A 72,089-nucleotide genomic window follows, 5' to 3' on the forward strand; every position below is an offset into this window, starting at 1 on the left:
CCTAGTAGAGTTGTTGCAAGCACAACATCTAAATAGTACATATCCAGTAGTTTTGACATTCAGAAAGCATTATCCACATGCCAAACGTCATTGTCAAGAAGAGCATGCAATAAAGCTGTTGCTGTTTTGTAGCCCTTTGTCACAGTTGTTAACAGTGGCTCACTTCCTAGCATCACTGGGCAAATGTCCTGATTAGCATGGCAGATTTATATGTTCCACCACACATGTAATGTCAAGGGGGAATGAGCTGCAAAGCAGACCATCACATGTATGGGCTCTCCTTTGAGCATCCATCTCACATGTGATGAAGGGCTGGAGTTGCTCCTCCATCACACAAACTGGTTTGTTCATACATGTTGGTGTGGGAACAAACCAACATGCACAACCTAGAAGAGAGGTGTGTGAACAAACCAATGTGTACAGAGTCCTCTCTGATACGACTAATGCACTCATTCATATTGAACAGGAGCATTTGTAATGCAAAGGAGAATTCTGGCCAGTGGAAGCTTTTTTTTTTTCTTGTATCATCATTCATGTCTTCATTTCTTCAGTTATTCATTCCTTTCTGAATGATTGCATCAAGCACAACTATAAGCCCCATATGTGAAAATACTGTAATATTGACTATCATCCATGGACTACAGGTGAAAACTCAGCCCTGGCCAAAACTATGGGTTGTGTCAAGGGTCAACCAGGCCTGGCACTGAGTCATGGCCCACCTGCTCAGGTTGACCCCTGAACTCTTTGTTCTGGTGGCACTGATAGGGCCCAATGCACCATCCAGGGTCAAGCAATGAGGTGATGTGGGGAGGGGGTTCAGTGAAGGGTCTTTCCCCAGCACCTGCAGTGACCTGGTGCTGGTCAAACTGTGCTGCTTATTTTTCTGTCTGTGCCTCAGCCTTCCTTCAGGGGACATCAAGGAGCACTGTAGATCTCATAATTTTATCCTGAAATGGGCCAGGCTATGAGGTAGTGATTGACTTAGGGCCACCCGGCAAGCTTCGTGGCTGAGGAGGGACTTGACACTGAGTGCAGTCTGTCCAACAGCCCCCCCCACACACACACACACACACTACATGGCACTGGTTGAAGGCTTTGTGACATCACCATCGCTGCCTCTCCATGTACACAGCCAACAGACCCCTAAGCAACAGAGGGTGGGGAAACCTTGCATTCTCACCTTTCTGATGTGATATTTGAAATGTGACAATAAATATGCTTTCCACACTTCTGGCTTGTACCTTATCAGACCAGTGTGTGACCATCACCACGTATGTCTGCTGGTGATAGCAGTTTCATGGTCAAAGAAGGTAAACTAGACATGGGGAAGAAGACAGTCAAGTAAAAGGTACGTGGCCGTGCGGCTATTGTTCTTTGGATGCCAAGCAGTCTCTAGGTAGAGCAAGTCCTTAGAAGAAACATGATGGGAATGCTGATGCTTGGTATTTCCCTGCCTCCCCCCCTCCCCCGCCCCTGGATGCTTCCTTGTAGCATCTTTCTAGCTGAACACAATGTGTAACATGACAGTCACTGCCCCCACATGCCAGAGGGGCCATCTATGCCAGTGACATAACCTCATTGCACCTCTGCATTTCCCCAGCTCCACCAACCAAGAATCTGAGATGGAACAAGGTAACTGTGTTCCTCCACAACCATTTCACATAAAGCATTACATTATGCTACACAATTATCTGAGGAAGAAAGAGACAGAAATGTAGAACTAGTACACAGCACTAGTCTCTACAATGAATGCTACCACCAAGTTTACAAAATGTGTGGCCTACTTGGTTGTACTTCAGGTTATTCTTCAGTATACACTGCCTTCCCCTCCAGGATTATTTTTGTTGATGTCATGAATCACTGTGCATGACACTTTACAGACTGTTAGTGAATAAGGCTGCAATTCTATACATATTTACCTGGAAGTAAGCCCCACTGAGCACAATACACATGCATAGGATGTACACATGTGTAGGATTGTGCCCTCAGACAGGTCCCTGCCCCACAAAGCTTATATTCTAAATTTTTGCAGCTCACAACACAGAAGAAGAGACGTGTGAATGATGAATTAGAATAAGTGAGGAATCGGTAGTAAGATCTAACCCTAAATATGTGAAAATAACTAACTGTGACAAACCACATTGCTGGACTTTGGTATTCCTTCCAACCTGAAAGATAAGAAAAGCAGCAAATCATTTTGACTCTTCTCAGTAGCCAATGGAAGGAAGCAAATATTCATCTCTCTCTCTCTAAAAACTTTGCGGCCAAATGTTCTTCTGATGAGCTGGTTCTCTTTAAACCTGGTGATTGGCAGGCGGGCTAGGGGAGAAGAAGAGCAGCCTGGCGGAACGAGGCGGGCTGGCAAGTGGTGTGGGACTGGCCAGAGAATGCTGAGCCAACAGCCCCTTCTGTTCATTTTAGTGCCAGGCCTGGCATCAGAGGCAATAATGAGAGGCAAATGAGCCAGCCGGATCGGAGACTTAATTAGGCCCCTATCAAGCAGTGGTCTCTGCTTTTTAGCACTCTGCAGCGTCACCGTCCTCCAAGCCGCAGCCCAATCTGTGGCGTGCTGGGGCACAAACATTTTTATGTCCCAGTAACAATGCTCTAAGCTCCGACCTGCCCACTCGCACGTAAACCCACACATTTGTGCGCTCTCATCACACATACACATGTGTGCTCCGTGCTAGTAAGAAAGCTGCTGACATGGGGCTCTGCGGGATCTTAAAGCACTCTCTCAAGGTACTTCAACTCCTGCTTAAAACCCAACAAGACTCTTGTTGCATTTTATGGCATGAAACTCCAAATAGTTGTAAAAACAAAGGCTGGTAGCAACAGCAGCAGCAGCAATTTCTCTCCATGCTTCTCTTCTGTTGCATAAACCATTCCTGTGGACTTCAGAATAACTCTGACCAGGCACACGAGCAAGGTTATGTCCTCTGGGAATCAGGCAGGTTAGGCAAGTCAAAAAGATTGGGCCTCCCAGCACTCTCAGCATAGCCCCACTGCAGATGCTTCTTTCGGGTCATTCTTATTGCAAGAACAGAAGCTTTAGGGGAGGACTGTCATTTCCTATTGGCCAAATGTACAAGTTGCTTAGCCCATGTGGATCCCTAAGAGGCCATGTGGCTAACAGAGATCAGGATGGTACCCCTACAAGCCCTCCACCTGGTGGCTTCCCGGGCAGATCATTGGGCAGGTCTGTATGTACTCAGTGCTAAAAAGAATCAAAATTCTGCACCCACATAACCCAAATTAGTTACTGTTATGATTATTCAGCAAGAAAAGCCAAATTCTGCAATCTGTATACATTATGCAAATTAAACAAATATGCATGATATCTTTTGTTCTGCATAATTTTACAAGGTTTACTGTTATGTACAGAGCTAGGTTGTCCATGAGGCCAACTGCGATGGTTGCCTTGGGTTGTGGGTTGGTGGAGTGCCTGCCTCTACCACTCCTCTTCCTCCTGCTCCCTGGTTTCAAAAAGGGAGGTGGAAATGGAGCAGAAGAGGGAGAAGAGTCTTCCTTTTCAAATCCAGGAAACAGCAGGTGAAGCAGCAAGTTAGGCACTGACACACTGCTGAGTGAGGGGGCAACATTTTGCATACCACATCAGGCGCCAAGAGGTCTTGGGCCAGTCTTGATTATGTGTAATGTATTCTGCTTCTATTAGTCATGGGGAGGGACAAAGAGCTAGCTAGCCAATAAGTTTTGGATGACTAGAAATCTGATGTAGTAGGGCCAAATCCTACCCAATTTTCCGGTGCCAGTGCAGCCATGCCAATGGGGCATGCACTGCATCCTGAGGTGGGGAGGCAGTCACAGAGGCCGCCTCAAGGTATGGGAACATTTGTTCCCTCGGGGCTGCATTGCAGCTGCACCAGTGCTGGAAAGTTGGATCCATAAAGTTGGGTCCATAGTCACTTGTAATGGCCAAGGAGACCAGAGCTACTGACTCCCTTAGCTACTGTATTTAAATGCCTCCAGCAGGCCATGTTTTGGCTGAAACTGAGGGGAAGTTGGAAGCTGGAGCTTGTAGATTTCATTAAGAGCCCCCTCACCTCCCCCGAGAGCCTCTGAGAGGAATTTTATCAGGGGGTACAAAGATTCTTTTGGGCCCCTTCCCAAAGAGAGAGGAGGTGAATCAGAGTGGGGGGTGGCAATGGGGGTGAGCAGAATGGGGGCAAAACAGGCAGGGGGAAGTGGCAACAGCTGGAATAGTTTTTGGAGTCCAGGATTACCAGTCTCCCCAATGCAGAGCTCGGGTCTACCTACGGTACCTGCCCAGGATTGGCAGCTAACTGCAGTAATATGGAAAACCAAACACACCCCAAAGTCTCTCTAAAATCTTTCAAATATAGAAAATCATTGCAGGAGATTAGTAGTATTGTATTTAGGCTCACGCTAGAATGGAAAGTGTCCTCTGTACACCAAAACCGACTTCTGCAGCAGCTGTGATTCCACAGTTGGGTCCCTGAACTCCTCTACACTCCTTCATGGTTAGCAGATCCACAAGCCAAAGAGCTACTGTAGCAGGTCGGTTTCGTCCCAGATGTGACACTGTTAAGGAATGTATGCATTCCTGGGCCTGGCATGTATGGCTTTTGGGAGTAGTGGCTGCCATGTGCCCATGGTAATGCCCCCAGCATGAAAAATGTAAGATCCCAGGAAATTTCTGGGCCCCCTCTTTTGGCTCCTGGGCTCCTTTTCTGACCCTGGGGCGGGATACAAATTACCTCCTTTACCCCCCTCTCCTAGGCCCTGACTCCCCCCCCCCCATAAGCCAAGCACTGCTCCTCATTCTTTTGCGATTTCATGACATATTATATGAAGACTTTAACATGTATCTATGCAACTATAAGGACTAGAGATTTCGTATTTGAAAAATGAAAGTTGAAAATTCTTAGAGAGCTAAATTCTATGGCCAGTATCATTTTTTCTACATTCTCATTGAATCACAGCGTACACATTTGCAGGGGAATCCAGTAGCACCTACCTAGGAGGAGCGCAGAAATTTGTTGTCTAAACAATTGTATATCGCCCGAGAGGCCAAAATACCATCAAGTTCATCCTCCTCTGCAGCAGAGGTAGAGTCATCTTTTCCCTTGACCACATTGTTATTTAAAGATGCAAACCACCATGCTCTCTGAGCATGATCAAGACATGCCTGACAGAAAGTACTTTCAGACTGACTAGTTTCACGGAAGAAGCCAGCCAGGCATTCTCTTCTCTGTCCATCACCCTACCCCAAGAGTGTTGCCAAGTACTAGCCCTGCTTTGGTGCCTTTAGCAGTAACTTTGCCCCTCAAAAATTAGCAGGTGAGGCTATGGAGATAAAACAATAGGGAATGTGTCACCTGCTTCATTTCTCTTTATGTCTGGGAGCCCAATCCTATCCTTTCTCCCCCCCCCCCACACACACAATTTCACCCCTCCTTGCTCCTGTCTCTGCCTTACCTGCTCCTTACTTGTAGGTGGCTCTAGCAATGGTCCTGGAGCACTACCACCTCACTCAGTAGTACCCCTAAAATGGCATCCAACTAAGCACTGCGCACTCAATAAGCAGCCATTTTACAACAGTGGAAGTGCCAATCTTCAATAGGATTGGGCTGTGAGAGTGCTATGAAAGGTACAGGAGCATAAGATTCTGTTCTCTCTCCACCGCCAGAGGAGAGCTGGCTGCAGTACCAGGTCACCCACCACCCCACAGCCAATAAGGATGGGCTTCAGCTAACACAACGCATCAATCATCGGCAGGCAGGTAACTGTAACTCACAAGTTATCTCAGACAGATAGACAGGCAAATCAAAAGGTCAAGAGATTGTCTCTGACAGAGATTTCTCAACACAGGGGCACCAATGGGAGCTTCCCTTCTGGGATTAATGGCAATTTTGGGGTGCAATTTTGTCGGACTGCAACAGAAAAGAATTAAGTACTCCCTCCCTGCATGTTGCAATCCCAGTCCTAACTGCCTCCTCCCCTACTGCTAGCCAGTTATAAAAAGTAAACAGACAAGGTCAAACAAATTTATCATAGCATGCAGTAGCTTGTCTCTTAGCAGAGAATGCCTTTGAGACAACTCTCTTCTCAGCTTCCAAGGGATACATGGATCCTGCACCAGAAGCAATTCCAGAACAGTCTGTAGGCCTTATGAACATTTAGCCTGCAAACCTTCCAGTTTCTTGTTTGTGGATTTTTTCATATATTATTATTATTATTATTATTATTATTATTATTATTATTATTATTATTATTGACAGTATTTATATACCACTTTTCAACACAAAGTTCACAAAGCGGTTTACAGAGAAAAATCAAATAACTCCACAAAGGTTCTTTGAGTTTCTCTCATATTAGTTGTACACATATGGAAATGTTAGGAAGCAGAACAAATCCTTTTTTTAAATCAAATGTGCAATTTTGGCCAATGTCAGTGTGACATTCAGATTAACGGTTGTAAGAAGTGCAAAATTCAGGTCAAAATTCATATATGAAATCCCCATTGTGATTTTAGTCTGATCTCCCACTTTGATATTCTATTGTCTGTTTTTCACTTATTATGAACAGTTTCATCTTCAAGGGTGTTTCTGACAAGGAGAGGGTAACCTTGGGAAATTGGCAAAAAACACTGTGCAAGAGCTCAGTTCCTCTGCAACTGATTTAAAATAAGCTTACCAAAACCTGACTGGTTGCATCAAACAAAAGGCCTTGGCAAAGTCTTGAACGTTTTGCAATTTAACTGAGATAAATTTTGCTAAAAATTGTGGGATGTTGTTGCAAGGGGTGGGGGCAAGATTGCAAGGCTTGGAGAAAAGTTCAGAGGTACCTGATATACCAGACTCTGTAATTCCTAAACCCTTCCCCTTGGAGAAAAGGGAAAGTGCTCAAGATAAAGGGTACTGGGGGAAAAAAGAAATGAAGATGGAAGTGGGGAGGAAAATAGGAGGAGCCAGGAACATTTGACCTTTGTATCAATATCTGATAGCCTTGGAGTGGACTTCACAGTCTTTTTGCTTTACACAAGAGAATTTTGCTTTGCAAACTGAATGCCCTTTCATAGCGTCTACACTTGCAGGAGGGCACTTTGGCCTTTTGTAACGATGCATCATAAATGTCCCTGACATTATCCGTTTCTCTTCTGTATGCATCCTTGTGTGCCTTTGTGCGTATGTGTGTTTCTTGATTTCTGTTGCATCTTTGTGATTGTTTTTGGATTAACACCCATTTCTGTCCGGCCCACAAGTACACACATTTGGTCCCTGTTGTGTATATGCAGTGTCAGGAAGAAATGGCTTAAGTCAATCCATTCTATCTCTTGGTGTTGTACGAGTTCTCTATGTGCGTGTGTAACTATGTTTTTTTTGTATGCCACACCATAGCTCTAGTGTGCATTCCTTGGCTGCATTCTTGACATTTGTTTCTGGTCTTATTCCATGGTTGTGCTTTTTTTCTTTGCGTTTTTCTGTGCATTTTTATACTGGTTGGGTGACATTTCTGTGCATTTTTATACCGGTTGGGTGGCATTTCTGTAGGGGCTGCGTATACGTGGCTTAAATTACAATATCCTAAAAGTGCCCTATTCAAATAAAAAGAATAAAAATGTTTAAAAAGGCCCTTGCAACCTAAAGTTGCTTCAGGACATGAGTCTCTGCACCATAGACACTTGAGCCCCCTCTGAATTATTTACTGTCAGTAAGCAAATTCCATCTCCCTCCCTCCCTCCCTCCCTCTCTGGAACTTGGAGTCTCTCAGGCACCATTTCCTCCTTGAGCTGTCTGCCCTTGAAAACTACAAAGCCCACAATCCCCGGCCACCTCCTTGGCCTCCTGTGGCTCTTTGGGAGGTGAAGTCTCTCCGCAGACCAGCAGCCACTTTACTGGCAGGGGAAGAGAACTACAATTCCCAGCAGTGCTTGGAGCGTCGCCTGCCTCCGCCTCCCCCAGCTGGCTTGAAGGCTGTTATTGTTGTTGCTGAAAGGTTAGTGGAACAGCTGGTGGCTCCCTGGGTAAGAGGCATTTTCTGTATCAAGGAGGGGAGGGGGAGGGGTACTCCTTTCTTTCCTGCTCCTGGAAAAAGGAGAAGAGGAGAGGATTTAGGGAGCATGGGGGGGAGGAGGTCCCTTTTCCTCTCTCTTCTAAGGCATTTCCTCCCCCACATTTCCAGCCCAAAGCTGTGAATAAAGGAGGAAGGGGCTATTTTTCCTCCACTCCAGCATTGTCTCTGCCCCCACTGACAACTTGGGCTGGAAGTTTGCATTGATTTCAACTCTTTCCTTGCTTTCAAAAGAAGGGGGGGAATCTGTGCTTACAAAAGGCTTCAGCAGGCCTTCAGCTCTGAGCTTGCAGCAGGATAAAGATGAGATTGGGAAGAGCAGGCAGGTGATTAAAGGAATTTTGGCACTTCCCAAGAGTTGTGCGATCCTTTTAAACCCACACACACTTAAATAAGTAGCCGGTCACTTTTGAGGCACCACAAGCCCTCTCCTCTTCCTGCTGTGTAGGCCTAGGACAATCTCAGCCTGCTGCGTCCGCTCTGTTATCCTGGATGTAATTTGTGACTCCGGCAATACCAAAATTATAACTTGCAAATAAGAAGTGAGGTCTCCGGTGAGAGGTGTCAAGTTTATGTGAGATGCCGTTCAACACCTTTGGTTTCTTGAAACAAGTTTCCTTTGTTTTGGTGGTGCGTCGCTGAATTCAAACCCTGACACAAATAGGAAGATGCTTTTACAGATAAACAAAGAGCTTTCCCCAAAACAAGTTCTGGATTAAGATCTGCCTTGCTCTTCAAAACTGCGTGCCATTTCACCACCCCCCTCATAAACTGGAATGATGGGCTCCTTGCGTAATTCTCACACCAAGCCAACAAGATACCCTGACTTTTCTTTAATGCTTCCCACGCCTCTGCCTCATAGAGGAACAGATCTGATTGCTGGTTTGTTTTGTTTTTTTCCAGCACAGGCATGTCTGGGCTCTTTCTCAACTTCTGATTGGCATTCCTCTTGGAGAAGCACTGCCCAGGCCCTCCAGATGCTCCTGGAGACAGGAATTTGGCCTGCAGTGCTGAGAGCCGCCAAGGTTTCATTTACCATGTGGTTTGGCTGGGACTCTGCCTGGGTCACGGTGCATTTTGGGATAAGCCTGTTGCCTTGACTTGTCGGTAGATTAGAAACTATCTAGTACAGGATCGACTCTCTGTTCACAGTTTCATAATAGGCTGTAAGTGTTGCAGGAGAACTTACTGTAAAGTTGGCGCTGGATGCTTGAGGCAGGAGACATGTGGTGCCAAGCTGCCAATAAACCTGCTATTTGCCCAACAATAGCTTGTCTGTCAGGTTCATGATCCTTAATCTACCCTCATAAGAACAAGGTCTATACCAGTCAGCATTCTTTTTACAATAACCAGCCAGATGCTTGTGGAAGCTCCCAAGCAGGGTATAAAGATGGTGACCATCCTCTGACCCCAGCATCTCAGAGATGAGAACTGCCTCTATGCATGGAGATTCCTTTTTACTTTCATGGCTCTTGAAGATCTGCCTTCCAAGAATGCGTCTTAATTCTTTCTTAAAGCCATTTTCAGAGAGTGGCTAGCACCATATCTTGTGAGCCAGTATCACATAATGGCTAAGAGACTGAGCTATGGATGTGAACTTTCTCAGAAACTTTTCTGTCCCATAAAGTCACTTGGTGGTCTTAGGTGAACCAACCTCATCTGCAGAATGGGGATAATGCTCACTTGCTTTACAGGGCTGTTGAAAGAGCCACATCGTGAATACTTGTGAAATGCTTTGAATACTCAAAAATGCTATACAGATGCTATTGATTATATTATTGTGGTTGTGAATTCCACAAGTGAATTTCATAGGAGACCACAGCTGGGATGTTTGTGGATTAGGTAGGGATTGCTGGAGCTCTACAGGTTACTGTAGTGAGCAACTTACATAGCTCCAGCCTGGCCTTACTGGATGTTTCTGCTAACCACATTATGAAAACTATGCAGCTATACTGTTGCAATCCAATACATGTTTATCTGGGGGTAAATCTCACTGAATCCAATGGGGCTTACTTCTGCATGCCTAGGATTGCACAATAGTAATGTTAGGCCCATTTGTTGTTAGCCTGAGTGATCTTCCTGGATTAAGGTGGAGGAGCAGAAGTGTCAGACACACTGATATTATTGGGAAGCAAATTGCTTTATTTTGGAATCCCAAGACCAAAGTTGTTAATTGTTGATCCACTTCCTGTGCTCCTCCTGTAAAAGCCAGGAGCTAGAGTGCTGGCATCCATTCCAGTGCCAAACCTCAGTGACTTCAAAGAATCTTCACCATCTCTCCCCTTTAATGTTATGGTGCTATAAACCTGGGTTTTAGTTCAGCTGCTCAACTCTGGCCTACCATGCTGTGATCTCAGATCAGCACTTCAGGATGCTTTCTATCAAGAACCCACACAGGAAAAGAAACTTTCAAGTTATTTCCTTAGCTTCTAACCAAGCTTAGTGTCAGTGTCAGCCCCAGAAAGTGAGCTCTTTCTCTGGTGCATTACGTCAATGTTATTCAAACTGTGAGGCTCTTTAGGGCAGCACCAGGAACTCAAAGGGGAGGCGCGGGATGTCCTCTCGCAGCGATACAGTCACGACCCTGGGCAGAAAACGAGCCCGAACCCGTCTTCTGCCTGTCTTTTTCGCCTTTTCTGCAGAAGAAACAGGAGTTGCTCAGCTGCGAGAGTGGCTGCTGCTGCCCTGCCCTCTTCTGAGCATGCTCCGCTTGCAGTCCTTAACCCTCACTGTTCCTTGTCTGGTTGGTTCCTACTTCCCAGCCTGGGATTGCTTCTCATCAAAGTGAAATATCTCTTTTTTTAACCCCCTCCCTCTTCCACTCCCCCTTTCAATCTCCAAACCTTCCCGCTTTCCTCCCCCTCCCCAAATAAAACGCTTCCTATTTTACCAGTCATCAGGACTCTTAAAGTTGCTTCCATGCAGTTGGCAAAGGGGGGGGGGGGGAGAGAGACAAGCACACACTTTACTTGGCCAGGAGCAGAAAAAGGGTACTGTTTTGAAAGTGATTTATTAATCTTGTTGTTTGACTGAAGAGGAAAAGTTGTATTTTTAAAGTGATGAATCTTGCTATTTGAAGGGAATACTTATCGGCCATTGATGAAGTGATTGCCAGCCCAATCCTATTCACACTTTCCTGGAAGTAAGCCCCATTGACTCTAATGGGACTTACTTCTGAGTAGACATGCATAGGCTTGAGCTGTGCATCTCCTAGTACAGGAGACAAATCAGCTTCCTAACCAAACCCTTATCAGCTTTGATATATTTTCATGATCTATTTTTGTTTTCCCACCAGCTGCTGGAAAAATTCAATTTCATTAAATTAATATCCAAGGAGAATGGGAGAAATGACTAGTTGGATTGGGGTCCACAGGGGTGTGTGTGTGTAATGTTGGTCAGGCTGGTTGTTCACAAAGTTCATTTGATAAAACAATTCTACTGGTATGCTTACAATGTTAAAAAAAAATGAGTCTTCCTGGACCAGACAAAATCTACCTACTCCAGCATCCTGTCTCCAACAGTGATCAGCAGCTGATCATTTATAAAGCATGTATATTGCTGTGTAGTAATAATATATTTTAAGATCTGCATTTAATTAATGATATGATTAATATAATTATTGTTGTTGTTGGCATCCTTCAGTCTCGAAAGACTATGGTGTCACGCTCTGAATGGTGGTTCTGGAACAGAGTGTCCTCTCCCGAGCGCGAAGCCTGGGTAAAGTAGGTATGGAGGATAGGTTGTTACCCATGCAGCAAATCCCCGCTCTCCACGTCGCTGAAATGGTCCAATGGAAAGGCAGAGGGCAATATGGTTGGTTCCAGCAGCGTCGCAGGAGTTGCCAGAACATGACTGTGTTCAGCCATGAACTGCCTCAGGGACTCTGGCTCCGGATTTAGCCTCGAGGTTGACTCCTGAAGCCTTTTCCATAACTGGATGTAGCCACAAGGCAGTGGAGGTTTGGGATCAGAGTTTTCCTTCTCTCAGATGAGCTGCCTTCCCAGGCTGACGGGCCCCATCTACCCGGTGGCTGTTTAGTCGCCTCTTACGACAAGTACAGCCAAACTGAGGGCCTATTCTTATCCCCAGCCCCCAGGGGTAATTATTATTATTATTATTATTTTATTTTATTTTATTTTATTAATTTGTACCCCGCCTTTTTGCCCAACAGGCACACAAGGTGGCTAACAGACAATTTAAAAATACAGCATGAAAGACAGTTAAAAACAATTTACAATGATTAAAAAGCTAAAAACAAAACAAACCCCGTGGATTTTCAAATAAAAAGCAAGAACGCCAGCCAGCCTGTCAACAATTAAAAGCTTTTTGAAATAAAAAGGTCTTCAGTCCACGCCGAAACGTTAGCAACGAAGGAGCAGTTCTCAGTTCTAAGGGGAGGGTATTCCACAGTTCGGGGGCCACCACCGAGAAGGCCCTCTTCCTGGCCGCCACCCCTCTCACATCTCTTAGTGGCGGCACAGTCAAAAGGGCCCCCCCAGAAGATCTAAGAGCACGGGCCAGATTGTAGGGAAGGAGGCGGTCCCTCAAATACCCCGGACCCGAGCCGTAAAGGGCTTTAAAAGTTAAAACTAGCACCTTGAATTGGGCCCGGAACAGAACCGGCAACCAGTGTAGCCGCCAGAGCAACGGCTCAACAGAGTCAAACCGACGTGCCCCGGCAACCACACGAGCAGCCGCGTTCTGTACTAGTTGTAATTTCCGGACCGTCTTCAAAGGCAGCCCCAATTAATTAATTAATATTATAATAAATATAATATTATATTTAATATATTTAATACAGTTAATATTTCTGGCCACTTCCTGTTTAATGATGTCACTTCCAGCCCTCAGGAACATGATGGGGAGTCATGGCCAACAGCCATGGGGGTCAAGGGAGCCACTGGCAGGAAAAGTTTGAGTACCACTGCATTAGGTGTTATTCCTGCCAACAGTAGTGAGAGTTTTGGGTGAGTCTGGCCATGCTCTGATTGGCATGAGTCCTTGGCCAGTGCCTCTGTGGCAGCACATTGTGGTGGGTAAATGGTTTTTTAAGGAAGGGTTATCTGCCATAATTAGTCTTCCCATTGAAAAATTGCTGATCAGCTTCTGAAGAACCCTGAGGTTCCCCCAAAACATAGTTTGAAAACCACTGAGGCTGCAATCCTAATCACACTTTCCTGAGAGTAAGCCCTATTGAACAAAATATGACTTACTTCTGAGTAGAACAGGTTAGGATTGTGCCCTGAGTTGCTCAAGGATTGGAGAAGTGAGTGGAGGTGTCTTCTGGCCTCTGCCATTAGCCAAAGGGTCCCTGGAATGTCACAGTCCTGCCTCCCAGTATGAACACCATGGCAAGGGTAAGGCCAGCCTGTGCCCACCACTGACTGGAGACTGGAGCAGTTGCAGAGAGCTCTCTTCCTCCTCCCTACCTGAAAATAGCTCTACTCTACTTACCAGTTGCCCAAGAGAAGCAAGTGGAGGCATCAGCTAAAGGGGATCCTGCCTTACAGTATTTTCAGTTGTTATTGTAATCTGCCTTGGGAATCATTGTGATTGAAAAGCAGAGTATACAGTACATCCATAAATAAAATGTCTATATTTGAATGTTAGAAAAGTTCTTATTGTTTCATGTAAGCTGAGGCTGTACACACAACTCAAATGGGCAGTTCTAGTTGTTTGTTTCCCCTGCCATTTGATCTCATAGCTTGCAGTATTGGTCATCAAGACCAGAGCCCAGGGGGTAAAAATGGGCAGGGATCTTATAAGACCGGAAAACCTTTCTGGAATGTTCCAGCAAAACATTTCAACCACATCTGTCACTGATCATAGAGTACCAGTTATTGGAGTGCTGGAAAAACCTGACATCCAATTTCATGACTGGTCAGGCCTTTCTACACCTGCAAGCTTGGTATTGAATTGTAACAACCCAGTGTGAATCAGTAGAGGAAACTGGGGTTCAAATTCCTACCTGTTTGGCCATGTTGCTTACTGGAAAAGCCTTTTTCAAAAATCCTTTTTCAGCCTCCCATCCACACACAGTGCTGCTGTGAGTAATGCTAAAGCACTCTGCACACGAAAGGTGGTACAAATAATAACAGGGCAGACAGACATTCTGTAGTTTATTTAACTTTGTAAGCAGGCTCTATCTAATCTATATAGTCTATATAGTCAGCCTGCATCTTACAAAGGATAGACACACATTAATTCAAGTATATGCACTCAGCCCCCCCCCCCCCCAAGACAAAAAAAACCACAACATTTTAAATGGTTGGATTTAAAAGTGCAGGTAATTCCACCCGCCATTCAACTTACTCTGTATATGCCCCAAATGGGAGAATAAAGCTTCAGTTCCCTCAGTTGTCTCAGTTTCCATGTGTCTCTCATACTGTGCTCTTAGTTCTTAAAGAGACAGTATGTATTTGTTGGATTTATGCCATTTCTGCCTACTCAATTGTATACTCAATTGTATACTCAATTGAGTATACAATACTCAATTGTATACTCAATTGAGTATACTCAATTGAGTATACAATTGAGTATACAATTGTATACTCAATTGTATACTCAATTGTATACTCAATAGGGATCAAACATGTATACCTGTGGGCTGGGCAGAAATGGATTAAGAAAGTTTTGACTATCCTCAATTTTGGCTTATGTTCTGACTTCAGAACATAGCCCTTGTGTAAGGTGTGGGCCGATGGCATAGTGTCTTTACACATATTTGGGGTTTGCTTCAGTTAGGCATGAGGACAAGAGAGGCTTCTAAGGTGGTGGGCAATGCCTTGTGAAATCATGGGTGTTGGGTAGGTGGGGAGAGCAGGATTTCCAATAGTCAGTACTGGGGCTTAAGCATCATCCATAATGCTCTCTTGTGCCTAGCAGAAAGGGATACAGTTTGCAGAAGTACACAGAATGATTTGAATTTATCATGCAGCCCTTCAGTTATTCTCAGTGCAGCTTGTACCTCAGAGTACATGCAACCAAGGCTATGGCACAACTCTCTGCCTGGTCCCCCCAGCTGCCTCTAGCCAGACCATTGGTCCCTCTAGCCCAGTATTGACTGCCAGTGGCTCTCCAAAGTCTTGGGTAGATGCCTTGTGACCTGAGATTTTCTTAACTGGAGCTGCCAGGGATTGAGCCCAGGATTTTCTGCATGCAAAAAGCATGCTCTGTCACTGAGCTGTGGCCCCTCCCTGGCACACAGTAGTGCTTAGAACAAGTAGCATTCCTTACATCTCATCCACTGTCCTGATGCTGTTTGTCCATCAAGAGACTTCCAGCTTCTCATAGCAGCTGAGCTGGCCTGTCTGCTAGCAAACTCCATGCCTGTGGAGCTGCAGTTTCCTAACATCAGCACAACCTTTCCTTGCCCAACTGACCACCTTTATTTCCTACCCAGCCCAGGTTGCCAAGATGGAAGAGGTGCAGTCCCCCACTGGCGTGACTTTCTTGAATGTGGCCTCAAGCTATGTGCCCCACACCAAAGTGGAGTGTTACTACAACCTGCCAGCTGGCATGAAGCCATCAGCCAGAGATTGGATTGGAATCTTCAAGGTATTGCAACTGGGGAGTCAGGGAACTCTTTCTAGGAAGGTTGCAGAACTGGCATTTGAATCTGGGTGACCAGTCTGCATGCTGTACAAAATGTCTTCTTTTATCACTTGCAGTTCTGTAGGTCATCTTCTTAAAGCTCTTCTGCATGACAAATAACCCATCTCCCCACAGCAGAAACCTAGCACCGCAGGGAGGTTCTAGCACAGCCAGCTATCTCCCTGATATGCTAGTTTTTCACTTGCAGGAAGTGTATAATTGAGAGAGAGCATTCAAAATGATGTTCCTATGTCCCCAGCTTGGTATGAGATGGGTGGAATATTGTAAGCTACCACCTCATTCTGTTGCATATGCAAACCAGGTCCTAGAATTCATCCAGACTGTTTATGGGCATATGGGTTCTTTATAATGCAGAAGAGAAAACATTCTGTGGATGCACAAAAGCTCCTGCATCCACAAACAAGTGGAGGACTGTTCAGTCAGGGATGAGCTAGAGGTTTCCCTCTCTCTGCAACAGTCTCTGAGAATCAAATGGTAGGCTCTGGGATCCAAGCCAGCGTTTGTTTCTTTCCTTTCAACAGGGTGGGGGAAATGTTTTACACCCCAAGGCAAGTTCTGCAAAACTGCAGATTTTTGAGACCCCCAGCATTTGGGAGATGCTTCATTTGTCCTAAGGATGGCCAATAATTGTTCTTTAGTCCTGTGACTGAAGTAAGAGTGAAATATAGCTCTTAATGTAGCACTCAAATAGAAATATCCCTGCATAAAACCTCCCTGCAAGTAGAAAATTAGCACAGGGAGAGATTGGACTGGGCTATAACCTTTCTCCCTAAAGTGCTAGTTTTTGGCTGTAGGGAGATTTCACACGCACACGCACACACCACACCACACCATACCATTTGCAGCCTAAAAGGGTGACATCCACACTATCACCTCAGGATTCTATAAGTTCATGTTGCTGTATGTGTGGACCAGCTCTAAATGTGGAGCTTGGAAGACTCTGGGTGGTCTTCTTGCAACTAAGAACAAAACAGGGCTCTGGCCCTTGCTATAGATCTCATCTGCTCTCCCCTGCTATGCTTGGAGAGGGGAAGAAAAGGTGAAGCTATGGCAGGTGAGGCATAGAGATGTGAGCTATTCTGATGCTCTTTTCCAATTCCCTCTTCCAGGAGGAAGCATCTTCTGTCCGTGACTATTATACCTTTGTATGGTGCACAGTGCCAGATGGAGGAATTTCTGCAGGAGCTCTTCTTCACTGTAGTGTCCAGTTCCAAGGTGGGTGTGTTAGATCAAAGGTCCACGACATGCTTACCAGAGGGCTAGCAGTGGGATACTCTTGAGTCACATTTAAATAAAGATGGAAAGATGATTTAGAAAAACGAGAACAAGGCAGAAGGAAGGAGGCAGATAATGACTGCTAGATTTTGCTGGTTGGTTTAAATATACCTGGCCTGGCCTGGCCTGTTAAAATCTGCACATGCATGTACGTATACATAGCTTGTGCTATACACACGATTTGCCAAAATCTGGGTTTTTAGATTGCAAACATTTCCCCTCACAGCCACTAGCTGAGCTATAATATCAAAGAATGTCCATGGTCATTCTGGTCTCTGAGGAAATACTAGGTTTTAAGAAAAACCATTTCAGTGTCTTAACTTTTTTCTTTTATGCTGAGTCATAAAGCATTTTGGTTTTATTGAGCCATAATTCATGGCTTTATGTACATAAATCACTGAAGCAAAAAATACCTTGGTTCTGTTTATAGCCAGCTACCTGCCTAAGCCGGGCCCCCAACAATACCAGTTCCGCTATGTGGATCGCCGTGGGGATGTGCGTGGTCAGAGCTCCTCTTTCCAGTTCAGTGATCCACGGCCCATGGATGAGCTTGTCACTCTGGAGGAAGCCAGTGATGATGGTGGGGGCACCGACATGCTAGTGGTGGTCCCCAAGGCCACTCTTCTAGAGGTAATGTACTCCATGCAGCAGCCTGGGGTTCTGGAGTCCCTTCTTAAACCACTAATCCTGCTTGAGGCTCTACCACCAGTATTTTCTGGCTGTTCCACCTGGGAGTTCATTCGAGGTTTAAGTGGGGAGAGATTTTCTGGCAGAGGGAAGAGGAGTGGTCAAGGATCTGACCATTCCTCCCCTCTGTAGCAGCTGACAAGCACTCTCACTTATCTCACTTTATTCCACTTGCAAAACTTTAGCTACAGTCGCCCCCCCCTTTGTCCCCTCCTTCAGTTTTCACGCTTTGTGCCATGATGACTCCTACTGAGAGTGATTGTGATGTTGTGGGTACAGTATTTGACTCAGGTCGGGAAGACGTAGGATTATGTCCACACTCAGTCACGAAGCTCTCTGGTCCAATCATTTTCTCTCAGTCTAGCCTATGTCACAGGGTTGCAGTAAGGATAAAATCTGGAAAACTTCCATTTATGCTGCCCTAAACTCCTTGAGGGAGGGGTAAGATTCACTTTTTTGGGGGGGGAAGCAAGAAATAAATGGTCACAGCTTGCAACAGGGTACCCACGATGTTAGTGCCTGACCTTTTTCCAGGTATGATCTGCCTTGACAAAAATATGGTAGAATCCTTCCTGCACTGGACCACTTAAAACTGTAGGTAGGGAAAACTATTTGGAAGCTGTCCCATGGAAGCAACATTCCCAGACACGGAGAGTTACTATGTCTGGGAGGAAACAAGGCTCAACCTTTTCTTCTTGACATACCAGCTTCCCATGTAGAGAGAGATTTCTTCTTTTTAACATGGGGGAACATTCAAATTTGTGATCCCTCCAGCTACAGTTTGAAGCAATGCCATCCAGGATGGGCTGTGCCTTGTGTTGGTTCTTCTGAATCAATCCCAACCCTTTGGTAACAACCCAGGGACATGGACTTCAACGCATTCCTAAGCACGTCTGTTGAAAACATTCCCTAGCCTGTATCCATGGTCTCTGGTATCTTTCCCTGTGCAGACTCAGTTGGAGGAGAGCCGGCAGGAGCAAGGAGCCCTGATGCGGGAGTCGTGCCGCCTGAAGAATGAGGTTGAAGAATTGAGAAGTCGTGTGGCCGAACTGGAAGCCGCCCTTGGCTCCCTGCGTGATGAGCACAGCAAGCTAGCTGCACAGTACAAGGCAAGGAAGACAGCAGAGACCTAAGAACTGTTAATCCAGATCCCGTCCTTCCCAAGCTAGAGGGGAATTGTGCCCAAACCTCTTCTCCTGCCATCAGGGAGGACTAAGCTGGCCATATATCCTTGTAGGTGATCAAATGCTGCAGTTCAGTCTGGTCTCTGGTCATTTTTTTCATTGGCAGTGGTCATGTTTGCTTCAGCGATCTCCATACTTACAAGTCTCATCTCTTCCCCTGGACAGTTAGATAGCAAAAAGACCTCAAGCAATCAAAGTGCTATGTGTTGAGGAGAAGTAGGAGAGGTTTATGTAGCCTTTTCCTTGTGCTTGGATGTAATCCGGGCTACTTGTCTCTCTTTCCTCCCCCTGATTTTTCAGTCACATACGTATGTTGTAAGCGATATTGTGCAATGGAAGTTGAAGTGTCCTCCAGGTGCCCTGAACATTATTCACTCCTTTCTGCCTTCCCACACCAGGAACTGTCAAATTCTTATGCAGAAATGTCCAAGCAGAGAGAGACGCTGAGCCTTCAAGATGCTGAGCGGCTGAACCGAATCCGGGAACTGGAGGGCGATATCCAGGCCATGGGTGAGAAGATGGTGCAGAGGGAGACAGAACTAGACAGGTGAGGATCATGGCTGGAAGAGCCTCATGCAGGTGTGGCCCAAAGAGGCCCCATGGCTATATAGATATGCTATATACTTAGCTAGCATTTAGACGTGGAGCTCTTTTACCACTCACATGGACTCTGACCATTCACTGACAACAATCATTGGAGAAAGGCAAAACAACAGGCTCATGGGGCACCTTAAAAACTAACAAATTTACCCTGATGCAATTTTAAGTGCCACGTGGAACAAGAGCTACAGTTACTCTTCCAGCTGATTGCAGAACAACATGGGCCGGTCCTGATGATACTTATATTGCCTGACCAGCCCCATGTGTTTCATGACAGGTCTCTTGTTATCTGGTGTGCTCCCTGGGGCATTTGGTGGGCCGCTGTGAGATACAGGAAGCCGGACTAGATGGGCCTATGGCCTGATCCAGTGGGGCTGTTCTTATGTTCTTATGACATGCACGCTCATGGTATGTGCACATCCTGACCCCTCTCCTCAAGCGCAATATCGGGGCCAGTTTTCTTAATCACAGGGAGAGGTGGTTTGTCCTAGCTGTCCCTCTGCACACACTCTTAAGTCTACTTTCAGTGTTAGTTAAGGAGCACATGAACATGGTTTAGGCAAGCCCATACAAGCACACACAATTTAAGAAACCAGCCCTGGACTGTCCAGAAATGGAAGGGAGGGCCAAGAGACATACACTGAAGCGGGAAACTGCAGAAAGAGCCATGTAGTACTTTTTCCGCCTAGTTCCACCTCTTGTCCAGAAAGTGGATATGAGAACGTATTCACTTAACCAAGTTCAGCGCTTTGCGTTCCTCTTCTTATGCTTGTGGAAAGCCTCCTCAATGAATTGTATTTTGTTGGGAAAGTTCCACCCACAGAAGTTAGTCTGGTGACAGGAGATGGATTTCATGTTTGATATTTTTTGCCTTTGGGACCAATATTCCCGCTAAGGCAGTGGTTCCCAAACTGTGTGCCCCACTGCCAGCAACCTCTTCTTCCTGGCTCTCCTGAGCATCACTATTTTGGATCTCATGAGATCTCACACAATCCAAGATGGTGGAACTCTGGAGATATGGGAAGGGGGGGCAGTGTGAAAGAAGGGCACTGTGACCATGGTATGTTTGGGAACTGCTGCTCTAAGGAGTCCACACCACTGTGTGGGCCCCTTCAGCTGCTGTACAGCAGCCCAGCAGTACTTCCAGATGCACAGTGATGATGTCATCACCGGAGACTTCCAGAAATGCAAAGCTGTGCAGAGTTTAGCTTCTCAAGGCTTTAAGCTGCATGACTGCACCACTTAAAGGGAACAGTGTTTGGGTCCAATGAAACTCTACTAAGACATCATCTTGAGGCCTAGGGAGCTTCCAGGCGTGCTGTTTTACTGGGGATGGAGTACAATGGCTGAAGCAAGGGCTCTTCCATTTTAGTGATTGAAAAGGCTCTTTGAGCCAATTTCAGTAATGCCTCCTCACCCTCTGTGAAACTCTAACGGTGCTGGAACTCACTCTGAGCTGGAAAGGAAGTGGGTGTCTGGATTCTGGGTGTCACAGCTTCTCAAGCTTTATTCTCACCTTGGCCCTAGGGTGAAAGATACTGTCAAGTCTCTGCTTCGGGAACAGGAGCAGATTCACAATCAGCTCAAAGAGGAGAATGCGGAGAAGGAGCAGTACCAGGTGAGGATGGGCTGAGTGGGTCACCTGGGAAGAGGGGACAGGTGAGAGCAGAACTTCCCAGTAAGTGGATGTAATCAAGCAGCTGGAATGCAGTGACCACCTCCTGTCCTCTCCTCATCAGGTAAAGCTGCAGGCCTCTGAGGAGGAAAGCCGCAGCCTTGCCTCTGATCTGATGGAAGCCAAGACCCTTCATGGTGAGAAGCTCTCACAAACTCTGATCCTGCAGGAGGACATTAACAAGCTGCAGCAGAAGCTGGCCGCTGCCAATCGCCGCACAGTAAGTACTTGACAGCAGATGCCCCAAGCTTCACCTTGCAGGATCAGAATGAATACCTCACTTATCCACAATTATGTCTAGAAGGCAAAGGGTTCCCACCTCTTCCCCCCCCCCCATTGCCTTTCTTATGGCTATTAACACCCTCATTCCTCTCTCTTCCCAGGCCCAGATGGAGGCCTTGTGTGAGCAACTACGGTGCACACAAGACAGCCTGGCTGCTAGCCAGCAAAAAGTAGCCCTGCTGGGGGAAGAGTTGGCCAGCGTTGCCTGCATCCGTGACTGTACCATCTCCGATCTACACAAGAGCCGCCTTGAGGCAGCTGAAGTCAACATCAAGCTTGCTGACATGACCCTCAAATGGAAAGAGGGCAAAGGCCAGTGGTGGAAGGAGAAGGCCACACTGTTGCAGAACATGGAGGTGTGTGAGACTTTTTCCTGCCCCGCCCCACCCAATGCCTTTCTGCAGCTATTGACCTCTCTGCCTCACTTGCTGCAGGAGAGTTTCCACCCCTCATTACACAGCCACTCACATATGTGCACTGTATTGTCACATATGTGCACTCACATATGTGCACTGGGGGGGAATAGAGAAGCAAAGGGAACACTGCATGCACTGCAGCAACTGTTGATTCTGTCTGTAGGGATTACATTAAGGTAGGAGAAAAATTTTAATCAATTTTGCATGCAGAAAGAGCTGCTTTCTCATTTGAGAAAAGAGCAGATTGATGTCAACTCTTCTTGTCTATGTGCGTTGGATTTTTTTTATGACAAGGAAAAAGAAAATGGCTCTGGACAATCCAGCATTCTCTTGTGTTAAAGCATTAATGTCCATCTTCTCCCCCCCCCCCTCACCAAAACACTTAGGGGTAATATTTTGTGTAATATTCTCTGTGGTGTTTGACAGGTAGAGAAGGACAAGATTCTGAAACTGAGTGCTGAGGTGCTGCGCCTAGAGAAGAGCCTGCAGGAAGAGCGGGCACAGCGCCAGTTGTTGCGTGTGGAGTTGGCCCAAGAGCGCGACTCCAGTCTGGTAAACTTAGGATCTTGCAGGAAGGGATCCCATTGCCCTGAGCAGCAGGGCACTGTACCTATTCCAACCCATAGAAGGTTGCTGGCACCCTTATTATCCATATCGCCACACTACCGTTCAGGGATTTAGCTTCTTTTCCTGCGGTAGGGTGCGTTGCAAAAGAGCCTTATCTAACTATATCCTGCTGTTGTGATGGTCACCAGCAGAGAATGTTTTGAAAAGAATTGACTCAGTTAACGGAGGAGATCCACAATGTCCAAATAACAGGAGTGGCCATTGCCTCCATACCCTGCTTCTGTGCTTTGCAGGGGGCATCTGACTGACCACCATTGTGGTGGAGTCCAGAATGCTGAGCCAGGTGAACCCTCTAGTACAGTGGTTCCAACTCAGGGCTCTCAACTCAAGCAAGGGTCACATGGATGTTCCTGAGGGTTGTGGGAAGCAGCATTTCCTCTAAGTTCATGCAGGCACAGAGCTGGAATTGAGCCCTGCTTCCCTCTCGGAGCTCTGGAATACAACAATGATGTCATCACCATGTGCTCTAGAACAGTGTTTTCCTCAACCAGTGGTACTTGAAGTGGTGTCTAGTGGTACGTGCAGGACCCTTGGGCACCTGCCGTCCGACTGCGAGACCAGGAATGTGACGCAACAAACGGTGGTAGGAGCCTTGGCTCAGCACGCAGAGCTCCAAGGCATGCTTTTCCGTGCTTGAAAAAGCCCTCGCAACCACCCTGAGCCTCTTATGAGTATTTGTTGCATTGCATCTGGCCTCCCAACTGAAAAGTAACTGGCAATGACGTCATCGCCAGTTACTTCCAGTGACACTTCAAATAGGTAGACCATGTGAAGTGGTTCAGCGGAGGACAAACCTTGAGAAACACTGTTCTAGAACATTTTCATTATTATTAAAATGGACCAACTCCACAGGTTGCCGGATTGAGAGCAAAACTACGTTTAGGGTTGTGCTCTCAAAAAAGTTTGGAAAACAATTGTTCTAGTAGGTTCCAGCTTGATAACGTTCCTTTTTTTCTGACGTTTTATCCTCATAGCTTAGCCTGTGAGTGAGGATTTGGTTTAGCCTATAAAAGATGACTGGTGCCACAGAGGATTCTAGCTGTGCAACAGCAGAAGTCTGAGGATGCTGAGCAGAAGGTTACTGCCCCAACTCAAGAGTTTAGGGTTAGGGTTGCCAGGCCTTTTGAAGCTCAGGGCCTGATGTGCAGAGAACAGAGCCTGGTGTGTTTAAAGAATGGTGCCTGGTAGGGCAGGGCTGAAACCTAGTGCAGTATAGAGAGAAGAGCAAGCAGCACCTTGAAGCAAAAAAAAAAAAAAATTGCTTCACCTAAAGCCTGATCCGTGTATGGGTTTCACTTCCATAGGTTGCAGTAATGGCCATAGCTGGGGATAGGCATGAGAGGGAAAGACAAAATCCTAGAAGGTGGGATCTTCAGGGGCTGGTAGTCATGGTAACAAAACAGACTTTTCTTCAAAGACTAGTATATCTCTGCATATCATGCCAGAGGATGAGCCTGAGGGACTGGGGGACACACACAAATAACAAGAGCTCTCAGACCAAGCACAAAATAGCCTTCCTGTCCTTGATCCTGGCCCTTCCCCTTGAGATTTTAGTCCTTCTACTACAGAAAGAGGCTCCAACCCTGCAGCTTCAGGGCAAACCATGAGATCTGGCAACCCTCTTTAGTAATGCCTGAAACTGCCAAAGGCTGGTTTCAATTTCCTGACTCAGTATGTGGGACAGGAATATCAGACTCCGCCACAGACTCCCTAGTTCCACCACCGTCACCTCGGCCTCCTGTTCCAGAGTGTGCAACCTCTCATCTTGCCCCACCAGGTGCAGGTCTCTGAGAGTCGCCGGGAATTGCGTGAGCTAAGAGCTGCACTGCAGGTTGCCCAGAAGGAGAAGGAACAACTGCAGGCCGAAAAACAGGCAAGTGCTGGTATCCGGGGTCCAAACAGAACACCAGCCAGCGAGCCTGAGTTTGGGAAGGAGGGGAGACTATGGCAACCATGGACAGAACCTGACCTGAGAAGGCTTTTTTTGCAGGGACAGGGAGGTGTAAGTAGTGGTGGGGAGGGGAGGTTTGACAGGAAGTAGGAGAGGCTGTAGGCAGCTGCATCAGATACTGTGTGGAATCTGGAGTGGCATGTGCTGCCCACTTCCTCTCTGGGGCTGATGCTGATCTTTAACCTGCACCCTGCCCTCAGGAGCTGCTGGTGTATGTACGGCGTCTTGAAGAGCGTTTGGAGAAGGTAGCAGATGAGAAATGGAGCGAATCTGTCCTGGAGGATGAAGAGGAGACAGCACTGGATGCTCCTGGTCAGTTCCTCCCAGTCGCCTCCTTTATATCATTGCCCGGTTCTACTTGCCAACCCCCTCCCAGCATCTGTGTCACGGAGAATAATGTGGGGATCATTTTCACAGATTTAAGATTGTGTAACATTGGATTCAATAAGTAGCTCCCAGTTCTCTGCTCTCCTTTTAATTAAATAGGATACACAGGGAGCAGGGAGGGTCTGGGTGGAGCCCTTACGTCTGAGTCCAGAGCCTCTGCCCGGCTCAGGCTGACTCTTAGAGTCAAAAAAAGTCACTTCCGTTTATTTAAAAAAAATGGAAGTAATGTTTTTACATGCCTGATCTTGTCTGATCTTGGAAGCTAAGCAAGGTCAGGCCTGGTTAGTACTTGGATGGGAGACCACCTGGGAATATCAGGTGCTGTAAGCTTATACCATAGTCTTTCGAGACTGAAGGTTGCCAGCCAATGTTTTTAAGGCCTTATAAGGCATTAGGAAGCCCAGGGAAGCCATTGTGTCTGCAGAGGGCAAAGCCTAAAGCAAATTCTGTGAGTGGTGCCATTTGATTCTGGAGTTGAGAGCATTTGCCCCACTGATCTCTGGAAAGATTGTTTTGATTCCTCCACCCAGACCCCCTGGCACTGCTCACTCATCTGACCATGCTTCTTGTTCTTCCCTCCTCTCACATGCATGCTCCACAGGCTCCCTGGACTCACCACTGTCTGATTCTGAGGATGAGTGCCCTGAGGACATGCGCCTGCCTGCCCAGCTTGGCTCCTACAGTCTCTGTGACAACCGGGCAGCTACCACCACACCACCCTGTGCCCGTGGACCTGCTCACACTGTGGTGATCAGCCAGCCTGCACCCATTGCCAGTCAGATCAAACAACCCTCAGAGGAGTCCAGTTCTGATTCGGTGAGTTCGCAGTGGCTGCTGGAGTCAAGAACGCAGACCATTCTAGCACAGGAAGGGTAGATTACAGGTCTGGCCAAGGCTTACTGCCAAAAGATTGCCTTGCGAAATGAGATTCTGGATGCATCTCCTCCAGTACCCTGCTTCCAACAATGGCTCCATCCAGGTTGTCCAAGTCATTCTGCATGCTGCAGAATCCAGAGGTTCCAATTCAACTACTGTTGTAAATAGCCACTGACAGACCTGTACTATCTGGTACTAATGAAAACCATAAACCCCATGGGGCTGACAGAAAATAAGAAACATCTCACTGGATGATCAAAGTCTCCCAAATCCATTGACTACCTCCCCGCTGCAGGACACAGTGCATGCCACATTGGCACTATAGCTATATCAGTGCCACATTGGCACAGTGCCAGCTATATCAGTGCCAGCTATGTCAGTACTGGAAAGTTGGTTGTGCCCTAAGTCACATACATTCATACCTTACATACATACATAACGCTGCTTCCTTTAGCACGGATTCATTACAGTTTTTTGTCCCAGTGTGATTAACAGCCATTCTGACAATGGGAACAGTACATTCTGGACCAATCAGCACCCATTTTCTGTCTACTGGATTGACAACGTCTCCGATAGTACTGCTGCATGTAGGGTTCAACTTTTGAGAAATATGTGCCCCATGCAGTTCAAGGTATTGCTGTAGTCTTCTTCTGTTTACTCCTGCCTTCATTTTCCATCCCTTCTTCTGTTGTCTCCCTTGTGTTAATATTTCATTTTAAATTTCTTAGGGCAGAGACCTGTACTCTCTTTCTTTGGAAAGCACCATGTATGTGGATGGCATCGTCATAATAAGGCAGAATATGGGCCATGGTGCTGGAACCGAGTAGTTCGTGCCTGACACACATTCTCTCTTTCTGTACTTTAGGAGGCGGAGGACGAGAAGGCCGTGCTGATGGCAGCTGCACAGAGTGGCGGTGAAGAGACAAACCTGCTCCTCCCAGAGTTGGGCAGTGGTTTCTATGAGGTGGCCAGGTGAGGGGAGCTGGGATGTTACAGATTCCATTTTGACTACAGTTTCACCCGCTTGAAGGACCATACAGGCTCCAAACCAGTTCAGCAGTACAGCATGCAGTAACAGAATTTGCCGTCCTGACAAACTCATATATAACCGGGGGGGGGGGTGGCTAGTTTCTAGTCATTATGACAGCAGAGTCAGCCTCATGGTCTGTCTTGTCCATAATTGTCTACTGTACTGACAGGCCATGGCTGTCCTAAGTTTCAGACTCGGAGATCTTTCCCAGCCTTATCTAGTAGAGATGCCAGGGATGGAACCTGGGACTTTCTGCATGCAGGGCATGTTCTCTACTACTGAGCTACAGCCTGATCCCCACATTGCAACTTTCTTTTGGTGCAGAATTTCAAACTGAGCTTTTCTTTTAGCACCACGTACTCACAGCTTTGACTGTGGAGGTCTGTAGCCAAAGGTTTGCCTGGCTATTTCAAATTAGAATTTGATTCATCATCTCTTCAGTTCCAAGTCGGAAAAAAGCACATCTTCTCTCTGGTCAGTCTCTCTGTAAGGGCACAATCCTAACCAATTTTCCAGCATGGAGGTAAGGGCAATGCAACTCCAAGGTAAGGGAACAAACATTACCTTACCTTGAGGAGGCCTCTGTGACTGCCCCCCCCCCAACTGCAGGATGCAGCACATGCCCCACTGGTACAGCAATTCCGGTGCTGGAAAGTTGGTTAGGATTGCGCCCTAAGTCATTCAGCCTCCCTGAATGTGAACAATCCTCTTTTAAAGCCATTCGAGCAAGTGGCCATCACCACATCTTGTGGCTATGAATTCCACAAACTAATTGTGCACTGTGTGAAGTGCCACGTCTTCTTTTTTTTTCTGTCCTCCATCTCCCACCAGTCAGTCTCATGGGATGACCCGGCTTCTAGATGCCTCCCCTTCCCCTTTCCTTCATTCAACTGGATCCATCCTTCTTTTAAGCCTCTCTTCCTAAGCCCACCTGCTTCACTGAGCATGCTGTTTTTCCTCTGCCCTGTGTCTTCCCTATGGCCTTTCTCTGCCGTGTTTGACAGCAACACCTGGTAGTTCTAGGACTACTGCCTCTAGCCTGGCTACCAAGACTATTATCCACCAGGCCTGTCTTCAATAAAAGCATTTTCCTTTTTATGCCTCTCTTGCTACTAGCTATGACTGTTAATTGACATGTTTTGTGAAGAAGTCCTTCCTTTGGTTTGTTTAAAATCTGCTGCATTTGAAACAGTAAATGGCCTTGAACATTTTGCACGTGGCATAAAAGAATGAAATGCTTCCCCTTCTATTCACACACAATTTCATCAGCATATGTTCTGTCCTGTGCCTTTATTCTATGGGCCCATTGACCTCTTTGGTGTTGCATCTCCAGAAGTCTTGTGCCTTGTCATTTATTTATTATATTTCAAAGATTTAAATAATCTGGGCATCTATCTTGGTGACCTATCTGGGCTCGGTTTTGGTTTAACTAAAGGAAGCCCATGCTGAAGTGACTATCACAGCCACACAAAGCCATGAATTGTGCCTCAATTCCAAGTTCAGGGCATGGGATTTGAGAAGCTTCTTTCATGCTGTTCTTTTTCTTTCCCCCCTTCCCATGCAGTGGCCTGACAGGACGGCAGATGTCGGAACCAGGGTCTTGTGGGATGGGCGCATCCCCCTTGGATCTGCCCTCACCAACGCTTTGGAAGGAGTGCCCAATCTGCCACGAGCGCTTTCCTCCTGAGAGTGACAAGGAGACCATGGATACCCATGTTGATGGGCACTTCTTTTTCAGCACTCATGACCCCTTTGTGTTTGAGTGACCTCACATCCCCAGACTACCGCCAGGCCCCCTCCGCTTCCCCTCTTCAGTGGGATCCAGGCTGGGTATTTTCCTTCCACAAAGTGTTTGCTGAGGTGAATGGATTGCTCCCACAATGTGGCAAGTATGAGGTATCCTTTTCCTGGAACCCTCCCCAATGCAGTTAGCTAGCTTGCATTGTAAGGAAGAAAATAAGTCTCTCTCTCTCTCTCTCACTCGCTCACAAACACAAAAAACCCACAGATATATAAACGAACACACACATGATACCATAACCAAGCAGAGGTGGTTAGATAGAGAGCTCAGTAATAAAATCTATGACTCCCTTCAAATTTTTGCATGTGTTTTGTGAATTGCATACTTTGAGGCGCTGTTCACAAAATTGGTTCTCTTGAGGTGTATTTGAGAAAGAATCAGCTATTTCTGGCCAGATCAGGGAGCTCTGTCCACAACCATTCAGGGCCCAGTCCTATCCAACTTTCCAGCACTGATGCAGCCGTGCCAGTTGGGTGTGCACTGCATTCTGTGGTGGGGGCCATTTGTTCCCTTACCTTGGGCCTGCATTGTGACTGCATCTGCACTGGAGAATTGGATAGGATTGGGTCCCCAGTCTCCCACCTTTAGTCTTAAATGATACAGCACAGCCACAGTTACATGGAGTCATCCTCTCCATCTTTCCTTATCAAGGACCACGTAAGCTCTGTCGCAAAACTTATTCTGATGTCAAGTGATCATGTGAATAGCTGATACTTTGGCTGGGGGCCCAGTCCTATCCAAGTTTCCAGCACTGGTACAGCTGTGCCAATGGGGTGTTAGTTGCATTCTGCAGTGGGGGAGCAGCCATAGAGGCCTCCTCTTGTTCCACACTTGTTCCCTTACCTCAAGACTGCACTGTGGCTGCATCAGCACTAGAAACTTGGATAGGAGTGGGCTCTGGGTAGAGTTCACTATTTAGTGGAGAAAACACCATGATTTCAGGAAGAGAATGTGACTGCAATACCCTGCAATACTTCCTTGCTCAGGTAGACTGGAGTCTATATAATGCAGGATAATAACCTGAGATGATAAAAATGTCCTCACACTTCTATACAGCACACACTCGAGGAGTCCATTCATAGCAGTACCATCCTACACAGCATAGCGGCGGAGGAGTTATAAGGCACATAGATAAGATCCCACCTTTTATTCTAGATTGGAATAACCTTGAGTGACTTACCACCCTGTGGTTTCATACTCCCAGTCACGTAGATCAGAATCCATTTCCTAAATTCACTAAAAGAGGATGAACATTTGTCCTTTAATTCCACAGTAAGCCTAGTCATGTTATCTTGTGCGTGCACACAAGTGCCTGTACATGTTTTTGTGTGATCACATGGTTTCATTTTGAAAGTGAGTCCGACTCTTGTAGAGTACAGAGTGTTCCCTCTGCACACACGTTGTGCATAATGTGTGAGAAAACTTTTCTGTCATCTGCAGCTCATGAGTTTCTTTGTGAGCACAAAGTGCTTATTTTTGGCCATCAATGATGTCACTTTCTGCTTAATGATGTCACTTCTGGCCCTCAGCAAGCACAATGAATGCTAACTTCAGCCCTCTGTATGAAACAAAGTTTGACACCCCTGGCTTAGATGGTCCCTTGATGCTGATGAGGAGGAAAGAGGAGGGGAAGGATCCATGTCTGTGGCTGAGTTGTACCATTTCAGACTGGAGGTGGGAGACTGAATGTTTGAGTTCACCCAAAATACTCCCTACACCCATAACATACTGGGAAGATGATTGTACGCTACTATTTTCCTTGAGTTGCTAGGCTTGTATATCTAGGGAGTATTTTATCTTTCGGGAGCATTCACACAGCCTGTGTGTCCCTGCTGGCACTTTGAAATGGCACAGCCTTGCAGCTGACACAGAGTGGGGCTTCTGCTCATCTAACTTATGAGTATGTGAGCAGAAAGCTAACAGTTGGGATGCAAATGAATTGATGTGTGTACAGTATTTATCATTTTAGCTACAGGACTTTACTTCAGCAAAACCCAAAAGATTTTATTGCAGACATTTATATATTATATAGCATTGTGTGGTTTGTTTTGTGGTTTTATTTAAATAACTATTAAAGCAACCAGGCTAGCATACACTTAAATTAGAATAAAACAGAGAAGAACTTTCAATAAAATCTTCTACTGCATGACACGATGTCACCAGGGAACAAAATAATACAGATTCAGGGAACAAAATAATACAAATTCAAAGGCAGGGTTCTCCCCCCACCTCCACCACCAACACAGTCAATATCTATTCTAAATGTAGCTGTTCCCTTTGTGTAAACAGCTAAAAGCCAAGGTCGTTTATTCCTTAGTAAGTCACCTTCAGAATATTCCAAATATATTACTGACATTTTTGGAAAATCAAGATTTGAGTAATATGAGATATGCCGTTCCTCACATAGCAAAGATTAAAAAGTAGAATGGAAGGTCATAAGGTATATCTTTAGGTTGGGGAGGAATCAAGTTACCCTTGATCATGATTGTATTCTGTTCCCCCCAATCCAGAATAAATTAGGCAAATTATATAAATTTGCATACATGAGATAATTCTGCTTCCAAAATACAGCAATCTTAGAAGAGCAGACACATTAGGGCTGCAATCCTATGTACGCTTTCCTGGAGTAAGCCCCGCTGAACACAGTGGGACTTACTTTTGAGTAGACATGCATAGGATTGTGATGTCAGTGTTGTGAGAAAGAGAAAACTGTGGCATCTGAATCACCGGCTACTTGATTGTAGTTGAGCTTTCCTAGTCAATAGTCATAGCAATCAAACCAGTTTAGGATCTTTTGGAAAGTGGGAGTAGCAAGGACGCAGAGACTGAAGTCGAGTGATGGGGGAGGAAGGGTAATCAGAAGCCACAAATGCAAAACAAGAAGGTAATAGAACCCTGTGCCCCTATTTCTCAGAATAAATGCAAACCTGGCCAGCCTCTTCCAGATCTGTTAACCGTTCTTGGCCACCTTGTTGACTAGAAACGTCTTTTTAGTTTTGTGTTAACATTATCATTTTACGGCTTCTTTTTTTTTTAAAACCAAGGAGGCTACAATACTCTCTTTTTGACCTGGAAGCTGGAGGCATGCAGCACATACAAAAAAATTAGTCTATTTATTCTCAAGGCATTGCCCCTCCCCCAGTTCTAATGCAGCGGAAACCTAGTACAGTCATTCACCATGGTAGGGTGCTGCATAGTCTCAGTGGCAGGCAGGGAATGTTCATAAATATTGTGTGTGTGTTTGGAATCTACCCAAGTCTGATGTACGCAGGATATGCAGGTTAATATCTGCGCACACGTACAACCCAAATACCCACCTGTACTACAGTCAGGGATATTAGCAGTATAGTAGGCAGCTGCCAGGAGTCAGGTCAATATGGGGAGTTAGAGCCCAATCCTATGCCTTACTCAACAGTCAGTCCCATTATAGTCAATGGGACTTACTCCCAGGACTGTGGATTGCAGTCCAAGTCCCCAGCACATCATTTAGGTCAAACGGTTAGGGTTAGTTCCTCTTGCCTGAGATGACACAAGTGCATATACTGTAGCTGCAGATGCAGACCTTAAGGGTGCATTTGCATGTCAGTTGCTGATAGCATTTGATAGGGTATAGCAACTCACCTGTAATTATCCCCTTGTAGCCTGGCTCCCATTGTTGGGTAATTGTTTGACAGCCGATCTACACATGCAGCAGGATCACATGTTACATGGACTGTCCCATTCAGGCAGCAAATGGGAGCATCACACATTTGGGGGGACCCCCCCCCCAGTGAACAGAATTCCCTGGACACAGACACCTAGCATATCAAGGTGGAGGGTTCTGTGTTTACTCTCCTGTCGACGCATTAACTTCTGTATGCAGGGAGTGTGGGTTTCTTCACTGAGGTGGGAGCGTTCAAGCCCACAGGTATTCACTGGCCATCTGATGTGTTGCAATCCAGGATACACTTGGTGGATGTGATCCTGTTGCATGGGTTGGTGAGCTCTAATTCTTGGAGACGAGGATTCATGACAACTCCTCACACAAAGACTGACAATAGCAGATTCACTCTTTCACATTCTCTGGTGAGATCTGCAAGTCCAGTAGGACAAAAGAGGGGGCAAATGAGAAGGTAGCTCTAAACCAGCCATAGTTCCTTAAGTAGACTTGGTTTTTCCCCTGATTTGGGTTTTTTTAATGGTCTTTTCTCAATGCTGTCCTGCATTTGCTGCCACCTCCTCAGCTTGCTGCCTAGTTGCTGCTGCTGCTGCTGCTGCATGCACCTCCTTTTCACAGCCTCGCACCCCGTGCCAGGTTCTTCTCATAGTGTTACTTTATTATGTTTGTCTCCATTTGCGTTTCCCTTGTACATATCCCTGTTTCCCCATGTTTATTCCCCCCCCTTCCTGCTTTGCACTTTCGAAGCTTTTCGGTTACAAATTAGTCTTCTTTATTCTGACTTTTGGCATCTCTCCTGGGCCTTGAGAAATGAATGCAAGACTCATGTGTAGCAAGAGACAAAGAGATGCTCTCTAGTGACTGTGCCTTTTTGGAGAGGCTGTAATGCCTCCGCTCATTTGCGCGGGAACCTTTTTCATTGTAGGCCGCGTTTGTGGTTGTGAGTTCTCCTCCACTGCTTCCCAGCATCCTCTTATTTCTTTTCCCCTTCCCACCTTTCTCTCCCCACCCCCTCCCCAAAATTTTGTTTGTTTGTTACTGAATACAGTAGTCATTGGCAAAAGCTCAAAGCAATAACCTCCTGCTCTTGACATGCCCCCAAGTCTATGTATAGGATGTACATATATATATATTTATATTTATATTTATATGACATGTCACAGCTATTCTAATAAAATCCGGTCTCTCCGCAACAACCTGTCTGACTCTGCTGTGAATACTGTTCATGTGCAATGACACAAAGCTAACCTTTCACACCTTGTCCCACTCTCTGTCATCATTCTTACCTGGCTTGATCACGGCATGCAGAAATGACATCACCTTAGAGTGCCAGTCACCTGCCCATTGAGTTTAAGAACTTAAGAAGAGCCCCGCTGAATAGGCCATCTAGTCCAGCTTCCTGTATCTTACAGTGGCCCACCAGATGCCTCAGAAGCATACAGACAACAAGAGACCTGCATCCTAGTGCCCTCCGTTGCATCTGGCGTTCTGAGGTAGCCTACTTCTGAAATCAGGAGGTTCCACAATACCCATCAAGGCTTGTAACCCATGATGGACTTTTCCTCCAGAAATTTGTCCAGTCCCCTTTTAAAGGCAACTAGGTCAGATGCCTTCACCACATCCTGTGGCGAGGAATTCCACAGACTAATTACATGCTGGTAAAGAAATATTTTATTTTAGTGGATGTCCCCTGGTTCTGGTGGTGTTTACCAGATTCCACTTTCTTATCCCAGAGCCCCACTGCTACTAACTCCCAAGCAGTGTTAGCCAGAAGGAGATCCTTTCTGTGAAGTAGCACATTTCTGCACAGAAGTGACTTAGGCTAAACTTCAAACTGTAAGACCAGCCTGGCCCTGGAACAGCCTGCCTCCTGCAATAGTAGGATCCCCCCTCACTGAAGGCTTTCAAGCAGAGGCCGGATGGCCATTTGTCAGGAATGTTGCATCAGTTGCCTCCACAAAGTAGAAGGTTGAACTAGAAAACCTCTAGGAACCCTTCCATTCTTTAACATTCTATGATTCTAGCTAGGATGTACAAAGAGAGAGAGTGAGTGTCACTGCTTACAGCTTAAGCCTATAGAGGCTTAGTGAGGAAAACAGGAAAGGAGGCTTCAGTTGCTTATGGCAAGAGTGAATTACCTAAAATCTACTGTGAGTAGATGCTTACTTGTCTGCTATCTCTCTGGAAAAGCTATAGATCCAGAGGGGAAGTACTATTTCAGATCTTAGTATGTCAAAACAAAGGGAAGAGGATTGATGGGGACGATCAGAGGTAGACACCATAACATATACTGTATTATGGAGTAGCGCCATGGCCAAACTCACAGAAGACCCACCAACACTGTCTGGTTTCTGATCTCTTTGACAGCTGGACAGTCAGATGATACAGCTTCAAATACTGAGGCCCAGAATCTTAGTTAGAGGTCATGTCTGGATTGTCATCTTTCACTATGTATAAGCACTTCTTTCTGAACATAGCTAAAGCTATTGTACCTGAGTGTGCACACATGGTAACACCAAGAAAATTGCACATAGCTGCAAAAATGATTGGTTAATCCAGTGTCTCCTGCTCTCTGCACACCAAGAGGGACGCCACAAATGGACATATCTCCACTGGGTGCCAAAGGGCAATATCAAAGGGCTAAATCCCTTTGGCCTGTAAGGGTGCCTGTTGTAACAATAATATATTATTAAAACATGTTATGATGCAATTTTCTACACTTTCTGGCAATGTATCCTGGTGAGTATATCAGGACTAGGTGGCCAGGACTCAAATGGGGAAATAAGATGAGAAGTGGAGACAAGCACTGCTAGTGCTAGTTCTAGCAAGGTGGAGGTGATAAAAGCAGAGGTAGAGAGCTCTGCGTTCTCTCAAGAAAGGGTCAAAAACCCACGATGGCCTGAGAGTAACCCTGTCTAAAGGTGCTCTCCAATAACATTCCAGACTCACACATGATTAGAAGGAGAAGCTGGGCTGTCCTTTGTCTATGAATATTACACCGGTTTGGAATAAAATGACAACAAACGACTGGAACTGGGATTGTTGGAGTCCCATCTCTGCAGTGACCCTCCAGGTGATCAGAAGCCAATAGAATTCTCACCCACATATTAACGGCAACAACAACAACAGAAGAAAAAAAACAACACAAGAAGGATGAAGCCTCACAACTATACACACACATCTCACCATAATAGATAAACCTTAACCACAAAAGTAGTCTCTAGAAGTTATTACAATACCTCTGATGATGTTTTATGCATTAGTATACCTCCAGGGAAGATGGGAGGTGTTTATGGGAAACCACTGAGAAGACATCTGAACATACTTAAACAGTCTCTGAAGCACACCACTGACGGGGGCACCTTGCTTGATCAAAGACTGCACCACTGCAATGTCTTGCTTTGCTGTTGCGTGAGTGCTGAGCCAGAAGCACCACAAGCAGTATTGGAAAGGGGTGCAAAGCTGGACCAGGCATGTGCCAGCACCCAAGCTGAGCCTGATCAATTTCCTAATCTGCCAGCCAAACTAGTGGAGGAAACAGGGCATGAATCCAGAGAATTCTTTGTTTGACTGTTGAGTGTGCTGACGACCAAATACGCTCTGGAAGCTGCCCTAAGAGACTGAGAGCCCAATCCTATGCATGTCTACTCAAGAGCAAGTCCCATTAGAATCAATGGGGCTTACTCCCAGGAAAGTGTGGATAGGATTGGGCGGTGAATGGGGAAGAGATGACCTACTGAAGCATGTTGGGAGCAAGCCATTAGGGGCAAACTAGCAGGGAGTCAGTGCACGCTGAAACTCTGGTGTTCTGAGCTGCCATCACCCACATAATAGCTAGGAGAAAAACAGGATGCAGATGCAGTAAAGGGGTTTCATGGAAAAATACATTACTCACAGTTCACAAACATATATGTCTCTATTAGCTGCACAGGTCCTAGACTCTGGAGCAGGGAATCCTAGCTGTTCCCTTTGCACAGGTGTCTGAGACCTCATGACATGGTGGACTATATGTAGCTGGTCAGAACTCATGGAGAGAGACTGGGGGATCAGTAGAGAGAGAAGGAAGCCAGGTAGAGAGACACCCCCACTGATCAAAGAGACCTGGTGGGAGAGACTTCCTGGAGAAGAAGGTTGAAAAGATCGCCCAGGTGGCCTGGCCACTGGAAAGTTGAGCTTAAGGTATTGTGTAGTAACATTTGTGCATGCAAGCAAAATTTTGCTGAGGTGGGGAGCCTCAATCTGCAAGACCCTCGTGGAAAGGGGCACACAGATGTCCTGCAGTGTCACTGCTTTCTCTTCCGACCAATGGCCCTTTATTAGCCTGAAATTGAATAGAGGGAGCTGTGCCTCAACCCCCCTCCAGAGCAAAGTCTTGGCTAACTCTCAGAAATGTCAGCTAAGGAACCATGATGGGGTTCGGAGAGACTGTGCACGTTTTGGAAAGGAAGGACATTGGCAACAGGAGAGACAGGTGAAGGACAAAAGGAGAAAAGCAAGGTGGATAGAGCTAAAGGAGAGACAGGAGGCGAGAGAATCCCAAGGAAGAACTAGAAAACAAGGCAGGAACAAAGCTGAGGAGACAGCCGGAGGGAAGAACTGGAATTGGAGGCAAGGCAAGCAGATGGCCAACATACCAGTCTATTCTGTTCAAAAAGGGAGAATAGCTAACACAGCCCTGCTCACTGAAGGAAGAGGATAGCACAGGAAAGGGGAGTGAGTTTGCTACTGGGTGGTACAAGATGCCAATAAAGAAATCTGAGCAGCCATAGCCTGGTTGTCCATTATCATATTTTAGGGATCTTCCTGCCCCTGTTACACACGCCAGCCCCTATGTGAACCTGCCCCCTTGGAACAAGCTCCAGGGGACAAGGGTGACCACAGACGCTCATGGCTGCGTCTGATTCAAGAGGCACTTTTACTTTTCAGCACACCTCTCAAGCAGTTAAGGGCATGTGTCAGTTTGACCCTAAGCTTTAAGGCTTAGAAAACTCACTAGAAAAGTGAGTTTTCAAATTTACATTGACATTTCTGGTCAGTTTTGCTCTTCCATCCCTCGATTTCAAAATAATGTTGTGGCAGTGAGTTCCACTGTCTTAACTAGTACATCATGCAGGAAGCCTATCCAGATAACTACATTGACAGTGGCCTTTTCCAAGAGGGCCACAGTCATACCAGTTCATTCCTTCCTTCCCCAATTAACTGCACACCTCTCCACCAAGCCCAAACCCAAGCAGGGGAAACCAGCATCCCTGGGAAAGAGGGAGCTGCTTTCCCTGTTCTAGCACTAGAGCAGATAACGACAAAATCAATTTTTATCACCCTTGGCTTTCATGGACCTTTTAAAATATAACAGCAAATCATTGAGGAATTCATTATGGCCCCCCCTTCCTTCTCTCCCACTGTGTGTATGTCTCGGGTGTCTGTGTGTGTAATTTTATTTAATTAGAAATGTAAAATACAAAAGAGCCGCAGGCAGGTGAAGATGGACAGGCGGAGTGGTTCTGAGTGATGGCCCAACGAGGCCGGATTTACGGCCATATGGATGGAGGCTTTGCCCTTGTATAGCCAATAGTAATGGAGTGTTGCAATCCAAGTCTTAAGCGCAATGGGTGACCTGGGATCTATAGATCATTAATACAACCTGACTCACGGCTGCTGCAATTATCCGGGGTGAATAAGATGGAAACGCGGCAGTAGAGGGGGAGGGACAGTCAGTTTAAAAGAGGCTAGCAGCTGAGCCATGCAGGGTTGTCTAAGAGGGGGGTGGCTCACTGCTGGGAGGGCTTCAGGGAGACGGAGAGAAGGGAAGGAGCAAAGGATGCTGAATATACTGGGGGGGGGTGTCAGATCCCCCCACAAAGTGTATCAAAGTGTATTAGATCTCCCTGCAAGCCCATGCCTTTCACAGGGGAAGACCTCAGTTCGTCTTGCTGAGTGCCCTGTACTTGAGTGATGGGTTGCAAGCTTGCATTTCATTGTGTCCTGCCAGGTAACTAGGACTGAAAACAAGTCATAGTCTCCTTGGCAGCTCCACCCATAATGTGCCAGGTGCATTGCTAGCAGGCATCACCCTGAATTAACCTGATTCTGCCCCCATCACAGAAGCCAGTATGTTAACCTTAAACCCCTTTCCCTCCCCCCCCCAAAATGGCACCCACACATGAGTGTTGCAGGAAAAACATAGGGTGCTGCAGCACACCATAGGCGATTTTGTGATGCAAGATCACAGTAGCCTTCCTTCTATACAGGCGATACGTGTAAGGCTTCTTCTTCCTCAAATGGATGCTCTCACGTTTCCTCTTGAAGTGACACAAAGTTCCGCTGTGCACTTGGGTCCCAGCAAGCTAGGCAGAGCTCTAGGTGGCAAAAGACACGATTTAAAGGCTTCAAGCCCAAAAAAGCACCAGAAAAGCCCTTTTTAACTAACCACCATTACACCAATCTCAGCATCTTTGAACTTAAATGTTAATCCTGTTGTTATACATACGTTGAGACTTTAACCCGTATATTTTCCCAGTTAGATTTCCTGGCTCTAGTTCAACACTGCACAAACAGACGCAACGGCGTAACTGGGTGGCAGCACTCTTGTAAAAAGCCAAAGCCCCAGTAATCAGGTTGTTTGGTGGGGAAAAGGTGTACAAGGGACTGAATCTAGCCTTTCTCCCCCAGCCCCCCCACAGTATCCCGGTTTTTTAAAAAGAGTTATTCATGTGGCGTTCTGGCTGCTGGACAAGTCTGTCGCATCAGACATACTGCACATTTGCATATGGATCCATGCAGAGAAAACTGGTTCTAGATCCACATGGCCTCTAGCTGTGGGTTTTAGAAATATGATAGTTGATTTTTTGTTATAAAACCTACTGAAAGCAACTCCCGCCTCCAAATTAAACTAGTTTTGGCAACATCTCTTACAAGGAAAATTAAAAGCGCTGTGGCTATAGTCTAACACAGAACTAAGCCTGCTTAAGCCTATTGAAATCAACTGTACTTGATGTGCAGTTAAGTCCATTTGACTTCATTGAGCTAAGGTTTAAGCAACTCTGGGGTGGATTGTGCACATACATTCACATATACAATTGGTAAAAACAGAGCAGTGGTCACATCCATGAGTTAAGCAACAACCTTATGGCTGATGCCCTGATGGCTGACCTCATACAGAATGAATTGGAGGACCTTGTGAACTGGAGTAATAGAAACAGAATGACCTTCAGTAGCGCAAAGTGTAAGTCATTTGTGCTGTGTTTGCTTATTGTCTCTTCTCAAATAGAGAGCCATTGCCGTTTGAGCTGGGAATTAAGAAATCTGTGGGGCAAATCTTGCCTCCTCAGCTTGCAAACTGCAGCCCCATGCACGCACCCCTGTCTTCACCTGTAATATGGGGAGAAATCACTGGCTTACTTTACAGGACTGATTGTCCTGTGTGACTAAACTGTAAACTGTGGGAGTAAACACAGCCTGGACAAAGTGGCACATGATGACCGTGTCCTTTGCGACAAGAAGATCAGCGACCATTTCAAGTTGAAGATCTACTGGACGGTTATCCGGTGAGTCACACTCTACAGAGCTGAATGCTGGCTGGCGACAAGAGAAGCCAAACATCGCCTCAGTGTCATGGAGACAAAGATGCTGCGTTAGATCAGCGGTATCACTCGTTTTGACCACGTCTGCAATGATGACATCCGGCAGCAGTACAGAGTTACTCCAATTGCCGACAAGTTGAAAGAAGCCCAGCTTCAATAGTATGGCCACGTTCTGCGTACCGACAGCGATATGCTGGCTCAGAAGGGCCTTCAGTTGGAGGTCAATGGCAAACGACGGAAGGATTGACCGAAGCAGCGCTGGCTTGACACACTGCACGGCGACATGAAAATCACTTGCCTACACCCGTACCAAGCCTGCAACCGAGAGCAATGGCAACTCTGATCCAAATTAGCGGACCCCGCCACCACACAGGACGAACGCTAAAGAAGAAGACTTTATAGGACTGATTGTAAGAGACAGAGTGCAATCCTAACCAACTTTCCAGCACTGACATATTTGTGCCAATGTGGTGTGCACTGCACCCTTCAGTGAGGAGGCAGTCAAGGGGGCCTCCTCTAGGTAAGGTCATGTTTGTTACCTTACCTTGGGGCTGCATTGCTGCTAGGTCAGTGCTGGAAAGTTGGTTAGGATTGCGCCCTTACTGAGATAAGGACAGCTTGTGAGTGCTCAGGAAAAGGACTATACAATTCAAATCACGATTCTCATGAAAAATAGCAGTGCTCAGGGGACCCAGCTGGAAATAACCTATAAGCAAGATGTCTTGGGAACAAGAGTGCTCCCAAAATGACTAGGAGTTAACAATATGAAGACTGCTACAAAGAGGGTGGATGCTATTCCTGAACTTAAGTCATTTATTCATGTGTGTGTGCACGCGCACCACAGATTTCTTAATTCCCAGCTCACACTTCTAGTCATGACAATGACTCTCTCTTTGAGAAGAGACAAGAGTATTGTAAACATATCAAATTGCTTTCTGTTGAGTCAGACCATTGGTCCATCTATGCAGTAATGTCTACTCTGACTAGCTCTAGTGCTCCCTTTCCCACTTACTGCTGCTTCCTGATTCTTTTAAGTGGAGATGGCAGTGCTCCTGGGGCTTGGTTTCATTCCTTCCAGTGTTGGTGCCAAGCTGCTGTGGCCCTGCATTGACCTTCCCCACCCACATCCTGAGGGTGCCCCCACCTACCATGGAGCATTGCACCACCAGCAGTGAGAGGCTGCCCCTTGGACTGTGCACACCCTGACTGACCACTGACCCCTTCTGATCCCTGATCCCTTCTGTTTATTGACCCTGCTGACCTCAGCTACATTTATAGGAAAACTTCCAGCTCTTGCTCCAGCTTTCTCGTGTGCAATCAATCTGACTCCTGGCTGGCATTCCTGCTATCTCTCCCTGTTGGTATCATGCCCACTCATTTGATTCAACCAGCCTTGTACGTTCACTCCACCTAAGGATGGCAACTCTTTCAACATTAAGGCTCTCTTTACCTCTAATCGTTGTGTAGAATGAGGAATTTCCTCCAGCACATCTTGTCACATTGCCATGCTCTGAACACTTGAAAACAACATTGATCAAAATTCCTTTTTTTTTTTTTCAACAGCTATATAAAGGCGGTCTGGGGTAAAAAGACTGGGGCACCAGGTCCTCAGGCCCTCATCTATTTAACAGAAAGACTTGAAAAATGGCCTGAAGCTAGATCTACTCATGCAGCAAACAAGGTAGGAGAATGGAGCATGAACATGCCACCTATAAATATACCCTACCATTAAGAAAACAATGCTTCCCTGCAACAAGAAAGCTAGCACCTCAGGGAAAGAGCTTCCACCCCAGCCCTTTGCCTTCTCTGCTGATTTTAAATGTGTAGACAGTTTTTAATCTAGGGAAGCACTCGAAATTATGATCCACCTATAGGGATACAGTCTCTCCAACTACATGGTGTGTGAGAAGGACCTAATAAGGTTACCCAATAATGTTTGGGATGGACAGATTCTGTATCCAAAATATAACTGATCATCACCCCTGTTAAGACAGGAAGTCTGCACTTGAGACAAGAGAAGGTTTGGAAGTTAGGGCAACCTTTCTACGTAGCATGTGATTTGGCTCACTTCCTTGAAAGATCTGGCCGCCGCATCTTTGTGTCCTACACTCGCTGTCTGACCGTGCTACACTGCAATCTGGTTGGTGTGGATTCATACATGAATTGGATGGCATTCTCATCTTTTCCCGTTCTAGATCAGTTGTCCCTGAGACAGGCAAGGCCAAACGTGGATGTCAGGCTTTCTTCCACAGGAGCACATTTGCAATTATTATAACTACGGAGATCTGGGGAATGTGTATTTTCTGCCCTCTAAGTACAGATGGTAAATTTTCAATTCCAAGATGTCTCAGTGTCTTGCATCTCCAGCCTATTCCCCACAAGCCCTAGCAGGCAGATGCGCTTCTCTAATCAGCTCTTCCCAACTGCCCAATAAGTTCAGCATATCCACCTCAAGTGCATCCTGGGAAAATCTCACCCTGCTTTTCCTTGGTGCTGAACTGCAAACCAAACAAGGCCTGTGCTGTGATTCCTCCCTGATTGCTATAGCCCCACCCTCTATCCTGCAGAGTCCCTGCTCATTGTGTGCTTGCGCCCTCCCTCCCCAGCCCTCACCTTTTCTCCTACATCCAAATGCACCCAACCCCCTCCCCCCCCCACACACACACACACTCATGCTTTTTGTGTTATTTTCTTTGCCAGGCATCGTGCCTGAGGTGGGAGGGAATGGCTGCAAAAGGAAAGGATATATGATGTCGTCAGTGCCCTGTGACACCCCTATTTGTCAGGGGAGCAGAGAAACACTTTGCCTGGGTGATGAAAAAGCTTTTCTAATGAGGGTTGATCAATATCGCTCCCACTGCACCATCCATCAGGGGTTGTTAGGAGCCAGCGTGTCCATTCCTGACTAACTCCTGATGTTGGGAGCCGCAGAGTGGGGAGGGGGCGGGGAAAGGCACCAGTGGCTGGAAAGGAATTGGTGCTGTAAGGCATCCCTGAAGAGTGGCAAGAGAGAGAGAGTCCTATTCTGTCCGATCTTTGGGTGGAGAAGCATGCCAGGAGATTGATGGGGCTGCAGATGCTGCTGCTGCTGCCTCCATTAGGTAGAGCGCTTGCGCTCTACCTTAAACAAACAGCCTTGTAAATCAGGGCCGGGAAAGGCATCTCCAGGCTCTGCAGTCCTGAGAGGCTCCGAAAAGCCATGAAGCAAGGCTCGGAACCCTGCTTCAGTTGAATCTGTCATCTCCACCAGAACTGTGCAAAGCAAGATTGGGCTGAGATGATAGCTGTGTGTATTTCACGCACTGACCACCATGTGACAGCAATGCAAAATGTGCTGGTGGAGTCCGACATTAGTATTCAGAAAATCACAACTTGCTGTTAAAAATGATTCACAGGGCTGTTTCTGATCCTTATCTTTAGGGAGTTATTGTGGCTTGAAAGACAAACCTGAAAACATTTCAGCCAAGCTTGGACAATCGCAGAAGCCAGAATCAGGACAAGCTGGAGTTCCAGTACTGTTGTTTTATATATGGGGCCGGTCTTTCCATGAAGCAACATGAAAGCATCGCACCAAGTGGCAAAGTTGGAGGGGTGGCAAACTGATGAGCTCTTCAGTCTGTCATCCTCTCTACCCTGCCGCTCCAGTCAAAACTTTGATCCCCGGCCAGCTTGCTGAGAGCAAGTTGGATGAGGATAGTGGCAGCCCCTTTCTCTGTCCTGTGCAGCTGGTGGAAGCTGGGGGGAGGACTGTTGTGGCTCCAGATCACTTCTCCCCACCCACTCGGCTGCTTACAAATGCACCAAGCAGGCAGAGAGAGGGACCCAAGGACGAGTCACAATTTGGATCATCCTCCTGGGAGTAACTCCTCACCACATCTTCCATGGTTACCATGTAGGAGAAGTCACAGCAGCAGTGGGCAATTACCTAGCAGGCTCAGGAGGTCATGGCCTGACTCTGGCAGCCTTCATTGGAACATCTACACATCTCCTACATGCTCCAAGGGCAGGTGTCATCATTGCCAAACCTTCTGTACCTATCTATGCTACAGACTTAAAACAGGTTTAACCATCATTCTGTTGCCCCAGGGATCCCTCCAAACTGGGAGACTGGGCAACAAAATGGCAGATACGTTTCAATGTAAGTAAGCGTAAAGTCATGCACATTGGGGCAAAGAATCAAAACCTTACATATAGGCTAAGGGGTTCTGAGCTGTCTAAGACAGAATAGGAGAGAGAGATCATGGGGTCCTTTTGGACAGCTCAATGAAAGTGTCAACCCAATGTGCAGTGGCAGTGAAGAGGACTAATTCCATGCTTGGGATCATTAGGAAAGGCATTGAGAATAAGACAGCTAATATTGTAATGCCTTTGTACAAATCAATGGTAAAGCCACACCCGGAGTATTGTGTCCAGTTCTGGTCGCCTCATCTCAAAAAGGATATAGTGGAGATGGAAAAGATGCAAAAGAGAGCAACCAAAAAGATTACTGGGCTGGGGCATCTTCCCTCTGAGGAAAGGCTACAGTGTTTGGGTCTCTTCAGTAGAAAAGAGACGCCTGAGGGGGGACAAGATTGAGACTTACAAAATCATGTAGGGGTTGGACAGAGTGGATAGAGAGACGCTCTTTTCCCTCTCACATAACAGCAGAACCAGGGGGCATCCACAAAAGTTGAGTGTTGGGAGAGCTAGGACAGATAGAAGAAAATATTTCTTTACCCAGCGTGTAATTAGTCTGTGGAACTCTGCCACTGGAAGTAGTGATGGCATCTTGCCTGGATGCCTTAGAGAGGGGATTGGACAAATTTCTGGAGGAGACGTTCATTACGGTTTACAAGTCATAGTAGGTATGTACAAGCTCTTGGTTTTAGAGGCAAGCTGCCTCTGATTGCCAGATGCAGGGGAGGGCACCGGGACACAGATTGCATCTGTGGTCTTGTGTGCTCCCTGGGGCATTTGGTGGGCCACTGTGAGATACAGGAAGCTGGACTAGATGGGCCTTTGGCCTAATCCAGCAGGGCTCTTCTTATGTTCTTAACCCAGAGAACAACACTGGGTACACAAGAATTAGGGTTGCAATCCTATACACACTCACCTGCGTAGACATGCATAGGATTCCACTGTATGGATTGTTAAAAAATATTTCTCATCATCCTCACCCAACTAAGGGGAGTAGTTGTATCTCTGTGCGAGAGCATTTTCTTTTCATACAGAAGGCTCTGGGTTCAATTCCTGGCATCTCCTGGTAGGCTGGTACCCTGCTGTGTAAAGTACCAGCTCCAGGTTTCAGGGGCCTTCTGTAAACCACTCAGCAATACAATAGCTACAGGGCGGGTCACAGTGCTAAGTTTTTCAGACACCTCAACTTGTTGTGTAAGCGGCCCCTCCTCCTTGCCTCTGGAGCCTTTCCAGATGGCAGAGCCAAAGGCTCAGGCTCTGCTTGCTTGGGTGGTCCCCAAGTGAGTTGCTCTGTCACCATCACATAAAAAAAAGATGGGCACTGAAGTGGGTTCACGTATCAGCGGCCGGCCCTTCTGGGGCCCCTGAGCCCTTTGCAGCTGCCCAGAGGTGCCAACCCCTGAAACCACCCCTGGTAAAGACAACTCTGGGCTAGATGAACTAATGGTCTGACTCCACATGGATTCCTTGATAGTTTAAACTGGTATAAAGAACCAGTATCGTTCTGGGGATGTGATCTTACATTTGAGAATACCATAATCCTAAACTATATGTTTTATTCCAGTGGACTGAATGGGCACTTATTTCCACTTTGGAGTCCCAGGGTATAGATAATAAACCCCCTAAAGCAATGCATGTTTAAACATTTGTTACTATGCTTAATTACTATCGAAGATGATGAGGATGACGACGATGACAACTACAGCACCACCTGTACAGCACCTAGCACCCACCTCAGGCAAATAAATGAGGTGAAAGAATGTGTGTGTCTGTGACATGTGCATACACACATACATCTCATACACAGACACTTCAAACCAAAACTATTCCCTTTTTTATTTGTAACAGGTTAACAGTATGAAAGAAAAAAAGATATTCCGCATTTTATGAGAACTGATTCACCAGGGAGTCCAGTGCCCAGCAGCTTGACTCATCGATCAGCCAATGAAACAGCCAATCATTCATGTGTGTGTGCGTGTGCGGAGAGAGAGATGGACAAGCAGATACATTGAACAGGAGTGTGGTCTAGAAGGGCTGGCAGGGAAGTGAGTCACATACACACATTTCATTGTGATTCATACCATGTTTGATGATTATGCCACAAGAACACTTCTATCTCTGGTCATTATGAAGTATCCAAAGAAACCCAAGAAATATGAAAAAACTATGTTTTCTTACTGTGTAATCTGAGGGTCAAACCACACACATACACGATGGCTCCCATCATTGGGAGCCATATTTAAGCCAACAGGTAGGTGGAAGGGGTTCTTGTGTCACAGAATGCAAACTGCTGGGGCCCCGATTCAGCCAAGGGCCCAGCACACTACTAACACTTCACCCCTGTGCCTTGCTCACACTGTGAAACCCCGCTGGCCAAAACCACAATTTGCTGCAAACACCATGTGCGGTTTTGGCCATGCCCTGATGCATGTTTACGCAGAAGTAAACCCCACCAAGATCAGTGGGACTCACTTACCTTGTGCAGGTGTATAGAGAGACCTTCATCTTAACCATGTACAAAAACAGGCCTTTGAATCTTGCTGTGAATCTCCCCCTGCCCCGAAATCACACCCCTGTATAGGGGGCATTCCTAGGCCCAATAAATAATATATATATATATTCATACACACTGCACACACAGATATAGTTATATACACATATGGGAAGAGGGGAATTCCAGGCCTTGCTGCCCCTCGGCACATTCATCACACCAGGAATATATGGAGACCGAGGGAGGTGTGGCACAAACGAGCCCCTTTTAATGAGGGAGACTTTATTTGTTCCCGAAATGGAGCATCCGGTAGTTATGGCTGTGACTTTTATGAGGAACTCAGCAGCAGTAATAAGGCAGTGGCACTCGCTCCCTCCTCTTTTTTTAATTTTTTTTTTTTTTTACCCAGCAGTAACCCGAGGGGGTTTTTCCCTTTCTAAGCAAAGGTTTTATTTCCCACCCAGTAGAACGACCCACTCCGCAAGCATGCCTGCTGGTGGAATTTTGCTTTGAAACAAAAAATGCACCCCCTCCTCCAGCCTCACAAAACTGCATCTGCAGCATGAACTTTGGGTACCTCCTCCCCCTTTCCCCGTCCCCACCCAGCCCCCAGTTTGAGAGTCAACGCAGCTGCCTTGCTTCAGCTCCCTTCCCCTTTCCCCTTCCCTTTGGTCTCTCCAGATCCCATTTGTCTTCTGCCTTATAGGCTGGTGGTGAGTCCTTTTTATTACAGGCCTGGCGGAGTCCTCCTTGTTAGATTGAATTACATGATTCACTGTTTGATGGTGCTTTTCTATTACCTTATAAATTTTGTTTATTCCTTCCCTGACCCTTTATTCACAGCCTGGGATTTCTCACAAGATACAAAATAAATTTATAAACAAATCAATTAAATATTTCTTCACAATTTGTCAGCCCCCCTCCACAAAAGACACACAATATTGCCAAGAGTTATGACCCACGTGGCAATGCAGTACAGCTCCTGCCTGCCTGCCAAGAGAGGGGGGGGGGAAGGGGAGAGAAAAAGCTAAGAAGGAGAAGAAGAAGCACAGCTGCTGCAGTCTTACCGGTTTGATCACCAGCCAAGCCTGGGCCCTCCCAGTTGCTCCACTGCTGGCATTTTGCTGAGTCAGGACACCGAGGGCAGAAGCCCCAACCTGACAGGTGTCACCTCTGACATTAACTATTGACATGCAGCTGAAGACACATGACCTGAAATGCATGTCTTGATTCCTACTGCAATCCTGCTAAACATGAAGATTGTAAGTAGGGGGCATGTGGCAGGGGAGGGGAGTTGACGCCTGCCCCCGGGGCACTACAAAAAAAAAAAAAATTAAATTGGGCCCCATAACTCCTAAGGCCAGCTCTGATGGACCCAATCAGTTTTGCCCCTTTCCCTAGTAGTTTTGATCTTTAGAAAAATGTAAAAAAAAAAAGTTTACAGTCAAACCTGTATGAAGTCTTTCCCCAACGGAGTGGAGAGTGACAATGTGGCATTCTTCTGCTTTATCATTATAACAACCCGGTGAGATAGATTATGCTGCAAGGTTACCGGGTGGCCTTCATGGCTGAGTGAGAATCAAAAAGTCTCCCTGACCCCAGTGTAATACTCTAGGCACAAAATACTACACTCATTCTGTTCATCTCAGTAATATGTACAACAATTTGGCAAACCAGCATTATTCGTTCATGGCAGAGGGTAGATCTGAATGCTGTGCAGCACCAACAGCACATTTGGTGCTTTACACAGTAATGTGAGCAGACAAGTTCGGGTCATGTCCCGAAGTTCAATCTACATTCCAGCAAAGTGAGAAGCAACACAGTGAAAGTGAGAGGCCACAGCAAGGAACAATCAAGAGAGGGAAGGAGAAATCCTGGCAAAGGCAATGAGGGATGCCTTTTGCAAATGCAAATACAAAGCTCAATAACAACACATCATGACGGAGATGTATGAATACACCTCCATCTCTTTAAAATTCAGACAAATAACAGCTGTGGGGGCCCAATTCAAACTGGGATCCCAGCCTGGGGGGTATGGAAAGTTCCCCCTCACACCATTTTCCTAATACCATACCAAAACTGCTCTTTGCCCTGATAGTAACAAAAAAAAAAGTAAAAAGGCACACAAGATGTTTTTGCCTCCCACCCCACACCCTAGCCTGGATTGGGCTGCTATTTACCAAGTACTTCACAGAGATGGAGATGCAGTTCATGAGCCAGTGTGGTGTAGCAGTTAGACTAGCAGACTTGGAAAAGTAATAGAGCACATACAAAGGTGGCATTCAGAAAAGTGAAACAGTATTTGCAAAAAGAAAAAAAAAAAGGTTGGAAGCCCTGATCTAGATAGAGAAGCTTATACGGGCTACAGTGTTTTTCAAACTGAGTCGGGACCCACTAGCTGGGTCACGAGCCAATTTCAGGTATGTCCCCATTCATTTCAATGTGTATTTTATTTTTAATATATTAGACTTGATTCTACCATGGTATGTGACTGCATTTGGGGAAACATTACAGGTCTGTATCTTTAACAGGCCAACACGTGTATGCTTTTAACAGTGATAGTCAATGGGGCTGACTCCTGAGTAAGTGTGGATTGCAGCCTTTGGGATGTTTGGGAAATTTTTTTTAAATCGGCAACTGCTTGGGAGTGTGAGGGGGGGGTTCTTTATTTTAAATAAATTGTTAAACTTATTGCAAACTTTTAATTTACTTACCTAATCTATTTAATTTGATTTTTGTCATATGGGAGAGGGTTAACAATTGCCTGCTTGATGATGTCACTTCCGGCCATGACATCACTTCCAGATTAATCGCATTACTTCCAGTGTCTCCAGACAGATTGTCATTCTGAAAAGTGGGTCCTGGCACTAAAAGGTTTGAGAACCACTGGGCTAGGAGAATGAAATGGTTCCTTCCCATTCTGTAAACCTCTTCATCACTTCACTTGAGAGGTGTGGGAATGGATCACAGGGGAAAAGCTCCCAAATCAGCACACTAATCAGGATGAAATGATGTGCAATAAGTTGGTGAGTGAATGTTGACCTTTTCGTCTTGAGTTGCAAATGGCCTGAGGATGAGTGTGCATCACCACCTCTGTAGTCACATTTACTGTTCTTCTTACTGCTCTTCTCAGTCCCACCCACAAAGGGTTCTAAGTCCACACCTACCATCCCCCTCCTCCTATGCACAGATTATTTGTATATTAGTGTTTTGAGTCTACAATTGTGCAATTGTTTTCTGCTTGCAAAGAAATAATTGCTTCCACACTGGCTCTTTTCTATAGAACTGCCATCCTTTGTTCATTCACTTTTTATTTTTATGGAGAATCTGCATGATGTCACTAGCAGATTGTTGCTTCCAAGTGTTGTACTCTTGTGCTTTTTCATACCTAATTTGTAACTTTTTGAGGGAAAGGCTGCAACATGCAATTGCTGCAGGGAGCTACCCAGTGAACAGGCAAAGTGCTACTGAGGTTTTTAAAGAGAACTGTTTCTTTAATTGAAAAGCAGTTTCAGCCAGTTTTATTGTTTCCTTGTTAGTGTGACTGGGGCATTAGCAATGAATTGCCCCTTAATTGCCCCTTATTTAGGCAACTTTTCTCTCCCAAAGTCTCTCTCTAGCTCGATTGCTCTGTGTATGTGTGACATAACTGTTTTTCTTTCATTGATTATTCCCTTTTCTTTCTTTTATAGTGAGTGTTTTGTGATAAGAGAAAGGATTAAAAACGGCAAAGAATCCCTGTCCACATGTATTCAGGGAACAACTTCGCGTCCAGTCCTATACACTGCTGTGCTATAACATGCAGCTGTGCAAAGAAGACACATACTGCATGCTATGGTGATACTGGGGAGGTGAACTGAATGCTGTCTATGGGTCTCCTTGGTCACACTCCAGTCATTCTGGTGACATATCTCCAAGGAGAGAAAAGAGGCAGGAAGGTTTTGAAAAGAGGGGATAAGATATGACATGTGTGACTGCCACCAGATCCACTCTCACCTTCCCTCCTTTGACACCCCTGGTTCCACCTCAACATGTGCCATTACTCCCCTTCTCTGCCCTCAAACTCCCCCCCCCCAGCTTACCTGCATTGGATCAGGTAGCTGGTATGCTTCATATGTAAATTGAATGATAGGATAGGAGTGTCTATATGGAACAAATGAACACTAATCCCCAAGTTCCAACTAACATGGAAGCAATAAAATGGGCTGAACCTGTAAACAGGAAGCATTCAATTTGCCCTAGACAGAACCTTTGCTAAATGGAACTTACAAAAACACTTACAGTGCAATCCTATAATCTTGTAATCGGTCCAGTTACCTGGGAGTACTCTCCACCCAACAAAATTGAATTTACTTCTGAGTAAACATACATAGGTTTGTGCTCTTATTATAACACTATATAATCCAGCAGTGCCCTTCCCTGTCTTCAAGTTACTTCTATAATGTCTACTCACAAGTGACATTATAGAAGAAGTTTGACCTGAATATCAGGTCACTGCTTGAATAATATAGCTTTATATTAAGTATTGTGGGGAACCACCATTATAATTCCACTACTATCTAACCATGGAAAAGGCAATGCCTTGACACTGCTGAGAGCTCTGGGGTGGAAACAACCTAGGAAAGAAATGGGGTGGGCTGGTAATCAGAAAGAGTAAGATGTGAGATTGATGTCTGCACCAAAAAACATACTTCTCTATAAATGAGTAAATTTACCATATTTCTCTTTCAAGAGGCATAACCTTTTGCATGATGAAGCCAAGAAGTCATACTCAAAACAGCAATGGGTCACGTGATGTAGTGCAGCAAACATTTCACTCTCTTTGCGTAATCACTGCAGTTGATCATTTGAAACACTGATGGGAGACCTAAGTTGAATTCCTCACCTGGTCACATCACCAGTGACCAAATTCAGCATGGAACAACCCAGCAGACATTCTCAAGGTCACAAGAATTAGCCCCCTTTGCACAGGAAGGGAACTGCTCTCAGGGTTGGGCCCCTCACAACTCCTGATAGCTGTTTAAATTCAAACTGTTCCTCCTTTTATGATCACTGAGTTGCTCCACGCATTTGTTACCATTGACAGTGCTGGTGCAGTTCATTGCCCTTTTCTTGCTCTCAGCCAAATGTGTGGCCATGAGGACAAATTGCAGCCTGCACAATGCAAAGATGTGGGGTGGGGGAGGGACTCTTTAACAGACACCTCTGTAATGCAAAAGAAGTGCCCGGTTGCTTATTGATTATGTTATTAGGTTTTTTTTATGTGGACTTTTGTATTTTAATTTAAAATGGATTTGTGTTGCGTTTTAATGTTGTACATCGCCTCAGGTGGCTTCAGGCAGAGGGATGACTCATAAATACAATCAATCAAAAGGAAGGGAGCCAAGAAAATGGAAGAAGAAAATTGCAAAGCGATCTCAGGGTGGGAACAGTAATTGATAGATGCGCACACAGTCCAGTGAATGGTCTGATTCTGTAATACTGTTAAAGCGAGATCAGAAGCATATGTTATACCAGGGCCATAAACCGGATTGGCATTTTTTAATAATAATCATTTTTAAAAGGTTAACGTCTTGATGAGAGCAGAGGAAGATATGCAGGATGAAAAACACTGTAGAGCTTTTTATCCAGAGATCAGTTGCTATCATAGTAAAGTTAATAGCAATTTTATTAGGCACTAATTTTCATGCTAAGAAAAAAAGAAAGGAAGGAAGAGGTGGAGCACAATTCATCGGAAAATATATTAGGTTAAGGCTACACAAGCTGCTTTGTGGTGTTTTGTAGGACCAACAGTATGAAAATTGACTGAGAGGAATGGATTCCCCCCCCCCCCCCGTTTCATAGTGGCCTCTGTATTTCCACTAGTACTTTGACACAGTACTTTCATTTGGAACAACAATGAAAAGGCTTTCCAGACACTCTTGCTTCTCCCAGGAGAGCCCTATGATTGTTACTAGAGCTGCCAAGGCAAAAACTTCCATTTGGGGGAAATGGCTGTTTACCAGCAATCCTATCTATAACCACAGAGGCTGAAAACAGTATCTGTACTACAGATGTAATTTGGTCTAACAGCCTTGTCCGCTCACCACTGAATACTGTATTGGGAACTGTAGTTTTTAGAGGCAGGGTAGGGATCACAAACCAAATACTTCTCCTCACCAAAGTGTTGCAGTTCCCAGGAACACCTTGCCCCAGCTAAGGCAAATATTGAGGATCCTTTGGTGTGGAAAGGGCTGGGGCTGCACTACTGTTGCGGAGAGTCATTGGGTGGTGTCTGTGAGTACCTGTATACATCTCTCCTATGACATCATTGCATAAATCTTGCTCTTTCCTAAGGGTATCATTTTGTGGCACAAGTATTCCGTTTCCAAAATCTTTCCAGGCATTTTTCCTCTCCAAAACTTTTTATTCTATGAATGTATGAATGAATGGTGGTCTCTGGTACAAGCCACTTCCTCCATGATATTGCTTGACATGGACATTGCTGTCATTGCTATCATTGGCTAGCATAGCAAGAGCTAGCCATCCCTGGAAACCTCAACCAGTTACATGCTGCATTTGTGGTGAAATGCACACTGCTAAGGTAGCCTTTTGGACCCTGAATATAGGGCATGCATTTTCTCTGAGCTCAATTGGGAACTCTCTGTTGTTCTCTCTGTTATGATGTGCAAGTTTTGCTTTAATGAATTGCCTTTCTATTGCAATATCTTGGCGAAGTAGATCCAAGGCTTAATCATGACTGACAACATCCTTTAGGTTTGTATATAAATATTGTTATGGCCAGGGCAGTTCTTCCACAGGTTCACAATCTTTCTGCTGGAATTCAGCATTAGTCAGGTGGAACGCTATGATTTATGGGCACAATTCAAGTTAATTAAGTGCCCATTTCAGAGAGTCAAGGACATCTCCAAGCTTTGTGCTGGACAGCCACACATGGGACATAAATAGTTTTTTGCAGGGCTCAAATGGTGCCAGGGCTCTGCAGGACCCAGCTCCAAAGCCTCTTTTCTATATCTCCCCCTGAATGTGTAATATCAACAATAAAATACAAGTGCCTCTGAGCATATGCAGTGTGCTTCTTCCTCACTGAGTTCCTCATTTGCCTTAGCCAGTCCCTAAACATCTGAAACTCTGCTATGGATAATACAATTACTAATGTTGATCATTTAGTTAGCCTTAACAGTATCAAAACTGAAATGTGCCTGTTTTGATACTAGCTTTTCAGCACAAGCCTCTTCATGTCTACTCAGAAGTAAGTCCCATTGTGCTCAGTGGGACTCCCCAGGAAAGTGTATATATCAGTGGTTCTCAAACTTTTTAGAGGCACTTAGTTGCTGCCCAACTTATAAATACCAATGAGTATGGCTATAATGGCGATTGGGCAGCAGTGCTCCCATGCGAAATAGCAATTTGTTTAACCTTTGGTGCATATAGCCTAATCTGCCCTGTCAGTTTTGCGAACCATTAAAAATTGGAACCCAGACCCAAAGTTTGAGAAGCGCTGGTATATATCATTGTAGCCGGGCCACCCAATCTGTCTGGCCATAGCACAGCAGGGTAGCATGTATCCACATTGTATCCAGCACTGGTTAGGAGCAGGCTGCAAGTCTCCTCAGGGCAAAAGAACATTAATTCCCTTGCCCCATGTTGAGCCCCAACCTGCCCAATGGGGCTACTCGGATCTGCACCAGTGAAATTGCTGGCGCACGTCAGAGAAGCCCTGTGTTGGGGGACAGGCTCAGGAGGAGGAAATAAGATGTGGCACAAGCTGGCACTGCCAATCACACCTCCCTTCTGGGCCTGATCTTCCCCTTCTCCCTTCCCCTGTTCCACGTCATTGTCGTCCCCGCCCCTGCAGTGCTCAGAGCAGCTCCTACCTGCTTCTTTGGGCACTGTGCCAGTCTGGTATCACCAGGATGGTACAGGCCTTACCGCTGGTGGAACCTACTTACAGGGTCTGCAAACGTGCTTTATGGCACGTTTGCAACACAATATTCCGGTTCAGCAGCTACCTCACCAGCACTAGGACAAAATAGGCTTGCGTCATTACAGAGATAAAAGTATGCCTATGGCAGATTTATTTCTTTTATCTCACAATCATCTCTACTTCATATGCTTTTGAAGCAGTACATAAACCTTCAATACCTGTTTGACCATGATACCAAGATAGAAAAACTTGACCGTACACACTATATTAATGATGGCCTATTCATACCATTTCCTGTTCTCTGAAGAGAATGAAAACATACCTTCTATCTCTAGTCTTACAGGCAGATTGCAGTGCCGACTCCTGCCGTTCCAAAAATCAGCCATTGCCCAGACGCTGTTGGGGCAAAACAATTGTTAAGCAATTGCGACAGAACTGGTGACTCCAGGCTGAGACAAAAGTGTCGCAGGTAGTTCTGAGATGTGGCAAGCCTATTTTTATTATTAGCACACTTGCCCCAACTTGCTCAGGGTAGTATATATGCTCCCCCTCCCTTCTGTCAGGCTGAGAGATTACAACTGGCCCACAGTCACCAAACTTTGTGGCTGAGGGGGTTTTTTGAACCCAACCTGTTCCTGTTCTAGTTCCATACTCAACCATTACACCACACTGGTTCTTAATGCTCGCCCTGTGGCATCCCGGACATGGTGGATCAACAGGGAGGCATTGCAGCACAAAGGCTAGCCAAGTACCTTGACCAGGGCACAGGTACTTTGGCAGGCAGCAATGAGAGGGGGAAAGGAGCCTGTCAGAGTCTGACAGGGCTCAGGTGATATACAGCAGCTCTCCAAATTTATCTGCATGCAGCAGGGGGCCATTGGGATGAATTACAGCAGCTTTACAATCACCTTCCTCTGGTCCTCGTACCAGGCGCAATTCCCCCAACCGCCATTTTGCCAAGGGGTACAAGACACATTTGACACCTGAGACCATTTCTAACGGCTGTGCCAATCCCTTCCCAACAGCCCCACTGGGCCTGTTCAATCTCAGCCACGTGCCAAGGTTTCTGAGCACGCTGGGTATTGTAGAACGCCACTAAGCAACATTAATAATGGATTCTTATAGCAATGCGAAATAAAAAATTACATCCAGAAATGTCACGGCACATCATGCAAGGAAGGATCACCCTGTCTGGTGCTGAAAGGCAGCTGGTTTCAAGATGGTGGGTGCTGGGGGCGGGAGAGGTAATCACACACAGCCAAGACTCTGTTTGGATTTAGACCATTTAACAAAGAAGAATTGTTTTAAAAGAACAGAGGAGGACCAAAGGCTTCTCAGACGCACAAACTCTACGTATCTTCACATGAATGTTTACATATCTGTCCCCTACCAGTGCCCTGTTATTAACTATTACAAAATAAGCAGTAGTTTGCAAACTATCAGCAAGCTTCAGAGAGACTATATCTATAGAATCAGGTCCTGGTCATTGGCCAAAGGACTATGGGCTGGGAGGCTGCACCTTTCCTGTCCAACATGAACTCAAGCAAGGGAATGACCAGTCTGAGCCAAACAGGATTTAAATGCCTATTAAAAACTCTCCTCTTCACTCTTGCCAGGACCCAAGCACGGGTGAAGAAGAGGGCACATGCCACTGGGCACTGGAGAGATCTGACCCTGTTACAAGCGGGGGGGAAATGGTCTAAATTGCAGATCATACTTGAGGATATTGATAGAAATGTACCAATTTCACTGTATCTATGTTCCTACAGTTCAGAACTTGTGAAATTTGCTGGAGCCAATCAGAAGCTGAGCAACAGCAGAAGCAACTTTCTGAACTATGAGTTATTGGCCCAGGCTCTTCTTAAGCTAGGACTGCTATGAGAGTCAGGGAGATCTGCACTTCCCTATGCAACATAATCTCTCAAGAACTACCATTCCCAGAGTTCTCTGTGCATAGGCAGGAGGAAGATTCAGCTGGTGAGAGGAAACACCAGAATCTGGGGGATAGTGGAAGCCAGTGCTGCTCTTTGGTTCTACAGTTCCAAAATTTATGTAAGTAAATGTCTACTTCACATGCACCCCATACTGCCATGTTCGGTAGCTATAAATACAAATAAGTTAGGAGAAATGGAAGGCGGTTTAAGAAAGGGAACAAAAAGAAGCTAAAAGACAACACAACAACTGCAACTCATTTTCAGTGAAGTGTTCATAGCCCTGTGGATTTTTTGCAAATTACCACTGGCCATGGCCCATGGCAGAAGCTATGAGAAATTTCAACAAGCCAGCACAGCACTCATCAAAACTTCAGGGTTTCTACTATGGGACAAGAATGGTTAAGCCACATAGCTCTTTTGTTTGTGAACTTGCCCAATAAATTGACTTGGATGGAATGTTTCAAGATTATGCAATGAAAAAAGAAGCCAGAAAAAAGTGAATTGGTCTATTTATAAAAAAATTTCCAGCCAATTTGGTCCATTAGAATAAAAAAAAAAAATCAAAACTTCAGCAGAATAATACCATTACCACAACCTATCAGGAAGTTACAGAATAGTTAGCAAACTTGGTAGGACTCTTCTTCAGGCAGAGTTTTATGTTCAACCAAAATAGGAAAAGAGGGCATGGTAGAGAAGCCGCAGTGTGAACCCAGGTGTAATTTCAGAAATGCGGACAGTGTAATTTCAGAGTTTTCATGGTTCATGGGATTGTATGTATGGGATGGGAAGAATCATGACATATGTGTGGGAGGCAACCTGAATTAGAAGCTATGTGTTCTTGGTCAGGGGTTGATAATGGCCCAGCACACATTGAAATGTGGCTGCTGCCTTATGCAGGTTGAAAGGCATTCTACATGGTTGGTAGAATTACAACAGGGAATTCTTGCTACAGGGAAGCAAGAAAAGAGGAGGCAAAAGCTTCTGACACCAAAGGAGGAGGACCAAGCCAAATCTGGTGGTGCTAGAGCTTGCTCTGAAGAGTGAACCATTGAGGAACCCTTTGTGTGTGGTGCCCCTCTTACGGGATGTGTCATTCCCCTTTTTCCTGTTATACAAAAGTTTTATTATTACACATATGTATATTCATATCCACATAATACCCATTCTACTTTCCTGTTGATAACATACAAAAACCATTTGGATGGGGAAGGAAGTGGGTCACTCTCAAGTGGGTCTGACCTCCCTCTGCTGCCTTGTCTACAGAATGACTCTGTCAGGGACTCCTGGGCTTCAACCAGGAGCCTCAGCACCTGAAGTTGCTACTGAGACATATGAGCTCAGGTCTCAGTGCCCCCTTGAGGTGCAGATGGGGTTGGAGGGATGAACAACACAAATCCTGCTGTTGGCAGGTGGTATCAAGCTCTGGATTTCTGGAACTGGTATAAATCCTAGGAGCCTGTCCTTCCTCCCCAACACAACAGTGTTTGGGTTAGAATGGGGAACTGGTGGATGTGTACAGTGCTGCCTTTTGTGGTGAGTCATTATGGCTACAGCTCGGAAGAGGTGGTGTCATATTCCTGGTTTCTGGAGTGACTCTGTTCACCCAGGTAATTAGAGGGTGCTAAAGTGTAAGCCAGGTGTAAGCTAAAGTGTAAGCCATTGGGTCCACTAGACTCAGAAGGACTAAAAATCCTGCCAGATTGGTCTGGCACTTCGCCTGGGCAATAACAGTTCCCACTGTGGCCCATTTCTGGCTCATGTTTCCTGGCTTTCTTTCTGTGCCCGCCCAGAGCATAGCACTGATGTAAACTTCAGGTTCCAGCTCAAGCCACCAGAAATTGACCTCCAGGACCCCAGGAGAAATGACATGAGGTCTGGGTCTGGCTTCAAACTTGGGACTTCTTGTTCCCAATCTAACACTTACGGAATGGAGCGCAGTGTTTCCCAACTCTTAAATGCTGGGAGTTTGGCTCATTTCTGCTTTTATCACTATGGGAGCTATAAGTTTAACAGATGTTTGGCATGTGAAAGCATGCATTTATCTCAATCCAACCTAGGCTAGCCCTAAATCACCAGTCTGAGAACTAGAGCTACTCTTATGTTCCACAGTGGCAGTCATTGATTTGTGCCCGATATCTGCCCCAACAATATCTGAATATCTGCCTCAAAAAATGTGTGTGTGTGTGTGTGCGTGTGTGTGTGTGTGTGTGCATGTTGTGACCTGGTCCATGAGCCCCCTCTGCTAGCAGTCCCTCCAGTAATGATCTCAAGCCAGGATTACCTCCCCACAAGATCTCTGGAACCTTCTGGGCCTAGATTCTGAAGGGAAACTCTCCAGGGGAAGCACCTGTCTGAGGAAGAGGGTGACTTACCAGATCCTGAACCTGACTGTAGCAGCTCAGGTGAGGAATCCACCTCATTCCAGACTGTTTGATCTTCTTGAGTTCTCCACTGAAAAGGCACATACTTCAAGGCCACTGGGTAGTTTCAAACTGCACAATTGCAAGCTTTGCAATAATTTTGCTTGAGGAGCTCTAGCAGCCTTCTCTGGGGTTTTAAGAGCTTAAAGCTCTGTACTTTTGTAGATGAACCTCTGCCTTCCCTAGGGGTTGTCCCAGATCTTGCAATATCTGGCGTCGAGCTCAGTCCAGAACCTGTTAGTTGTTCCATTGTCAGATGGTTCCCATTGAATGGCATTACCTTTCACTCTTTGTTTAACATCTTTTAGACTCACAGTCTGGCTAATCCAGGACTCATGCACACACATGCCACACATTTACAGCTCTGTGTAAGTGCACATTCCCATGCAATGCACATAAAACATGATTTCCCTCCTTCCCAGGTATAGTGTTTCCCATGCAAATACAGTTCCATCAAACACATCTATTCCACCACTAATCTGCTTCAATGCTCCTCCTAAAATACCCATGCTAATATATATACTTGTCTGTTTTACAGAGAGACGTGCATCTGATATATACCTGCCTCCGATCCAAATACATGAACACAGGCACACATATACACAGAAATGTAGCAGGGCTCTTTAAATCAGTTGGCTGTGACACAGCCCTCTCTTCACAGACCTGCTACCTCTCTGCGCCCCCGCACCCGCCAGCGCTATAATATATAGCAGGCCCTGAATGCATTCCAGTAAAATCGGCCATAATGGATGGGCACTATTTCAATCGCGGCTCCTCTTTATTGATTTTCCTTTAATGAAAGTTAATTATAACAATGATTTAATTAATAGAATTTCTCTCTTCCTTTATTGCTTCCCGCATTAGGACTATTAATAAATATGACCCAGACTGACAGCAGAATGAATCACAGCTGTGGAGTCCTGTCCAATGGCCGCGCCTCTGTCCCCCCCATAGCTCCCAGCCCATAAAATTTACAAGGGTGGGAGGGTTAATAATACGGGAATTATTATCAAACTTTTACATTCTTAAGTAGGTTTATGAAATCGTCTGTTGAGTTATGTCTAATGGCATCTGGGATGGCCAGGCAAAGAGGCCAGTGTATGTGTGCGTGTGTGTCAAAGGCAACCTACCTGCTTGAGAAAAGATCATATACACAGGAATTAAAGGCTGCTCGGTTACACACACAAAAAAAGGATCTGTCATTTGCTAAACCTTCCTGAGCAGTTCCCATCAAAACCTGTGTTCTTATCTGAAGCATGTGCCTTTAAAGTTTTTACAAATCATATGCACACACATGAATGTGAGACCTGAAAGAAAATACTAGTCTTAATCTTAATGCCCATTTAATGCCCAATCTTAATACTCACCTCCAGGATACTAAAGCTCAGTCAGGTTGATTCCCTCCCTGCCCCACTGTTTTCTTTTCCAAACAAAACCGTCCACATTTTGTAATTCTTGGTGACCACTGAGCATGCCCTGTGTGTGTCTGGCTGCTAGGACCGCCCCCCCCCCTTATCTTTTAATTCACAAACATATTTACTTCAGCATACCTAGAGGTTCCCCTAAGCATACAGAAGCCACAAACTTGTCTTGGGCTAGCCCCATTTATATAAGCAGCATTTTAGCCAATTGCTGAAACAATGGTTACAGTCACAGTTAGCTAGAAAGAGCTACCATACCTGCCAAGGCCAGGTGGCAAATGAAGCGAGTGGATTTGCACCCTGTGACCATTGTCACATCATTTATACCAAGTGCTGTCACCAGTGAGCTCAGAGTGGCTGCAGCTGCAATCCTGTGCACACTGATCTGAAAGTCCCAATGAGCAGAACAAAGCAGGAATTACTTCAGGGTAAGGAGTCCTTGCAGTGAGTTCTGAACCTGTCAGTTCCCAGATGGGGTGCATCTTGGGTTCCACCTTACATTCCCCTGGCCAAGGCAGGGGAATGTAAGGAAATCCACCAGACCAACAAGGAAGCCTCTTTTTGACAGTAGGTCATATAGATGGTAGGTTTGACTCTCTGACCCCTATAAAAGCTCCCAGGTTAGTGTTGTTCCTTCATCTCAGCAACTTGCTGCTGGTTGCTCCCTGCCCCCTCCTGGCCTTCTTTTCCTCGAAAAGATTATCTTTCAGCCTGACGCCAGCTTTATTGGGGGGGGGGGCATCCATTGAAATTGAGTGTTGGGAGAGTTAGGACAGACAAAAGGAAATATTTCTTTACCCAGCATATAATTAGTCTGTGGAACTCCTTGCCACAGGAAGTGGTGATGGCATCTCGCCTAGATGCCTTTAAGAGGGGATTGGACAAATTTCTGGAGGAAAAGTCCATCACAGGTTACAAGTCATGATAGATATGTGCAAGCTCCTGATTTTAGAAGTAGACTACCTCAGAATGCCAGATGCAGGGGAGAGTACCAGCATGCAGGTTGTGTCTTGCTGTTTTTTGTGCTCCCTGAAGCATTTGGTGGGCCACTGTGAGATACAGGAAGCTGGACTAGATGGGCCTATGACCTGATCCAATGAGATTCTTTTTATGTTCTAATGTTTTTATGTTCTTATTGTGATAATTAAAAATGGGACGAGAAATCTTGTATGCTCACCTTGAGGTCCTTGAAGCAAGTGCAAAATATCAATAATACAGTACATAATTTGTAATAACGTACGTAATCTAGTAAGTAATTTCAAAGTGAAGAAATCAGTCAGTCTGGGCAATGCAACTCTTGGTCTAAACTAAGGTTTTCAATAGAAGCCCAGATGAATGGGAGTCTTTTCATTTTTGTGCATACTTGTGCTTCAGAAAATTAAGGGAGGGATGGCTATGTCTGGGGAGTAGGTGGGGAAGGTAAGTAACACCTTTTAGGAGGTGACTCTCCATCCTGTCAGGTGGATATATCTCACATGAAGATGCAAGCCAGAGTGCCAGTTAAGGAAGGCAATGGGGAGAATTGCCTCTCCCCTGCCACCCCATATTTCTGGCTTTACATCCTGTGATTTTTGTCACCTACGCTTTTATCTCTGGTTATCTCACCTGCTCTACAGAAAGACTGTTGCAACACACATTTATATGGGTCTTGTATACTAAAATGCCAGCCAAAGACACAAATCTTTTTGCATTTTTTTAAAGGACAACTGTCTGAGCTCTGTGGATAAAATTGCCATTGTTGTATGACATTTAAAAAAAAAAAAAAGCAGTCAGTGCTCTCAAAATATGTAATGTGTTTTGGTTTGTTGTTTTGTTATGCAATTTAATCTTAAATATATTTAAGACCAGGCCATAGGACAGCAATTTTCAACATTTTTCATCTCAGGACACACTGACTAGGTGCTAAAATAGTCAAGTCACACCATCAGCTTTTTGATAATTGACAAGGCACACCATGCTGCTGTTGGGGGGCTAACATCACCCAATGGCTCTAATAATAAATGACCTAACCCCAAATTCCTGTGGCAGACCTGCAGACCATTCACAGCACACCAGTGTGCCATGGCACATGGGTTGAAAATCACTGCCATAGGGTCTTCATGGGGAGAGAGAGAGAGAATATTTGCCCCAAATTATTAAAATTTGGAATGGGGCCCCTGAGTGGAAGAGTTGAGAATGGTTCTGTATCACTGAACAGTTATGGTACAGTTTATTTTATTCATGAAGTTCAGGAAGTTTATTCATGGGTATATTTTGCCTAATACTGGTATACAAGTATTACCAGTTAAGCTAAACTGGTATAAAGCTCAGGCATTGACCACTTGTGTCTCATCCCTATGAAAGATAAAGGTAAATCAGAAGGAAATCTTCGTGTTCAAGGAAGGTGGGCATCTTGGTCCAGTCAAAGAAAAAAATGCACAATCCAAGACACACAGCCCAGCATGTATGTATATTTACTGACGTTATGTGAAGTTGCTCAGTTTCCATGTATGTTCTGTCCCAAATATGTATGCACTGCAGGATTTGGAACCTTGAATAGGAACTGATGTCCTGGAAGGAGGCAAACGTGCAAGTCGTGATGTACATGTGTACAAAATGGCAAGTTTGCATGAGTCTGTGGAAATTGGCATCCTTCAGGTGAAAGGCTACAAATCACATGGCCTTTGAGAGATGAGGTTAAATCTGCTAGTGGGTGACTCTTGCAACCTGGTATAGTTTATGAACTTGGTGAGACCTGCTTCTGGGACCTGAAATGGGATATAAACCAATGGTACCCTTGAAGATGATGAAGTATCCTGAATAACCTTGTTTGCTTGTCGGAGAGCACTTTTATTCTTCAATATGTCACTTCTGGATGTTGTTAACACAGTAGAGAAAGTGGAAGGCAGTCATTTTTAAATCAAAATGTACATTTGAGTCAGTTTAGCTTTCTGCATTCAATTTTACTGGTGTGAGCAACACAAAAACTTGCCTAGGCACCACTTGTGAAGTAAAAGTCTCCTATTCAAATGTAGAGTCCATCTGCAACACAGAATGCTTTGCAGGAGTGAGGTTTTTTTTTCCTGAATTGTGGTAACAGGTTCAAAGATATTACATCTGTCACTGCAGAGATGCTTTAGTAGTCACTGAAGATGTTTAGTTCCCTAAGAATGGCTTTCCAACTGTGTTTTGGGGAACCCTGGGCTTCCTCAATGGCTCACTCAGGTTTCCTCACTTCTTTGAAGGACATCTTTCATGAGGTCTTAAAACTGAGAAACTGGTCCAGCCAGACTCTGCTTTTCTCAAGTCTTGGGGGTGGGGGGGTGGGGGTAGTCAGGGAAAGCCAAACTAGAATGTATGTTAGAAAGAATGAGATTTATTGCTATACAGAAAGCTTATATACAGAAAGGCAACTAGTAAAAAAAGCATTTACTTATATATGGAATAGGATAAAAACTTTGGTTCCTTCAGTTTGCTGGGGATTCTGGAACAGCAGCAAATGGACTCTAGTCTGCCAAATTCTAGGGCCTTCTCTATCTGTGAAATCCAAAGAGCTTTGATATGGGGGGGTATATGGGTTGTGACCCACCAGTTCATGTAAAGGTTCCCCTGTCCCTTTAAGGGGCAGGAGGGAGAGGCAGGGAAGCGATCCCCAGGATTGCACCCCTATGGGGGAGCAAAGGGGGGGTGCTTTCACTTACTTTATGTAGGTAGGGTAGCAGTGGGCTGCAGGAGGTGCCGGGAACCCTCCGCAGTGCTCTCCAAGGCTTGGAAGCGCTGCAGAGGGCTGTGCAGGGCTTCCTGCATCTCCTGCAGCCTGCTGCAGCTCTACCTGCATAGTGAAAGCACCCCCCTTTGCCCCCCCTTAGCGATGTCATCACATTGCTGCCCTAGCCCCTTCCCCCACAAAGACTTACTGAGGGAGTAGCGCTCCCTCAAAGCTTGAGAAACACTGTCCTGGAGGAAAGAAAGAAAGAAAGAAAAGAAAGACCACCTGATCGATCTGTGAATGCTTGACATATCCAGCCCGTGCCTGTGTGAGTGGCGGGTTTGGGCCTATGACTAGGCCTTGAGCAACTACAGCAATGGGAGTTGAATAGTGACTAAATTGAGCAATGGATTTCAGCCAGCACATGCTTCACCATTTGCCGCATAAAAAGTTAGCCTACTCATCTCCTGGACAAAGTTTGGAGTTGCCTCTTGGGTATACAAATTATACTGTGGTAGCCCTAAACCTATTTCTACACTAATTTACACTACACTGATCCATGAGTCAGGGCGCAGTCCTGGGGAGGGGATGGGCCAGCATAAGTCCCTTGCGCCGGCCCACCGGTGTCATTGAAAGTGCTATAAAGCACTTCCATGCCACTGGGAGAGGAGGGAGGCCAGCCCAAGCCTCGTTGGGCCAACACAAAAGGTAAGCGCGCACTAGCTGAGCTAGGCTGGTACAGGGGTCTGGGGGGTGTGGGGAAGGCGGGGAGGAGGCACTTTGGGGTGGGGGGCAGGCAGGGCCATGGGCTGGCAAGTGGGGGACCAGGATCTGGTATTTATGTCAGAACCTATCCCCATTCCCAGGCAGCCTGGGGCAGCTCCAGGCTGCTCGGATCTGCGTCACCTGTTGAGGTGGCGCAAATCTGAGTAGCCTCATTGGAGCTGTTGCGGCATTTGCCCTGGGTTGAGCCACAACCGGCCCCAACCCTGCCTTGGATGTGTGGCAGGCCCGCCAGCCTTCCTGCTCCAGGACAGCTTAGGATTGGACTGCTTGTGGCACATGTGATATGCAACCTTGCCTGCACATCTCCACTGCAGGCAAGGGATTGTCCCATTATCCATTGCACTCTTCAGTGCTATCACCTGGACAACTACTCCATGTAACCAGCTTCTATGATATCAGGGATCTCCTCCCATCTGGCCAGCTAATTCTGAGTTCTGATCTTTCTGCAGAGCTGGCCTCCATCTTTGATGGTTTTTCCACTTATTCAATGTAGGCTCACCACTTCAGCGCTGGACATCTGGCTTAACTGGCAAGTGTCTCCAAAGCTCCAACTCCTTCTTTTGAGCCCAGCTATTTCCCTGCCTTGGCAGCAAATATATGTTCCAAGGTTGTCACTGAGTGGACCACCTTTCCAAGATGATTCTCCCCAAGTGGGCTCCTGTTGAGGGAGAGCATTTATTGCACCATATTTCATCCCATGATAGATCAAGCACGGCACTATTATAAGAACCTGCATTTGTATCCAGGGTACAGATAGTGTCTGATAGCGATAGAAAATACTATCTAAAGGTCTTTCAGGATCTAGGGTGAGCTCAGGGCAAGTAGCAGTCTTGGCATGGACTTGTTAAATGCGTCCTTGTTTATTATGGAGAAGCAAGCTACATTTTTGGGCTACTTCTCATATTACGTTTTATTTACATGGGAAGGAAGGCCTATGCTGGAGTCCACGCCAGCTATAACTCAAGAATTTGGATAGGATTCCCTCACAAGGGCTGGGTGAGCTAAGGACATGCCTAAACTGCAATTATGTGTGACCTGAAAAATGTTCATATGAGTTCTTCATAAGTTTTTCAGATGTTCCTTAATGAGATCAGTAACGCTGGACTTGCTACCCTGAAAGACAGGTTGGACACCACTTCTGATATTCTTCTATGATTCACAGGGGTAGGAGAGTTTGGAGCATGTGTGGGTTCTAAGTATATTTTTAGTTCATGTATAGCCACAGCAACAGAGGGAGAGAGCAACAGAGAGGCCTGGCCAGCACTCTGACAAGAAAGCTAATAGAATGTGACATAGGTAGAGGTGGGATTTTTGTTGTTGTTGTTGCTGATAACGAAATTAAAGTACATAACTCTGTTTTCTGCACTTCTCATTTTTGTAAAAACAAATAAACAAAAAAAACCAAAATCTGTGAAAAAATCAAACCCTTCACTTAATATCTTCACATACTCTCTAACACCTTCACATGTATGTGGCTATATCTGCTGACAATATACCACCTATGTCACATACCAAATACACTTCTAAAGCAATTTTTATTTATAATTTTAATTTATAAAAATGTGCCCTTGGAATAAAAACACAAACACTTCTAACTTTGGAAGACACTGAAATCTACACACACACACAAAATGAAACCATTTTCACCCACCTCTAGTTATAGGATTTGGTATAATCAGCAACATGTAGGTCAGTGGTTCTCAAACTGGTGGGTTGTGACCCACCAGTTCATGTAAAAGGTCCCCCGTCCCCTTAAGGGGCGGCAAAAGGGGCGAGGGCAGCGACGCAATCCTCAGGATTGTGTTGCTAAGAGGGGGAGGCAAGAGGGGTGCTTTCACTTTTACTAATTCTGGGCTGCTGGAAGCTGCAGGAGGTGCAGGGAGCTCCGTGCAGCCCTCCACAGGGCTCCCCAGTGCTTGGAACGTTGAAATAAGTGGGCAAAAGCACTTCTTGGTTGTAATGTACAGAGGAAGTGCTTTTTGCCCACTTATTTCTCAACGTTCCAAGCCTCAGGGAGACCTGCAGAGGTGGGCTCCCCCCCCCCACCTCCTGCAGCCTGCAGCAGCCTGGAATTAGTAAAAGTAAGTGAAAGCATCCCCCTCGCCCCCCCTTAGCGAAGTGATCCTGGGGATTGTGTCGCTACCCTCACCCCCTCCCCCGCACAGACTTAGGGAGTAAATCTCCCTAAAAGTTTGAGAACCACTGACATAGGGCTTTTGGGGCAGGAAGGAAGGAAGGGTCCAATGGGCAAGAAGTTGTGTTCAAACATCCTCAAGACTACTGGTATACACAGTTTCTAAGCATATACAGCTGGACTATATGCTTTAGTTGTCGAATGTACTGTAGTCTTTATCATGTGGCATGTATGTTTTACTGTTTGCCACTTCTCTCACCTGTGGTGGAATTGCATGTAAGGTCATGCCTCTTTGTCTCAGATCCTAGAAATTATTCATAAATAGCAGGTTAAGCCGTTGATTGAGATACAATGTGTGTTTTCTTAAATTGTCTGGATGAAAATACTCAAGTATCAGTCATCAGTCTGATTGCTTATTTCAAACCTTTAAACAGCAGCTGGAGTTTATATTATAATATAATAGAGTACAGTAATGTTTCTAGGTCACTTTTTCACCCAGTATAGCCTTTAAAGCGACTTGCAGTTAAAAATCACAACAATGGAGCTAACTAAAATAGACAACTTGGAATTGTTTATGCTCAATACTGCAAAATGGCCAATGCTCCTACAGTGAAAAAAAATGGCTGATTAAAGCATTATGAACCTCACATGCCCAGAAAGAATTTAACTCACATTAACAACGACTGAAAAATGACAAAGAGTCTTGTGGCACCTTGAAGACTAACACATTGATGTATTAATGTTAGACATTAATATTTTACTTATTTATTAATGTACATTTTATTTATTTGAAATACATTTGTTTGTGAACCAGGTTTAGCAGCTTAAGATCCATACTGGCAATTTTTTGGAAGCCAGATTGCAGGCCCAAGCCATGTTATTGAAAATTTATTTTCCAATCCGTAAGCATTCATATCCCATCTAAAACTTTCTCCAGAAAGGGCACACTCTAGCAGTACCTGGGCAGAATCCACTGGGAAGTTCTCCTGTGCCATTAAAATTAATGGGAGCTGTACAAAAGCACCTCATCACAATGACTAAGAGGTACTCTCATTCATTTCAATAGGGCTTGTTGGAGAGCTTCTAGATGAACTGGCAGTCTACTATATACAGTCTACTATATAGTGAATTCCTAAGTATTACGGGAGGGGGTTAGGTTTCAAACTGGGTCGCCAAGTAGCCAGCACCTTACCTCCAGAACAACCCATAAGCTGGAGGGATGAAACCCTCACAACCCAAGTGTGCTCTCTAGGGCAGTGGTTCTCAAACATTTAGCACCGGGACCCATTTTTTAGAATGAGAATCTGTCAGGACCCACCAGAAGTTATGTCATGACTGGAACTGATGTCATCAAGCAGGAAAACTTTTAGCAATCCTAGGTTACAATCCTACCCCCACTTACCCAGGAGTAAATCCCATTTCATTGTTAAAAGCATATTTTTTCAAGCTTCATTGTTAAAAGCATATACAGAGTAGCCTGTTAAAAGTACAGATCTGTCACATTTCCCCAATGCAGTAATATGCCATGGTAGCATCAAGTCTAAAATATTAAAAATAAAATATTGAAATGAATGATCCACCTGAAATGGGCTTACAACCCACCTAGTGGGTCCTGACCCACAGTTTAAGAAACTCTGCTCTAGGGTATAATGTCAGGCTGAGCTATAGTCAGCTGGCCCCAGAAGGATATGAAACCTTTGCCTGGTCAGGGCTCCCCAAATTCTGGCCCGCGGGCTGGATCCAGCACCCTCACTAATCCCTTCCCCATGTGAACAGAGCTTACCGCTCTATGGGGAAGGCTTCCATTGTCACTGCCAATCACCCCCCCCCCCCGCCATGTTTGCTTTGCCCAGCTACTTCCACGTTCTGCTGTCTCAACAGGCTCTGTTCCTAGCACACGCAGCAGGGCGGCATGAACATGGGGAGGAAGATCAGCAAAAGCCTCCTCCACAGAATGGTAAGCTTCAGTTGTGTCAGGGAGACTTTGTGGCAAGCAATAGTCTCCAGTTTGGAGACTGCTGGCCTAGGCTATCCTGAAATTCTAAGTGACTCATCAAAGTGGTCATACAGATTCCCTCACCCAGCTCAGTCTGCCCACCCTTATCTGGCCTGGGTTTTACTACCACAACTAGCCACAGTTCCTAGCCAAGGCATGATAGTATCTAAAAGTGGAGCTAACCAGGCAGTGCTACCTGTTCTGGTCATTGTCTTGGTCCTGGAGAACTGATGTGAGAAGTGTAGTCTTGATACAGTTCAAAGCAAGCATGTTTACTCAGGAGTAAGTCCTCCTGTGTTCAGTGGAGTTTAGGAGTTTGCATAGCTTCAGTGTGTAAAGAATTTTGTAGTTGCTGGGAGTAAGCCATATCTATACATATCAGTGGTGTAGTTAGCGGGGGGCGGGGGCGGTCCGCCCCGGGTACCACCATTGTGGGCGTGACACACCACAAATGCCCCAACATCGCGAAGGTTAGGAGTAACCCCATCATGCCATATACCGTTGGATGTGGAATTTCTAGAGGAATGCAATGCAAAAAAGCGGAGTGAAATATCTCCTTTCCATCAAAAGTTATGGCCAAAAAACCAGAAACAAAAAATGCACGGAACCTTATGGAAAATGAAACAGTCATATTGCGTGTATACTCGCAAGTAGGTGAACTTGCCATAGTTCGTTGGTAAGGGCAGGCCGAAAGGAATCCAATGACACCAGAATGGTTCCTATCCAATGAAAGCAGCCCCAAAAAAATGCCCAAAAAGAAGTCCCTCCCTCCAAGCAGAGGAACGTATTGAGCCCTATGAAAAAAGAAAGTAAGCCACAAGGTCGCGTTTACTCTTGAGTAAGCAAACGTGCCTTGGCTCCTGGTTGAGGCAGGCAAAGGGGAATGCAAGGCTGGCTGCATGGTCCCAATCTGATGAAAGTGGAGCTCAACAAATGCTCCAGAAGGCTGCACTCCCCCCCCACACACACACACAAAGAATAAAACAGAGACTTCAGCTGGTAAGGTCCATTATATTTGTTTTTAGACCTATAAAGTCAGGTGGGACCTGGTAGTGCTGTGCTTGAAATATAAGAATTTACACTGAACTGGGCACTGGGGAGGGCTGAAAATCTCAAGGATATTTTTATGGGGGGAGGGGGTGTTCTTGCAGGCAGGCTACAGAGAAAATTCACTTGGTGGATTTTCTGGGCTGGCTTCCCCTTATTTAATTATCTGTTTTTCTTTAATTTAATTATTTATAATTATTTTATTTTGCTTGATGATATCACTTCCAGCCATGACATCACTTCTGGTGGGTCCTAGACAGATTGTCATTCTAAAAAGTGGGTCCCAGTGTTAAAAGTTTGAGAACCGCTTCCTTAACTCAAATGAGTTTGCTGAACAGGCCACTGAGACATCTGGTGGGGGGGTGACACCCTAATGACCAAAACTCTGGAAATTGTGGCTTTTCGGAATAATATCATCATGTTATATATACCATTTGATGCAGAATTTCATCCATTGCTTGTGGGGAAATATTCACTGCATTTATTTTCTGGCCATTATTATTATTAATTTCATGTCATGACTATTACTAAGTCTCACCTACCTCACAGGGTTGCTGTGAGGACAAAGTAAGAGGAGAAACCAAGTACATCACCCTGAGCTGCTTCGAGGAAGGGCGGTATAAAAATATGAATAAATAAATAAATAATATAATATAATATAATATAATATAATATAATATAATATAATATAATATAATATAATTAATAATTAATTAATTATGTTGTATGGGGTGACAAAAATTTATGGGCCCCGGGTGTCAAATGACCTAGCTACACCTCTGATACATATTGACAGGTTTATGACACAAAGATGTAGATACTGCTCTGGAGCTACTGCTTCCAAAATTATTTGATCTTGATCTGCTGCAGTAGAAGATAAATACAGGCACCAGTTCTCTGCTGATCTCTCTGATTCTCTACTTTTGAAAGTCCCTTGAAAGCAGTGCTAGAGATAAGCATATCTCTACCTGTGTCAAAGTGCATGCACAACTATCTCTTTATTTTGCCTCGGTAATCGGTAATCCTTATGGAATAAGAGGAACTGAGAATGGTGCATCCAGCCAAACATGGTGGCAACCAGACCAGTTCTTTGCCTCCAGCCATGCAGAGAGCAGGATCAGCTCTGCCTTGTGATACAGGGCTCTATGTATACATAATAACACACATAGTTTGATTCAACTTTCTGATACCCAGAATGGGCAGCTTTCTTTCTAGCACTTTAAGGTTAAGAGAGTGAGAGTTGAATGAACAATTTGCCACACTGGTGTGTGTCATGGGCCATTGCTACTCACTCCAGGTGAGCAGCAGCAAACCTTAAGAGTACCCTTTGTACAAACAGACTAATAATTACAATGACGCAGGTGGCCACAGTCTGGCTGGACTCCCTGCTCTACAGCATGTGTAGCAGAATAGTTTATCCAGTCCTGGTAACTGGAGAGTTGTTTTGCCATGAACACCCTGTGTGGTTCTGTGTAAGTTATCTCCTTTCAGTCTCCAATCCCCTCCATAAAGAACTAAAATTACCTGCTCCGTGGGGTTGTTGCCAGCTGTAAAGCTCTTTACACATTAAAAGTGCTATAGACAGTATTAACAATCATTTTCTGGAACCAAAACTGTGTATGCTGAAAGCTTTCGTTTTAAGAGTCCCAGAAGTTCCACAGTACTGATTTACTGGAGGTTTGTCCTTACCCAGTGCAGGTACCAAAGAGAGTTCCTATACCTGAGAAATGGAGATAGCAGCCACATCTGCCCTGAGAGCCCCACAGTACTTGACCTCCTGAAATTTTCCACCCAAAGCTATTTCCAGTTGATGGGGCTCAGGCACCGAAGCAGAATGCCATGAACAGGCCCACCTTCATCTTACTTCCCTTCCCTTGACCATCCATCCATGGCCCAACTGTTGTGCTCCTCCTACTGGCTAGGCAACAGACAAAAGGAGGCAGAGTAGTCATCATTCTCACTCTGCACATGCCCTAGCACCTAGTACATGCTACTCCTGCCCCTCACCTGACTGGCACTCTGCCTGGAGAGCATATTGTGCTAAAACAGGGGTCACCAGGTGGCCCTCTCACTTCACACGAGATGCCAGCCAGGTCAAATGTGCACATGCCACCTCTGACATATCTTTCTCACTTGAAGTGAGAGTGGGTCTCAGCCACGTCCCAGTATTCAGTCAGAATATCCTGTTCACATTTATTTATTTATTTATTTATTTATTTATTTATTTATTTGACTTGATTTGTAATCCACCTTTCTCCCCGGAGGGCACCCAAGGCAGCTAAAAACATTTAGGAATCATTAAATACATTAAAACAACAACAATAAAATAGATTTTTAAAAAAACCAACAGCAATAAAATCAGCAGTAAAAA

At 45.5% G+C, this 72,089-nt stretch overlaps 1 protein-coding gene across 3 annotated transcripts; it reads left to right on the forward strand.

Annotated features, from left to right (window-relative positions):
* The first annotated feature begins 7,890 nt into the window (after positions 1–7,890).
* CALCOCO1 (calcium binding and coiled-coil domain 1) lies at positions 7,891–33,314 on the forward strand. Of its 3 annotated transcripts, none has more exons than XM_066614177.1 (15): positions 7,891–7,980; positions 15,458–15,612; positions 16,779–16,884; positions 17,375–17,574; positions 18,582–18,740; positions 19,214–19,362; positions 20,943–21,033; positions 21,155–21,310; positions 21,474–21,728; positions 22,215–22,340; positions 24,193–24,288; positions 24,567–24,678; positions 25,355–25,569; positions 26,495–26,601; positions 28,224–33,314. In XM_066614177.1, exons 2-15 carry the CDS (start codon positions 15,472–15,474, stop codon positions 28,423–28,425), a joined length of 2,115 nt encoding a protein of 704 aa, XP_066470274.1. In that variant the 5' UTR covers positions 7,891–7,980; positions 15,458–15,471; the 3' UTR covers positions 28,426–33,314. The 3 variants fall into 3 exon arrangements, with proteins under 3 accessions (XP_066470274.1, XP_066470273.1, XP_066470275.1); XM_066614176.1 differs by having other exon boundaries at positions 7,927–8,008; XM_066614178.1 differs by lacking the exon at positions 7,891–7,980 and adding an exon at positions 8,992–9,080.
* The last annotated feature ends 38,775 nt before the right edge of the window (positions 33,315–72,089 follow it).

The sequence above is a fragment of the Tiliqua scincoides genome, chromosome 2, assembly GCF_035046505.1.
Source record: "Tiliqua scincoides isolate rTilSci1 chromosome 2, rTilSci1.hap2, whole genome shotgun sequence".
Classification (NCBI taxonomy): domain Eukaryota; kingdom Metazoa; phylum Chordata; class Lepidosauria; order Squamata; family Scincidae; genus Tiliqua; species Tiliqua scincoides.

Coding starts and splice junctions, on each gene's coding strand:
- CALCOCO1 (XM_066614177.1), top strand. CDS start 15,472: ATGGAAGAGGTGCAGTCCCCCACTGGCGTGACTTTCTTGAATGTGGCC. Junction 21,311..21,473: donor CCGCTGCCAATCGCCGCACA/GTAAGTACTTGA, acceptor CTCTCTTCCCAG/GCCCAGATGGAGGCCTTGTG. Junction 24,289..24,566: donor AACTGCAGGCCGAAAAACAG/GCAAGTGCTGGT, acceptor CCCTGCCCTCAG/GAGCTGCTGGTGTATGTACG.